General features: G+C 37.6%; 1 protein-coding gene and 1 pseudogene across 2 annotated transcripts; both read left to right on the top strand.

Annotated features, from left to right (window-relative positions):
- Nucleotides 1-26,974: 26,974 nt before the first annotated feature.
- On the top strand, nucleotides 26,975-59,442 carry Sult2a6 (sulfotransferase family 2A, dehydroepiandrosterone (DHEA)-preferring, member 6). Of its 2 annotated transcripts, NM_001081325.2 has the most exons (6): nucleotides 26,975-27,147; nucleotides 28,233-28,441; nucleotides 31,387-31,513; nucleotides 45,148-45,242; nucleotides 55,806-55,983; nucleotides 59,256-59,442. In NM_001081325.2, the coding sequence occupies exons 1-6, from the start codon at nucleotides 27,012-27,014 to the stop codon at nucleotides 59,366-59,368; spliced, it is 858 nt and encodes a 285-aa protein (NP_001074794.1). In that variant the 5' UTR covers nucleotides 26,975-27,011; the 3' UTR covers nucleotides 59,369-59,442. The 2 variants fall into 2 exon arrangements, with proteins under 2 accessions (NP_001074794.1, XP_006540331.1); XM_006540268.1 differs by lacking the exons at nucleotides 45,148-45,242; nucleotides 55,806-55,983 and having other exon boundaries at nucleotides 27,012-27,147; nucleotides 59,256-59,368.
- Rpap3-ps2 (RNA polymerase II associated protein 3, pseudogene 2) lies at nucleotides 53,029-55,365 on the top strand (annotated as a pseudogene).
- Nucleotides 59,443-72,089: the final 12,647 nt, after the last annotated feature.

Below are 72,089 nucleotides of genomic sequence, written 5' to 3'. Positions count from 1 at the left end.
TCAGTAATAGTATCAGGCCTTGGAGCCTCCTCTTGCAATAAATTCCAAGTTGGACCAGTCACTGGACCTCCTTTTCCTCAGTCTCTTCTCCATTTTGGTCTGTGCAGTTCTTTTAGAAAGGGACAATTCTGGGCCTGAGTGCTTGACTATGTAATGGCAAGCCCATGCAAGGTGGACTATACAAATTCTCTCTTCCCAGTGTGGGGCATTTCATCTAAGGTTCCTCCTTTTGAATCCTGAGAATCTACCACCTCACATGTCATAGTTACATTCTACAGGGTTTCTCCCACCTACCACCCCCTAGGCTGCATAATTTTATTCTGTCTGCTGAACCATGGGGCTTCTCTCCTATTACCCCAACAATACCTGATACCCCAATACTTTTCTCCTTTTCCTCTCCCCCTCCCCAATCCCACACAGGTCCCTCCCTTTGTCCCCATGATTGTTTTCTTCTCTTTCCCAAGTGCAATGGAAATATCTTCACTTAGGCCCTTTGGCTTGTTAACCTTCATGAGTTCTATGTATTATATCCTGGATATTCTGCATTTTTTTGCTCATATCCACTTATTAGTGTGCACATACCATGCAAGTAATTTTGTGTCTGAGTCAATTTTCTCAGTATGATATTTGCTGGTTCCATCCATTTGACTGCAATACTCATGATGTCCTCATTCTTAATAGCTGAATAGTATCCCATTATGAAAATGAACCATGATTTCTGTATCATTCTTCTGTTGTAGGACATCTGGGTTGTTTTCAGATTCTTGATGTCACAATACGGCTGCTGTGAACATAATGGAGCACATGCCCCTGTGGCATGGTGCAGCATCTTTTGGGTATACGCCCAAGTGTGGTATAGCTGGGTCTTCAGGGAGATCTATTTCCAATATTCTGAGGAAACTCCAGATTGATTTCCAGATGGTTGTACCATTTCCAATCCATCCAGCAAAGGAGGAGTGTTCCTCTTTCTTCACATCCTTCCCAACATGTGCTGTCAATGAGGTTTTTTTGTTTGTTTGTTTTTTGTTTTTTGTTTTTTGTTTTTTGTTTTATCTTAGTCGTTCTGCTTGGTTCAAGGAGGAATCTCGTAGTTGTTTTGATTTGTATTTCCCTGATCCCTAAGGACTTTGAACATTTCCTAAATGTTTCATGGTCATTTGAGATTCCTCCGTTGTAAATTCTCTGTTTAGATCTATACCCCATTTTTTGATTGGTTTGTTTGGTTTTTTTTGGAGGTTATCTTTTTGAGTTCTTTGTATATTTTGGATATTAGCCCTCTATTGACAGAGGGGTTAGTGAAGATTTTTTTCCCCAATCTATAGTTTCCCTATTTTTTCCTTTTGATTATGTCCTTTGCCTTACAGAAGCATTGGAGTTTCATGAGGTTTCACTTATCAACTTTTGATTTTAGATCCTGAGACATTGGAGATCTGTTTAAGGAATTTCCCTACATCCCAACGAGTTTCATGCTCTTTCCTACTTTATCTTGTATTAGATTCAGTGTATCTGGTTTTAGGTTCAGTTACTTGATACAATTGGATTGGAGCTTTGAGTAAAGTGACAAATATGTGTCTATTTTCACTTTCCTACATACCAACTGCTAGTTAAACCAGCAATATTTATTGGAGATGCTTTCTTTCTCCATTGTATATTTTTGGCTTCTTTGTCAAAGATCAGCTGTCCTTAAGTTTGTGTTTTTATTTCTGGGTGTTCAATTCTATTTCATTGATCAACATGTCTATCTCTGTACTAATATCATGTAGTTTTTATCACAATTGTTGTGTAGTACAGCTTGACATCAGGATGGTGATTCCCCCAAAATTTCTTGAAGTCTTTTCACTATCCTTAATTTTTATTTTTCCATATGAAGTTGAGAATTGCTTTTTCCGTGTCTTTGAAGAATTGTGAAGGGGAATGCATTGAATCTGTGGAGTGCTTTTGGAAGGATGGCCATTTTTATTATGTTAATCCTACCAATCAATGAGCATGGGAGATCACTACATTTTCTGAGATTTTCTTCAATTTCTTTCTTGACGGACTTGAAGTTCTTCTTCTATAGAAGGTTATGGTTTGTATATGCTTGTCCCAGAGAGTGACACTATTAGAAAATGTGGACCTGTTGGAGTAGATGTGGCCTTGATGAAGTGGGTGTGTCATTGTGGGTGTGGGCTTTAACATACTTATCATAGCTGTCTAGAAGCAGTATTCTGCTAGAATCCTTCAGATGAAGATGTAGAACTCTCAGCTCATCCTGTACCATGCCTGCCTGGATGCTGCCATGTTCTTGTTTTGTTAATAATGGACGGAACCTCTGAAGCTGTAAGACAGTCTCAATTAAATGTTGTTTTTATAAGAGTTGCCTTGGAGGATGGACCATGTAGAGACTGCCATATCCAGGGATCCACCCCATAATCAGCATCCAAACGCTGACACCATTGCATACACTAGCAAGATTTTATTGAAAGGACCCAGATGTAGCTGTCTCTTGTGAGACTATGCCGGGGCCTAGCAAACACAGAAGTGGATGCTCACAGTCAGCTAATGGATGGATCACAGGGCTCCCAATGGAGGAGCTAGAGAAAGTAGCCAAGGAGCTAAAGGGATCTGCAACCCTATAGGTGGAACAACATTATGAACTAACCAGTACCCCGGAGCTCTTGACTCTAGCTGCATATGTATCAAAAGATGGCCTAGTCGGCCATCACTGGAAAGAGAGGCCCATTGGACTTGCAAACTTTATATGCCCCAGTACAGGGGAACTCCAGGGCCAAAAAGGGGGAGTGGGTGGGTAGGGGAGTGGGGGTGGGTGGGTATGTGGGACTTTTGGTATAGCATTGGAAATGTAAATGAGCTAAATACCTAATAAAAAATGGAAAAAAAATTAAAAAAAAAGAGTTGCCTTGATTATGGACTGTTCACAGCAGTAAAACCCTAAAGAAGAAACAATCTTTTACTTGTTTTGTTAGAATTACTCCAAAATATTTTGTATTAATTGTGACTATTGTGAAGGTTGTTGTTTTCCTATTTTCTTTCTCAGCCAACTTATCATTTGTATAAATTAAGTCTATTTTGTTTGGATTAATTTTATATCCAGCCACTTTGCTGAAGTTCTTTATCAGGTGGAGAAGTTCTCTGGTAGAATTTTTGGGGTCACTAATGTATACTAATATAAATCCTCTGTAAATAGTGATATCTGGACATGCCCTTTGTCAATTTAATTTCTTTTGTTGTCCTATTGCTCTAGCTAGAATTTTGAGTACTACATTGAACAGATACTTGGAGTCTGGGCAGCTTTTTCTTATCCCTGATTTTAGAGGGATTGCTTCAATTATCTCTCCATTTAATTTGATACTGGCTGTTCGTTTGCACTATATTGCTTTTACAATTTTTAGGTATGTGTTTTGAATACTGAATTTTCCAAGACTTTTAATATGAAGGGTTGTTGTATTTTGCCAAATGCTTTTTTAGCACCTAATGTGATGATTATGTATTATTTTTTCTTTTGAGTTTGTTCATATAGTAGATTGCATTAATAGATTTTCATATATTAAACCAAACATACATCCATGGGATAAAGCCTATTTGATCATGGAGGCTGATGGTTTTGATGTGTTCTTGGATTCAGTTCACTAGAAATATATTGAATATTTTTCTATCAATATTCATAAGTAAAATTAGTCTGAAGGTCTCTTTCTTTCTTTGGTCTTTCTGTGGCTTAGGTACCAGAGTAATTGTGGCTTTAGAGAATTAACTAGGTATTGCTCCTTTTGTTTCAATTATGTGGAATGGTTAGAGAAGTGTTGGTATTAACTCTTCTTGGAAGGTCTGGTAGAATCTAATCTGAAGCCATCTTCCCCTGGGCTTTTTTTTTTTGGTCAGGAGGTTTTTAATGACTTCTTTTATTTCCTTAGGACATATGGGCTTGTTTACATAGGCCCTTGATTTAACTTTGTACATGATCTCTGTCTTGAAAATCACCCATTTAATCCAGATTTTCCAGTTTGGTTGAGTATAGTCTTTTGTAGGTTCTGATGATTTTTTTGAATTTCCTCAATTCCTGTAATTATGTCTCCCTTTCATTTCTGATTTGTAAATTTGGACACTGTCTCTGGGCCCGTTAGTTAGTTAGTCTAGGGGGATATCTATCTTCTTGATTTTCTCAGAGAACCAGCTTTTGGTTTTGTCGATTCTTCATATGATTCATTTTGTTTCTATTTGGTTGATTTCAGCCCTAAGTTTGACTATTTCCTGCTGTTTACTAATCTTAGGTGTTTTTGGTTCATTTTGTTCTAGGAGTTTCTGGTGTGCTATTAAGTTGATTGTATAAGATCTCTCAATTTCTTTACAAGGGCACTTAGTGCTATGAATTATCCTTTTAGCACTGTTTCATTGTGTCTCATAAGTTTGGGTATGTTTTGTCATTATTTTCATTGAATTCCAGAAAGTCTTTATTTTTTTCTTTTTTCCTTCCTTGACCAAGTTAATATTGCATAGATAGTTGTTCATTTTCTATGGGTATATGTGTTTTTGTGTTGTTTTTGTTGTTATTGAAGTCTTGCATTAGTCCATGGTGTTCTGATCAAGTCCATGGGTTTGTTTCAATTTTATTGTATTGTTTCATGCTTGTTTTGTGACTTATTATGGTCAACTTTTGAGAAAGTATCATGAAGTGCTAAGAAGAAGGTATATTCTTTTGTTTTATGGTGAAATGTTCTGTATATATTTATTCAATCCATTTGGTTTTTAAACATCTATTAGTTTCACCGAGTCTCTGTTTAGTTTCTGTTTCAATGCTCTGTCTATTGGTGAGAGTGGGGCATTGAAGTCTCCCACTATTATTGTGTAGGGTTCAATGCATGTTTTGTGTTTTAGTTAAGATTTTTTTATGAATGTGGTTGTCCTTGCATTTGGCATATAGATGTTCAGAATTGAGACTTTATCTTGGTGGGTTTTTCCTTTGATGAATATGAGTGTCCTTCCCCATCTCACTTGATAACTTTTGTTTGAAAGACTATATTATTGGATTTTGGAATGACAACTCCAGCTTGTTTCTTGGGACCATATACTTGGAATACTTTTTCCATCCCTTTACTCTGAGGTAGTCTCTGTCTTTGTCATTGAGGTGTTTCTCCTGGACAGTAAAATTATATGTCCTGCCTGCCTATTCAGGCTGTTAGCTTAATCAAAATCAGTATACAAAAAATAGTAGTATTCCTAAATGTCAACAAAGAACATGTTTAGAAAAATATCCGATTCACAATTCTTTGGAATATACTTTAAATAATACTGAAAAAAAATGAAGTGAAAGATATTTTCAGCAAAGATTTAAGACAGCTTTTTTTATTTGTTCATATTATATCTCAATTCCTGCCCTCCTGACAATCAACCACTTCCACAGTCCTTCCTTCCTCCATTCCACTGCCCGTTCTCCTCTGAGCGGGTGGAAGCCCCGTTTGGTATCCCACCAACCCTGACACAAGTCTCTTCAGGGTTAAACACTTCCTCTCCCCCTAAGGCCCAGGTAAAATAACACATCCCACAGATAGACAACAACTTTTGGTATAGCCCTGGATCTAGTTCTCTGGGACACATATGAATAGCAAGCTGTATATCTGCTACATATATGTGGTAGGGTGGGGTAGAAGCTTGTGTTCTTGATTGATGGTTCAGGCTTTGAGAACCCCAAAGTTTCAGGTTAGTTGACTCTGTACATCTTCTTGCACAGTTCCTATATCATTTTGGATCACTCAATCCTTTCCCCAACTCTTCTACAAGAGCCCCCAGTCTCTATTCTCTGTTTGGCTGTGGTTCTTTGCATCTATCTGAATCAACTGCTAGGTGAAGACTGTCAGAACACAGTCATGCTGGACTCCTGTCTGCAAGCATAGCAGAATATCATTAATAGTATCAGAGATTGGTGCTTGCTCATAGGATGGCTCTCCAGTTGGTCCAGTTTTTTCTTGGATATTCCTTTAGACTCTCCTCTATCCTCCCTGCCTGCATTTCTTGTAGACAGGATAAATTTTTGGGTCAAAAGCTTATTGAGTGAACTGGTATACCTATGCTCCATTGGGGTTCTTACCTGTCTACAAGAGGTGACCACTTCAGTTTTCACATCTCCAATGCTGTGGGTCAAAGTTTGAATGCATCCCCTATCCTAGATCCCTGGCAAGACCTCCAGATGCTCCCCACCTCTGTCACTTGCAGATTTCCACTCATTCTCATAGCCATCTGACCATCTCTCCTGTCCCTCCTCATACCTGATCCTGAAACCCACATTCCCCTCCCCAAGCCCTCTCTACCCAGTTCCTTTCCTCCTTCTGCCTTCATGACTATTTTGTTCCTACTTCTAAGTGAGATTCAAACATCCTCACTTGGGCCTTCCTTTTTGTTTTGCTTCTTTGGAAGACACCATTTTAAAAAGCTACCTAAAAGATAATACAAGATGGAAAGACATCCCTACATAACATTGACAGATTGGCAAAATCAACATTATGAAAATGACTAAAGTACCAAAGGAAATCTACAGATATGTTGCAATTACTATACTAGTTGCATTCCTTAAAATAAAATTCAATTTAAATTTACATTTCCTTTACTTTTATGTGTGTGAGTGTTTGCATAAATGTCTGTGTACCTCATGCATACTTGGTGCATATAGAAGCCAGGATAGATCACTGAATTCTGTGGAACTGCAGTTACTGATAGTGGTAAGTGGCATACAGAAAATGAGAATGGAACCTGGATCCTCTTAAAGAGTAACCGTTGCTTTTAAACACTGAGCTATTTCCTTCCTACACCATTTCAACGTTTGTTTGTAAAACAAACATCTTGTCCAACAAGACTTGCTTATGACATGAATTATGTGAAATACTGGCAGTCAATGATCTAATCTCTTTTTTATTCTCCCATCATAATCAGATCTGGTACCTCAGAAGAGACCAGTTTGTTAGAAAGGAATTCAAAATGATACAGTATTTTCATCTGATTTATTCTGTAGTGTTAATGTGCATTCTTTTCTTTAAAATGACATCTGATGGAATATCAAAATAATGGGCCTGGTAAAATTTTAACCACACACAAATGATAATTTAGATATTCAAGACTGTTGTTCCTAAAATTATTGCCTAAGAGATTTTGAGTAGGCATATGGGTACTTTATACATCAGAAGTTTCCTAAAATAAATAAAAAATACTTAAATGATGTTATTATATATGGGGCAGACAGTGCCTCAACTAGAAATCATACATTACCAAGTAAAATCTACAATAGAATGAATTGGTTACATCTTACGAGTTGTTGGCCAAATATGTCTAATATAACCCCCTAAAAAATGCAGGAAACTTTCAATACTATTTATTGGTTACATTTCATAATATGATGATAAGGCCCTATTTCTGAATACACAAGTTAACTTATACCATTGGACATGGAGAAATTGAGTTGGAGTCCAACCAGATGATTCATCTCTACTGATTGACGTTAATAGTGCTAGATGGGTACACTATAGGGGAAATAAAGAGATTATTAATTTCACATAATGATGAATCCTGTGACCTACAACAGTGACTTACCTTTAAGATATGTGGTGTAATAATGGTGTTGTGGGAATAACCAACAACTATTTGATTGAATTTAAATCCAATGACGTGAGATGGAACCCACACCTGCCACTGGTAATGAGGTCAAGACCCTTATCCTAGATAGATCATGGACCTACAGGAAAGTCTGTTACTATTATTCTGCTAAATCAACATAACAATAAAATGACTAATAATGAGATATCTCTACATCCATAGATCATTGCATTTCTCAACTTTCATCACACAGGTTTTTTTTTTTGCAGTTTATGATAATTAAAACACATACACACACTTTGACAATACACTGACAGTGAAAAATTGGAGCACTCAGTCCTAAACAGGATATCTCTATCAAATCCATACCAAGGCTCAAACATCTATGAAGGAGATAGAAAGATTGTTAAGAGACAGAAGTGTATAGAGACTAGGAAGAGGACATAAAGTCCCACTCTTAACCAAGAAGCTATTTACAATGGATACCTTCTGGGAAAATTAAAGTCAGTTTTTTTTTCCAAAAGAGTGTCACTGGACATATCAACTACATTCCAAGACATTCCTCATACCCAGCTGTCAACACAAAACAAACTTCTTGTTTTTTAAGGGAGGACAAACTTTTATTTCATTTTAGTTTAGTTTGTAGTTTGGGTTTTTTTTTTGTTTGTTTTGTTTTGATTTGTTTTGTTTTTTATTTAAAGGGAGAAGGAGAGAGGGGGAAGAGAGAGAATAAAGTTGCAGGTATAGGAAGTTACAAACAAAACAGAAAATAACTGGCATATAGCCCATGTAAAAACTAGACTGTATTAAAAACTTGCCTTTACCTCTGGCCAGGTTTATGTCTTCACAAGAGATGAAATAAAAATAACTAAGTTATACCTTCTTAATTGGTCAAAACCTTTTAAACTAGTTTAAGATTTAATCTACTCTAGTCAGTAATATTATGACCAACGAAACAACTGACAACACATGCTGATGAGATAAATACTTGCGAAAATATGGGGAAAGGGAGACCCTCACTCACTTAGTTGCATTTCAAACTGATGTAGTCACTTTGAAAATCCATGTAAAAGGCATGTCAGGTGGCACAGATATAATATTCCTTGCCACATTCTGGAAGGACTTGATAACTTACTCCATAAATACTTTCTCAGTCATGTTTATTACTGTTCTAGTCATAATAACTAGAAAATGAAAACAAACGTTTTTCATCTATTAAATGACTAAGGAAAATGTGGTAAACATTTACAATGAAATTGTACTTAGCTGTGAAGATAAATGATTTCATGCAAATTTCAGGCAGTAGTTGTAACTATAAAATATTATACTAAGGGAGGTAACCCAGACCTAGAAAGACAATTGTGAAATGTTCTCTCTTATTTGTGCTTCCTGTCTTTGAATCTGTAGATGTATGTTTATTACCTAGAGTCATATCAATAACTAGGAAACTAAACAGGAGCCATTTGGAAGAGGATCTCTAGACACTGGAATATCACACAGGTGCTACAAAGGGAGAAATAGAAAAAAATGGGATGGAGTGCATTTTGGTTACAAGACACAGATATAAAACACAGTGACAGAAGAGAAGGAAGGATAAATAATACGAAGGTTGTTTCAAATGGCATAGAGAATCATATTGTCCAATATTTATCTAAAATCACATGTAATATACATATATGTGTGAAACATTAATATGTAGTTTAAAAATATTGTGCCCTTTGGAATCATAACGTTCTCCCACAAACTGTGAACCCCCAAACCCCAGTATCATGTATGAGAACATTTCTCTTAAGTAGTTGGTCAGGAGAGTCTACAAGACACCCCCAAATAACATCAGCTATTGTTAGCCTTGTTGCCTCCCAGAACTTAAAGATAAGATTACATTGCTGAAGCCACAATGTACTTCAGATTCAAAATTTGGAGAAATTGAGCTAGAATAGCCTGGAAACCTCTTCCCTGTGAAGTGGTTTTCATAAGGATGTTACTCAAACTTTTGGATGGGGCAGCAACAGGACAAGGTGTAGCTAGTAGCATCTTCCAGATTAGATGGTGAATCCACCAGGATTTGATACTCAAGGATTTAGATTTAAAATGGCTTATAATATTAGATTGGAGCTCTGAGTCAGAGAGTCTCCACAAGATAAGAACAGGCTGGCCAGTCCACCAGGGCAGAGAGTAGTTTGGAAATCGGTGCCTCTTTTTAAATATTACCCACAACAGGTGACAAACAAACATGTTGGGCAAGAATACACTAGAAATTTTAAATTACTAGCCCGAGAGTGAGAGTTTTATTTTTTACATGAGTAGCTGGGTAGAGCTGAGTGAAGTCATGTGGACTCAAGAAGGGGAACCATGAAACTGCAAGCAGGCTCTGAGGTCCCCTGCTGTGGCGATTGCAAGTTGTTCAGAATCAGAGAGCTGTAGAATGTAAGTTCCTAACTTCTTGGAGCAGAGATTCATTGAAATTTACAAAACTGGTATTATTTACTTTTAAGATAGATTTATCTGAATCATGTGGGAATTTTGCCCACTGTTCAGAACTATGATAGGGAAAATTAGTCACTGACTCCAAGTAGAGAGAGCAGTGATAATTACCTGCTATTATCATGTATGAATTAATAATGTCTGTGGCTCCAAGCAGAGAGCCAAACAGATAGATGGTAGGTATAATGAGATGGCTGTTCTAGGCAGAGAGCTTAACAACTAGAAACTATCTGCTTCCTATAGGCAAATATTAGTGAAAATTTGAATTAATTGTTTTTAAGATGGTGTAAAGATATATTGCTCTAATACATCTTACAGGATACTCTGTCTAATGTGGGCTCCATGGAAATTCTGGATTTAAATCCTACTTTGATTAGCTGCCTGCTTATAATAAGCAGGTATATATAAAAGTGTGAATCAATTGTTTTAAGAGGGTATAAAGATGTATTGCTCTACTGTGCCTTATGGGATACTCAAAATCTGTCTAATGAGGGCTCCATGGAAATTTTGGGTTATTATTCTGGATGATAAAATAAAAAAGGCCTAAGATTAGGCACATACAGTATTTTAGTTTGCTTTATTTGTTTTGGATTGTATTAATTATCAAAATGGATGTCATTTTGAGTTTTGTGTTATATTATTCATGTAGGAGAGAGGTCAATATAAAGGTTTTTCTGGCTCTGAATTGGGAGAAAGGTTTTGTCTTTGTGATTTTAGAAAGGGTGACTAGGATCTATATACCTTCCAGAATATTATGGATCAGATTTGACAGAGGGAGCCCCCCAGAGAACTAGATTCCAGAGAATCAAACAGAAAAGTTATCTTGATGATACTAAAATTTTGATTTGAAATTTGTATATTAGAGAACATACAGCCATGGTGAGCCTCATCGTTAGACATGCTGAACTGACCTGCTTGAACTCATGATATCTTGGACTTTCAGCCACATCGAGTCAGGACACAGACATCAGAGACTGTATAATCATTGGTGTGACCTTCTTTTTTTTTAAAATTTTTTTATTAGATATTTTCTTCATTTACATTTCAAATGATATCCCAAAAGTTCCCTATACCCTTTCCCCCACCCTGTTCTCCTACCCACTCACTCCCACTTCTTGACCCTGGCATGCTCCTGCACTGGGACATATAAAGTTTGCTAGAACAAGGGGGCTCTCTTCCCAATGATGAACAAGTAGTCCATCTTCTGCTACATATGAAGGTAGAGACACAAGCTCTGAGGGTACTGATTAGTTCATATTATTGTTCCACCTATAGGGTTGCAGACCCCTTCAGCTTTTGGATACTTTTACTAGCTCCTACACTGGGATCCCAGGGTTCCTTCATATATATGACTGTGAGATCCACTTCTGTATTTGCCAGACACTGGCAAAGCCTCACATGAGACAGCTATATCAAGGTCCTTTCAGCAAAAACTTGCTGGCATATGCAATAGTGTTTGGGTTTGGTGGCTGATTATGAGATGGACCCTCAGATGGCGCAGTTTCTGGATGGTTCATCCTTTTGTCTTAGCTCCAAACTTTGTCTCTGCAACTCCTTCATTGGATATTTTATTCCCTATTCTAGGGAAGAATGAAGTATCCAAGCAGTACAGCTTCAGCACAGTAGCTGTATATAAAATTAACTCAAACACATCAGTGGCCTTTCTCTACACAAAGGATAAACAGGATGAGAAAGAAATTAGGGAAACAACACCCTTCACAATGGTCACAAACAAAATAAAATACCTTGGTGTGACTCTAACTAAGGAAGTGAAAGTTCTCTATGACAAGAACTTCAAGTCTCTGAAGAAGGAAATCGAGGAAGATCTCAGAAGATGGAAAGATCTCCCATGCTCATGGATTGGCAGGATTAATATAGTAAAAATGACTATCGTGCCGAAAGCAATCTACAGATTCAATGCAATCCCCATTACAATTGCAACTCATTTCTTCACTGAGTTAGAAAGGGCAATTTATAAATTCATCTGGAATAACAAAAATCCTAGGATAGCAGAAACTATTCTCAACAATAAAAGAACCTCTTGGGGAATCACCATGCCTGAACTCAAGCTGTACTGCAGAGCAATTGTGATAAAAACTGCATGGTACTGGTACATCGATAGACAGGTAGATCAATGGAATAGAATTGAAGACCCAGAAATGAAACCACACACCTAAGGTCACTTGATCTTTGACAAGGGAGCTAAAACCATCCAGTGGAAAAAAAGACAGCATTTTCAACAAATGGTACTGGCACAACTGGTGGTTATCATGTAGAAGAATGTGAATTGATCTATTCTTATTTCCTGTACAAAGCTCAAATCTAAGAGTATCAAAGAACTTCACATAAAACCAGACATTGAAATTTATAGAGGAGAAAGTGGGGAAAACCCTCGAAGATATGGACACGGGAAAAATTTCTAAACAGAACAGCAATAGCTTGTGCTGTAAGATCAAGAATCAACAAATGGGACCTCATAAAATTGCAACACTCTGTAGGGCAAAAGATAGTCAATAAGACAAAAAGGCCTCCAACAGGTTGGAAAAGAATAATTACTAGTCCTAAATCTGATAGGGGACTAATTTCCAATATTTACAAAGAGCTCAAGAAGCTGAACTTTAGAAATTAAAAACCATTTAAAAATGGAGTACAGAGCTAAACAAAGAATTCTCAATTGAGGAATACAGAAGGGCTGAGAAGCACTTGAAAAAATGTTCAACATCCTTAATCATCAGGGAAATGCAAATCAAAATAACCCTGAGATTCCACCTCATACCAGTCAGAATAGCTAGGATCAAAAATTCAGGTGACAGCAGATGGTGGCAAGGATGTGGAGAAAGAGGATCACTCCTCCATTGCTGGTGGGATTGCAAGCTGGTACAACCATTCTGGAAATCAGTCTGGTGGTTCCTCAGAAAACTGGACATAGTAACACCAGTAGATCCAGCAATACCTGCCCTGGGCATATACCCAGAAGATGTTCCAACTGGTAATAGAGACACATGCTCCATTATGTTCATAGCAGCCTTATTTATAATAGCCAGAGGTTGGTAAGGAATTGGATGTCCCTCAACAGAAATGGATACAGAAAATGTGGTACTTCTAAACAATGGAGTACTACTTAGCTATTAAAAACAATGAATTTATGAAATTCTTGAGCAAATGGATGTATCTAGAGGATATCATCCTGAGTGAGGTAACCCAATCACAAAAGAAGTCACTTGATATGTACTCACTGATAAGTGGATATTTGCCCCAAAACCTAGAATGCCCGAGATACAACTTCCCAAACACAAGAAAACCAAGATGGTGTGACCTTCTTAAGGCCAACTAACTCCCCCATTTTCCCTTCCCTTTCCCACTTCCAAATATCTCAATGCCCATATTCAGTTTGAAGAAGTTATGAAGAGTTGTCATCCCAGTTCACTTGGTTTTGGGACTGGAGGTGATTATTTCAAGGTTGTCTTGCTAGGCAATTTAGAAATGCTCATAATTGGAACAGGGAGGAAATAGCTAGAATTGATTGTATGGTCATAATCTCATTTGGTAGAAATCTTTATAATTATTACTAAGTTGAAGTCATAATTTCTTATTTAGGTACAGAATTATATTTTGACACAAATGAAGGTTTTCATTGGCATTAGTTTATTCAATTGATAGAAAAAAATTAAAAGTACAGAGCTTACACCCAGTTCTTCTATAACTGTTATTATAAACTGATCTGAGATGATTAAGTCTGTGAGTTAAGGAACAAATAATAAATTCATAACTCTGAGTTTATTTTTAGTGTGTTTTCAAGATATTTTATTAAAAAGACTTGAGAGCAGTTAATGGAGAACAGTCCAGATTACTTTACATAGATATTTGTTTTTCAAAAATGTCAGAAATCCACAGAATGTGACATTTAATCTTATTTATTAATTTGTTGTTGATACAAATCTGCTCCAAACAGTTTACTATTTGTGGATTCAAAGAAGCACCTGAAATTGCCTATCTTTCCTGCAGACCTATGCTGTTTTGGAAAGGACACAATTTACTGGTTAGGACTGCTTAGTTCTAAGTTCTGGCAAGACTGAATAGGCTAGTCTTTAATAATTCCTGTTTTTTTTAAGTCTGTCAGATGATCCTGGGCTAAAAGGATGAAGGCTAATGCTCCAACTTCCTAACTTACTGGGGCTGTATAGGTAGGCAGCTGTCTTTACACTTGATCTCATTTCTGGAAGCTATGTTAGACTTTCTATATCTTAAGAATGTTGATAATTCTCAGATTTCTGATAGGGTTGGAAGACAATGTGTAGTCTCATAGATAACCCAGGTTATTTACATTGAGAGAACAGACAGGATAGTTTTCAGAGGGCATATAATATAATAACATAAGTCAGTTATAGAATTGTAAGGCTTTTTTGTTTGTTTGTTTGTTTGTTTGTTTGTTTTAGAGATAAAAAAGGATTCTTTATTCTTTTTTAACTTTAAAAAATTATTACATATATTCTTCATTTACATTTCAAATGCTAATCCCTTTCCTAGTTTCCTCTCCAAAAATCCCCTATACCCTTCCCCTGCCCTGCTTGCTAATATGCCTACTCACACTTCCTGGCCCTGCCATTCCCCTGTACTGGGGCATATAATCTTCGCAAGACCAAGGATCTCTTCACCATTGATGGTCTACTACCCCATCTTCTGCTACATATGAACCTAGAGACACAAGGTCTTGGGGTAATTGGTTAGTTCATATTGTTGTTCCTCCTATAGAGTTGTAGACACCTTAAGATCATTGGGTACTTTCTCTAACTGCTTTAATGGGGGCCCTGTATTCCATTCACTAGGTGACTGTAAACATACACTTCTGTATTTGCAAGGCACTGGCATAGCCTCACAAGAGCTAGCTATATCAGGGTCCTGTCAGGAAAATCTTGCTGGTGTATGCAATAGTGTCTGTGTTTGGTGGCTGATTATGGGATGGATACCCAGCTGAGGCAGTCTTTAGATGGTCCTTCCATCTGTGTAAGCTCTGAAATTTGTCTCTGTAACACCTTCCTTGGGTATTTGGTTGCCCATTCTATGAAGGGACAAACTATCCACACTTTGGTATTCCTTTTTCTTGAGTTTCATATTTTTTACAAATTGTATCTTGGGTATGATAAGTTTCTGGGCTAATATCCATCTTAGTGAGTGTATATCATGTGGGCTCTTTTGTGATTGGGTTACGTCACTCATGATAATATCCTCCAGGTCCATCTATTATTTGACTAAGAATTTCATAAATTCATTGTTTTTAATAGCTAACTAGTACTCCATTGTGTAAATGTAGCACATTTTCTGTATCCATTCCTCTGTTGAGGGACATCTGAGTTCTTTCCAACGTCTGGCTATCATAAATAAGTCTGATATGAACATAGTGGAGCATGTGTCCTTATTACAAGTGGGAACTTCTTCTGGGTAAATGCCCAGGAAATGTATTGCTGGATCTTACTGTAGTACTATATATAATTTTCTGAGTAACTGCCAGACTGATTTACAAAGTGGTTGTACCAGCTTGCAATCCCACCAGCAATGGAGGAGTGTTTCTCTTTCTCCACATCCTCACCACCATCTGTTGTCAACTGAATTTTTGATCTTAGCCATTCTGACTGGTGTGAGGTGGAATCTCAGGGTTGTTTTGATTTGCATTTTCCTGATGATTAAGGATGATGAACATTTTTTCAGGTGCTTCTCAGCCATTGGGTATTCCTCTGTTGAGAATTCTGTTTAGCTCTGTACCCCATTTTTTAATAGGGTTATTTGATTATCTGGAATCCAGCTTCTTGAGTTATTTGTACATATTAGATATTATTCCCCTATCAGATTTAGGATTGGTAAACATCCTTTCTGAATCTCTTGGTGGTCTTTTTGACTTATTGTCAGTGTCTTTTGCCTTACAGAAGCTTTACAATTTTATGAGGTCCCATTTGTGGATACTTGATCTTACAGCACAAGCTATTGCTGTTCTGTTCAGGAATTGTTCTCTTGTGCCCATATCTTTGAAGATTTCCCCACTTTCTCCTCTAAAAGTTTTAGTGTCTCTCCTTTTATGTGGAGTTCCTTGATACACTTATACTTGAACTTAGTACAAGGAGATGAGAATGGATCAATTTGCATCCTTCTATATGATAACCACCAGTTGATTCAGCACCATTTGTTGAAAATGCTGTCTTTTTTCCACTGGGTGGTTTTAGCTCCTTTGTCAAAGATCATGAAACCATAGCTATGTGGGTTTATTTCTGGATCTTCAATTCTATTCCATTGATCTACCTGTCTGTCATTGTACCAGTATCATGCAGTTTTTTTGTTTTTTGCTTTTTGTTTTGTTTTGTTTTGTTTTGTTTTTGACAATTGCTCTGTTGTACATCTTGAGTTCAGGCATGGTCCACCAGAGGTTCTTTTATTGTTGAAAATAGTTTTTGTTATCTAAGGTTTTTTGTTACTCCAGATAAATTTGCAAATTGCTCCTTCTAACTCTGTGAAGAATTGAGTTGGAATTTTGATGGAGTTTGCATTGAATCTGTAGATTGCTTTTGGCAAGATAGCCATTTTTACTATATTGATCCTGCCAATCCATGAGCATGAGAGGTCTTTCCATCTTCTGAGATCTTCATCAGTTTCTTTCATCAGAGACTTGAAGTTCTTATCATACAGATCTTTCACTTCCTTAGTTAGAGTCAGACCAAGGAATTTTATATTATTTGTGACTATTTTGAAGGGTTTTGTTTCCCTAAATTCTTTCTCAGCCTGTTTATCCTTGATGTAGGGAAAAGATACTGATTTGTTTGAGTTAATTTTCTATCATGTTACTGCACTGGAGCTGTTTATCAGGTTTAGAAGTTCCTTGATCTAACTTTTAGGATCACTTATACACACTATCGCATCATCTGCAAATAGTGATATTTTGACATCTTCCTTTCTAATTTGTATTTCTTTGATCTCCTTTTGATGTCTATTTGCTCTGGCTAGGAATTCAAGTAGTGTATTGAATATGTAGAGAGAAAGTCTCTAGTCCCTGATTGTATTGGGATTGCTTCCAGTTTCTCTCGATTTAGTTTGATGTTGGCTACTGGTTTGCTATTTATTGCTTTTATTATGTTTAGAAATGGGCCTTGAATTCCTGATCTTTCCAAAACTTTTATCATGAATAGGTGTTGCAATTTGTCAAATGTTTTCTCTGCATCTAACGAGATGAATATGTGTTTTTTCTTTGAGTTTGTTTATATGGCAGATAATGTTGATGGATTTCTGTATCTTGTAACATCCCTGCACCCATGGAATAAAGTCTACTTGGTCATATTAAACCATTCCTGCATCGTTGGGTTGAAGCCTACTTGATAATGATGGATGATCATTTTGATTTTTTTTTAATTCTGTTTTCGAGAATTTTTTTTCAGTATTTTTGCATCAATATTCATAAAGGAGATTGGTCTGAAGTTCTCTTTCTTAGTAGGGTCTTTATGTTATTTAGGTATCAGAACAATTGTGGCTTCAGAGAATGAATTTGATACAGTACTTTTTGTTTCTATATTTATGGAATAGTTTGAGAAGAATTGGAATTAAGCCTTTTTGAAGGTCTGATAGAACTCTGTACTAAACCCATCTGGTTCTGGCCTTTTTTTGGTTGGGAGACTATTAATGATTGCTTCTCTTTCTTTAGGGGATATGGGACTGGTTAGATTGTTAATCTGATCCTGATTTAACTTTGGTACCTGCTATCTGTCTAGAAAGTTGTCCATTTCATCCAGGTTTTCCAGTTTTTTTTTTTTTTTTTTTTTTTTTGAGTATAGCCTTTTTGTAGTAAGATCTGTTGATGTTTTGTATTTGCTCAGGTTCTGTTGTTATGTCTCCATTTCTCATTTCTGATTTTGTTAATAAGGATTCTGTCCCTGTGCCCTCTAGTTAGTCTGGCTAAGGGTTTATCTATCTTGTTGATTTTCTTAAAGAACCAGCTCCTGGTTTGGTTGATTCCTTGAATAGTTCTTTTTGTTTCCTCTTGGTTGATTTCAGCCCTTAGTTTGGTTTCCTACCTTCTACACCTCTTGGGTAAATTTGCTTCATTTTGTTCTATAGCTTTTAGGTGTGCTGTGAATCTGCTAGTGTACATTCTCTCTAGTTTCTTTTTGGTGGCACTAAGAGATATGAATTTTCTTCTTAGGAATGCTTTCATTGTGTCCCATAAGTTTGGGTATGTTGTGGCTTCATTTTCATTAAACTCTAAAAAGTCTTTAATTTCTTTATTTCTTCTTTGACCAAGTTATCATTGAGTACAGTGTTGTTCAACTTCCACGTGTATGTGGGATTTCTATTATTTATGTTGTTATTGAAGATCAGACTCAGGCCCTGGTGATGTGATAGGATGCATTGGATGATTTCAGTAGTTTTATATCTGTTAAGGCCTGTCTTGTGACAAAAATTATATGGTCAATTTTGGAGAAGGTACCATGAGGAGAAGGTATATCCTTTTGTTTTAGGATAAATTGTTTTGTAGTTATCTGTTAAATCAATTTGTTTCATAACTTCTGTTAGTTTCACTTGTCTCTGTTTAATTTCTGTTTCCAGGGTCTGTCCATTGATGACAATGGGGAGTTGAAGTCTCCCACTATTATTGTGTTAGCTGGAATGTGTGCTTTGAGCTTTACTGTAGTTTCATTAATGAATGTGGATAGCCTTGCATTTGGAGTATAGATATCCAGAACTGATAGTTCATCTCGGAAGATTTTAACTTTGATGAGTATGAAGTGCCCCACCTTGTCTTTTATATATATATATAATTTTAGGGTTGGAAGTCAATTTTATTTGATATTAGGATGGCTAATCCAGCTTGTTTCTTAGGACCATTTGCATAGAAAACTGTTTTCCAGCCTTTTATTCTGAGGTATTGTCTGTCTTTGTCCCTGAGGTGTGTTTCCTTTATGCAGCTACATACTGGGTACTGTTTACATATGTTTAGTCTATGTCTTTTTATTGGGAAATTGAGTCTATTGATATTAAGAGATATTAAGGAAAAGTAATTGTTGCTTCCTGTGATTTTTGTTGTTAAAGTTGGGATTCTGTTCTTGCGGCTATCTTCTTTTAGGTTTCTGGAAGGATTAATTCCTTGTTTTTTCTAGGACATAATTTCTATCCTTGTGTTGTAGTTTTCTCTTTATTATCTTTTGAAGGGCTGGATTCATGGAAAGATATTGTGTGAATTTGGTTTTGTCATGGAATACTTTGGTTTCTCTATCTATGGTAGTGAGAGTTTTGCTGGGCATACTAGCCTGGGCTGGATTTGTGTTCTCTTAGGGTCTGTATAACATCTGGCCATGATATTCTGGATTTCATAGTCTCTGGTAAGAAGTCTGGTGGATATCTAATAGGTTTATCTTTATATGTGACTTGCCCTTTTTTTTTTCTTACTGCTTCTAATATTCTATCTTAATTTAGTGTATTTGTTGTTCTGATTATTATGTGTCAGGAGGAATTTCTTTTCTGGTCCACTCTATTTGGACTTCTGTATACTTCCTGTATGTTTATGGGCATCTCTCTCTTTAGGTCAAGGAAGTTAATTTCTTTTTTTTTAATATTTTTTATTACGTATTTTCCTCAATTACATTTCCAATGCTATCCCAAAAGTCACCCATAACCTACCCCCCCACTTCCCTACCCACCCATTCCCATTTTTTTGGCCCTGGCTAGGGCATATAAAGTTGGTGTGTCCAATGTGCCTCTCTTTCCAGTGATGGCCGACTAGGCCATCTTTTTTTTTTTAATGTTTAATATTTTTTATTACGCATTTTCCTCAATTACATTTCCAATGCTATCCGAAAAGTCGCCCATAACCTCCTCCCCCCACTTCCCTACCCACCTATTCCCATTTTTTTTGGCCCTGGCGATCCCCTGTACTGGGGCATATAAAGTGTGTGTGTCCAATGGGCCTCTCTTTCCAGTGATGGCAGACTAGGCCATCTTTTGACACATATGCAGCTAGAGTCCAGATTCACAATCTTCTACATGATAACAGCCAGTTGTGCCAGCACCATTTGTTGAAAATGCTGTCTTTCTTCCACTGGATGGTTTTAGCTCCCTTGTCGAAGATCAAGTGACCATAGGTGTGTGGGTTCATTTCTGGGTCTTCAATTCTATTCCATTGGTCTACTTGTCTGTTTCTATACCAGTACCATGTAGTTTTTATCACAATTACTCTGTAGTAAAGCTTTAGGTCAGGCATGGTGATTCCACCAGAGGTTCTTTTATCCATGAGAAGAGTTTTTGCTATCCTAGATTTTTTTGTTATTCCAGATGAATTTGCAGATTGCTCTTTCTAATTCGTTGAAGAATTGAGTTGGAATTTTGATGGGGATTGCATTGAATCTGTAGATTGCTTTTGGCAAGACAGCCATTTTTATAATGTTGATCCTGCAAATACATGAGCATGGGAGATCTTTCCATCTTCTGAGATCTTTAATTTCTTTCTTCAGAGACTTGAAGTTTTTATCATACAGATCTTTAACTTCCTTAGTTACAGTCATGCCAAGATATTTTATATTATTTGTGACTATTGAGAAGGGTGTTGTTTCCCTAATTTCTTTCTCAGCCTGTTTATTCTTTGTGTAGAGAAAGGCCATTGACTTGTTTGAGTTAATTTTATATCCAGCTACTTCACCGAAGCTGTTTATTAGGTTTAGGAGTTCTCTGGTGGAATTTTTATTGTCACTTATATATACTATCATATCATCTGCAAAAAGTGATATTTTGACTTCTTCCTTTCCAATTTGTATCCCCTTGATCTCCTTTTGTTGTCAAATTGATCTGGCTAGGACTTCAAGTACTATGTTGAATAGGTAGGGAGAGAGTAGACAGCCTTGTCCAATCCCTGATTTTAGTGGGATTGCTTCCAGCTTCTCTCCATTTACTTTGATGTTGGCTACTGGTTTGCTGTAGATTGCTTTTATCATGTTTAAGTATGGGCCTTGAATTCCTGATCTTTCCAAGACTTTTATCATGAATGGGTTTTGGATCTTGTTGAATGCTTTTTCCGCATCTAACGAGATGATCATGTGGTTTTTGTCTTTGAGTTTGTTTATATAATGGATTACGTTGATGGATTTCCGTATATTAAACCATCCTTGCATCCCTGGAATAAAACCTACTTGGTCAGGATGGATGATTGCTTTAATGTGTTCTTGGATTCGGTTAGCGAGAATTTTATTGAGGATTTTTCCATCTATATTCATAAGGGAAAATTGGTCTGAAGTTTTCTATCTTTGTTGGATCTTTCTGTGGTTTAGGTATCAGAGTAATTGTGGCTTCATAGAATGAGTTGGGTAGAGTTCCCTCTACTTCTATTTTGTGGAATAGTTTGTGCAGAACTGGGATTAGATCTTCTTTGAAGGTCTGGTAGAACTCTGCACTAAACCCAGCTGGTCCTGGGCTGTTTTTGGCTGGGAGACTATTAATGACTGCTTCTATTCCTTTAGGGGATATGGGACTGTTTAGATCGTTAACTTGATCCTGATTTAACTTTGGTAGCTCGAATCTGTCTAGAAATTTGTCCATTTCGTCGAAGTTTTCCAGTTTTGTTGAGGATAGCCTTTTGTAGAAGGATCTGATGGTGTTTTGGATTCCTTCAGGATCTGTTGTTATTTCTCCCTTTTCATTTCTGATTTTGTTAATTAGGATGTTGTCCCTGTGCCCTCTAGTGAGTCTAGCTAAGGGTTTATCTATCTTGATTATCTCAAAGAACCAACTCCTCGTTTGGTTAATTCTTTGAATAGTTCTTCTTGTTTCCATTTGGTTGATTTCACCCCTGAGTTTGATTATTTCCTGCCGCTACTCCTCTTGGGTGAATTTGCTTCCTTTTTTTCTAGAGCTTTTATTTTTGTTTGAGAGAGCTAGTGTGTGCTCTCTCTAGTTTCTTCTTGGAGGCACTCAGAGGTATGAGTTTCCCTCTTAGAAATGTGTCCCATAGGTTTGGGTATGCTGTGGCTTCATTTTCATTAAACTCTAAAAAGTCTTTAATTTCTTTCTTTATTCCTTCCTTGACCAAGGTATCATTGAGAAGAGTGTTGTTCAGTTTTCACATGAATGTTGGCTTTCCATTATTTATGTTGTTATTGAAGATCAGCCTTAGTCCATGGTGGTCTGATAGGATACATGGGACGATTTCAATATTTTTGTATCTGTTGAGGCCTGTTTTGTGACCAATTATATGGTCAGTTTTGGAGAAGGTTCCGTGAGGTGCTGAGAAGAAGGTATATCCTTTTGTTTTAGGATAAAATGTTCTGTAGATATCTGTTAAGTCCATTTGTTTCATAACTTCTGTTAGTTTCACTGTGTCCCTGTTTAGTTTCTGTTTCCACGATCTGTCCATTGATGAAAGTGATGTGTCGGAGTCTCCCACTTTTATTGTGTGAGGTGCAATTTGTGCTTTGAGCTTTACTAAAGTGTCTTTAATAAATGTGGCTACCCTTGCATTTGGAGCATAGATATTCAGAATTGAGAGTTCCTCTTGGAGGATTTTACCTTTGATGAGTATGAAGTGTCCCTCCTTGTCTTTTTTGATAACTTTGGGTTGGAAGTCGATTTTATTCGATATTAGAATGGCTACTCCAGCTTGTTTCTTCAGACCATTTGCTTGGAAAATTGTTTTCCAGCCTTTCACTCTGAGGTAGTGTCTGTCTTTTTCCCTGAGATGGGTTTCCTGTAAGCAGCAGAATGTTGGGTCCTGTTTGTGTAGCCAGTCTGTTAGTCTATATTTTTTTATTGGGGAATTGAGTCCATTGATATTAAGAGATATTAAGGAAAAGTAATTGATGCTTCCTTTTATTTTTGTTGTTAGAGTTGGCATTCTGTTCTTGTGGCTGTCTTCTTTTTGGTTTGTTGAGGGAATACTTTCTTGCTTTTTCTACGGCGTGATTTCCGTCCTTGTATTGTTTTTTTTTCTGTTATTATCCTTTGAAGGGCTGGATTTGTGGAAAGATAATATGTGAATTTGGTTTTGTCATGCAATACTTTGGTTTCTCCATCTATGGTAATTGAGAGTTTGGCCGGGTATAGTAGCCTGGGCTTGCATTTGTGTTCTCTTAGTGTCTGTATAACATCTGTCCAGGCTCTTCTATCTTTCATAGTCTCTGGTGAAAAGTCTGGTGTAATTCTGATAGGCCTGCCTTTATATGTTACTTGACCTTTTCCCCTACTGCTTTTAATATTGTATCTTTATTTAGTGCATTTGTTGTTCTGATTATTATGTGTCGGGAGGAATTTCTTTTCTGGTCCAGTCTATTTGGAGTTCTGTAGGCTTCTTGTATGTTCATGAGCATCTCTTTCTTTAGGTTTGGGAAATTTTCTTCTATAATTTTGCTGAAGATATTTGCTGGCCCTTTAAGTTGAAAATCTTCATTCTCATCTATACCTATTATTCTTAGGTTTGCTCTTTACATTGTGTCCTGGATTTCCTGGATGTTTTGAATTAGGATATTTTTGCATTGTGCATTGTCTTTGAATGTTGTGTCCATGTTTTCTATGGAATCTTCTGCACCTGAGTTTCTGTCTCCTATCTGTTGTATTCTGTTGCTGATGTCACTCACATCTATGGCTCCTGATTTCTTTCCTAGAATTTCTATCTCCACAGTTGTCTCCCTTTGGGTTTTCTTTATTGTTTCTACTTCCACTTTTAGATCCTGGATGGTTTTGTTCAATTCTATCATGTGTTTCATTATGTTTTCCTGAGACTCTTTAAGGGATTTTTGTGTTTCCTCTTTAAGCAATTCTACCTGTTTGTCAGTGTTCTCCTGTTTTTCTTTAAGTGAGTTATTAATGCCCTTCTTAACAACCTCTACTGGCATCGTGATATATGTTTTTATATCTGAATCTTGCTTTTCTGGTGTGTTGGGGTATCCAGGACTCGCTGTGGTGAGAGTACTGGGTTCTGATGATGGGGAGTTATTTTAGTTTCTGTTAGTGAAATTATTATGTTTGCCTTTAGCCATCTGGTAATCTCTGGTGTTATATGTTCTAGTTGTCTCTTCTGGAGCTTATTCCTTCTGTGATTCTGTTAGCCTCTATCAGTACTCCTGGGAGTCCAACTCTCTCTTAAGTCCCAGTAGTCAGAGCAATCTGTGTATGTAAACTCTCCTCTTGCAGGGTAGGTGCACAGAGGTCTAGCACTCAGATCTGCTCTCTGGCTGAAGATGAACTCCCGAAAAGACCTTGTCCAAGAAGCTCTGTTGTTTCTGTGACCGTCACATTATCCTGTGTGGACTATTCCCCGAGAGATCGGGGATACAAGAATGGATTCTTTATTCTTAACAAAGAAACAATAATTTAATGCAAAATGTTTTCATCAAACTCTAAATATGCATGGTTATTTACAAGACTATTCTTTGTATTCTCACCAGCATAAATTGAATTTTCTTTTTCTAGCATCCTGTCATTTGTTTTCTATTATTTACTTGACCTTAGACTTTTTTAATATTTATTTTTATTAGATATTTTCTTCATTTACATTTCAAATGCTATCTCCTTTCCTAGTTTCCTCTCTGAAACTCCCCTATACCCTCCCCCCTCCCCCTGCTCCACAACACATCCACTCCCACTTCCTGGTCCTGGCATTCCCCTATACTGGGGCCTAGAAACTTCACAAGACCAAGGACCTCTCCTCCCACTGATGGCTGACTAAGCCATCCTCTGCTACATATGCAAGTAGGGACACAAGTTCTGGGTGTACTGATTAGTTCATATTTTTGTTTCTTCTATAGGGTATATGCCAACAAGATTTTGCTGACAGGACCCTGATATAGCTGTTTCCTGTGAGGCTATGCCAGTGCCTGGCAAATACAGAAGTGGATGCTCACAGTCATCTTTTGGATGGATCACACGGTCCCCAATGATGGAGCTACAAAAAAATTATGTTTCTTTTAGTTAGAATAAATGACAGTGTACTATCTCATTGATAAAAATGATGGACTGGGTGTTAAGTCTATCTTTACCTTATAAATTACAAAATGGTAATAGTTGTGCTCAATATATATTTGAGAGAAAAGTTTTGATTTTTCTTAGAACAAAAGGAGGGAAGTGTTTTGGATGGCCCTGATGCTGAATGTATTTTGATATTAAATCTGCTTTCCCACAGGGCATGGTGGCACACGCCTTTAATCCCAGCACTCAGGAAGCAGAGGCAGGCAGATTTCTGAGTTCGAGGCCAGCCTGTTCTACAGAGTGAGTTCCAGGACAGCCAGGGCAACACAGAGAAACCCTGTCTCAAAAAACCAAAAAAAAAAAAAAAATCTGCTTTCCCAGAGAGGTTGCCTTGAGCAAGGAATGAGTCACATAGTCAGGTGACTTCTTGTGAACCTTCCTCTGAGTAATATAGCTGTCAATCACTGAGCAATAAAGGGTCCAATAACTGAGCAAGTAGGCAGTACTTTGGGTTGGATGGAGGAAGAGAGTTAGGAAGGAGTAAAGAGTTACAGACTTTTGGATGGTGATAGTGACAGGACAAGATATAGCTACTAGCATCTTCCGGATTAGATGGCAAATCCACCAGGAGTCAGTACTGGAGTATTTAGATTTAATATGGCTTACAAGAGTAGAATTCTAGTTGTTGTGACCAGAGATTGAGTTACCGTTGGTTCTGGAAAAAATAAAGATATTACCCAATCTACCAAGAGAGAGGAACAATCACTCAAACTGTGCAGGCATGAAGCCTGTGAGCCACAAGAATGAACTGACTGGCAAGACATCCACAGGGGCACAATGGCCCCTTTTATCTTGGGAGAATCAAAGACCTACTCAAAATAGGGAAGTCATGCCTGGTATTGTGAACATAGTCAACCACCTGGGGATAGAAAAGGCAAAACCCCATGAGTCTCACTACCAACAGTTCCCTAAACCAGTGTAAATAAATACCTGTTTTTATACCTACAGAAAAAATCAGTTCTTATGCCTTGTCAAAAATACTTCCTTTTTTAAATTTGGGTACTCTGGCAAAGATCCACAATTACCAAAATATAGGTAATAATAAACAGGAAGGTGCCTAACTCCAACTGATACATCTGTAACAAATCCTTTCAACCTAAGACAAAGGGAAATAATCCCAGAAGATGGTACAGAAATCTCCCAGAGGCCCAATATTTCTGTTGATAGAATATGTCTCTATTAAACAAAACTGTGAAAATAGACACATGAACTCTTAATAATATAGTTACCCAAACAAATCAGTATAATGGCACTAGTAGGTATAAGAAAGAGGCCAGGGGAAATTCTATGTGGTTTTACTCTATAAGAAATGCATCATATCAATGACTGCTAAGAGATGGAGAATAAGCTGTGTCTGTAGAGGAAACCCCATATAATTTTCCAATTTCAACTGTCTGTCCCAGGATACAACATATACAAGCCAAAATGAATGGACTCAATAGGTTGAATATAGATGTGTGCATATACAAATAACAACAAATATTAAAGAAGAGACCATAAATACAGGAAAGGAGGGCGGGCTTTGAGGGTAAGAAGAAGGGCAACTAATGTACTATGAAATTCTCATTTTAAAAAATAATTGCCATGGAAAGTTTCTGTATGATATCTCTCATTTTTCTGCACATTTAAAATCATTCTGAAAGCTAAATTGTATTAGAAGACATTTTAAATTATCATGCATTTCTATATCCTTTTACTTCTTACCAAGTTTCTGGTTTGTGGTCATGAACTCGGGCTCACAAATGCTGCAGAATGTTTTTTGTACAACTTTAAATTTTCTCAATACAGTAACCGTTGACTATGGATTATAATATTTACTTATTCCTATCAGTAGCTAGTTTCACAACAAACTAGAGAAAGTTAATGATTTTTTAACTTCACTATAAATATTACCTCTCACAGCATTTGCAATATGCTGAACTGGTGGTCAGGGCTGGAACCCTAACAGCACCTACAAGGAGCTGTTCATGATGTCAGACTATAGTTGGTTTGAAGGAATACCTCTTCCTGATATGTGGGTTCAAAAAGAAATTGTGGAAGATGTCCATAATAAATTTGTGGTGAAAGATGAAGACTTGATCATATTGACTTACCCCAAGTCAGGTAAGGACCATCAGTAAGAAGGGTTACGAATTGTATATGGGAGGATATGGTTTGATCCTTATTAATTTTGGGTGATAAGTAGAGTGTTCTATATATCAATGTGTGAAATAATTTGTGGACATGGAAATTTGTGTTTATTCCACTCAAAGAAAGACCTCTGAACTATGTGGGATAAGGTGATCATCTATGGCACCACAACAATGATAATGGACACTGAGGCAGAATCTGCATGGTTCTCCCTCTAAGGGGATGAGATAGAAAATGGGGGAGTGATAAGAATAAACAGAAGAAATCACATCAAGAGATAACAGTGTGTATGTGAAGGTATGTGCAAGATAGGACAATTCCAGCTAGACTTACCATGGATCTTGTCCAGGATATGGATCCTGAAAACTCAAGAAACCAAAAAAGTGACATCATGGTGGTTTAGGGAAATAATGGTTGCTGTGTTGAAAAAGCACTGACCACTGGTTAAGTACTAGGCTGCTGGCATCAAAAGCAAGATGACACACAAAATCCAAATGCAGTGTGAATACAGGAAGAAAACAAAACAAAACAAAACAAAACACACACCAGAGAATAACTCAGAGAGGGAAGCTAGAGAAACATCCACTGAAAAATGAGCACATAAACACAAATTCGAGTGTGATAAATATGGGCAAAAGAATTTATTCACCTTAAAAAGAAGTTCTCAGTCATACACTGTAGCTTGGGTTCATCTCAATGACTGTGAATTAAATTAAAGGAGGTAGTCTCATAGGGCAGATTAAATTACTGTGAAATATCTGGGATAGTAAAATTCATTCCACCAGAATGGAGAATGATTAGTGGCCCAGGCCTGGAGGAGATGTTTCATTATCAGGTTGGTGTATGCTGAGTATAGGGTCTCACTTTTGCAAAATGAAGGCTTGAGAATATTGTGAGTGAATATACTTTGTACTTACACAACGTGGACATGTGAACACAACAAATCTGTGTGCTTGATAATGGATAATACTGGAAATTGTATGAGCATATATTCTACTTGAGACTTTTTTCATAAGTACTTTTGAAATGAGTGACAGTCACTTTTCCTTTCCATTCAGGAACAAACTGGCTGATTGAGATTGTCTGCTTGATTCAGACCAAGGGAGATCCCAAGTGGATCCAATCTGTGCCTAATTGGGAACGTTCACCCTGGCTAGAGTCTAAAAGTGGATATTCTGTATTAACCAGTAAGGAAGGACCACGACTCATGACCTCCCATCTTCCCATCCATCTTTTCTCCAAGTCTTTCTTCAGTTCCAAAGCTAAGGTCAGTGTCCAGTGGTTAAGATTTTCCTTGACCAAACAAACACTCTTCGAACTTATTTTACCCTGACAGGGCCTGGAGGTCTTGCAGAAATGTGAAGGTGGGATTCTCATACACTAGGTGGTGATGAGTTTTTTCCCACCTCAGACTATATTAAAATACCATGATCTGGACTATCACACAGAAATCCTGGGCAGCTTTAAGAAATAAAGTGAAATATCACACTGGAGCATCCAAAAACTACATATATAGACCAAAGTTCAAAATCTAGTGTACAGTGGATATTACTATATTATAGTCATCAAAGTCAATGATTCAATCTTAATAATAACATATACACCAAGCACTGTGGGTGAATTACCTAAGACACAATTGCTCATAGGGGAAGCAATCTAATCAGCCACCAGTGTTCAAAGGTCAGTTATACACACAGTGTCATCCTGTGCCTAGCTGCCTATGGAGATCAGTAGCCCACAGAGATCTCCCATGGAACTGAAAGAGAATCATGAGAAGGAATCAGAGATATCAAGGTTCTGATCGATCATAGCTCGTAGTTAGTAAGAAAGTATTTTGTAAGGCCTGCCACCATAGAATCTATAAAAAGATTATGCTCAAACTACAAAGACAAACAGAATAATCGTTCTTTAAAATATCACCATGAATTTGTGACCAATTTTATATATGCCCTTTTCTTCTGGATTTGGTAAGCTTTTGGCTAGGGAAAGTGAAGCCTAAAGAGATGAGTTGTAGAATAGTTGGTACAGTGTATAAAGTTCCTTATTAAGGTTATTAAGAATGTTCATTTAATTAGAAGCCAAAAAAGCATTTAACAAATGTCAGCATTCATTCATTTTAAAAGTCTTGGAATGATCAGAAATTCAAGGCACACACCTAAACATAGCAAAAGCAATATATAGCAAACCAGTAGCCAACATCAAACTAATTGGAGAGAAACTTCAAGCAATTCCACTAAAATCAGGCACTAGACAAAGCTGCCCTCTCTCCCCCTGTCTATTCAATATAATACTTGAAGTTCTAGCTAGAGCAATTAGACAACAAAAGGCGGTCAAAGGAAATTGGAGAGGAAAAAATCAAAGTATCACTATTTGCAGATGATATGATTGTATAGTTAAGTGGCCCCAAAACCTCCACGAGTGAACTCCTACAACTGATAAATAACTTTAGCAAAGTGGCCAGATATAAAATTAATTCAAACAAATCAGCGGCCTTCCTGTACTCAAAGAATAAACAAGCTACGAAATAAATTAGGAAAATGATACCCTTCAGAGTAGTCACAAAAAACATAAAGAACCTTGGTGTGATTCTAACCAAACAAGTGAAAGATCTGTATGACAAGAACTTCCAGTCTCTGAAGAAAGAAATTGAAGAAGACCTCAGAACATGGAAAGATATCCTATGCTCATGGATTGGGAGGATTAATATAGTAAAAATGGCCATTTTGACAAAAGCAATCTACAGATTCAATGCAATCTCCATCAAAATTTCAACTCAATTTTTCAGTGTTTGAAAGAGCAATTCTCAAATTTAAATTTGTAATAACAAAAATCTCAGGATAATGAAGTGTAAAAAATTAATTAATTTAATTAAAAAAGTTACTTTTTTTGCCCAGCTGTATATACCCAAAGGATATCCATCCTTCTGTAAGGAAACTTGCTCAACTATATTTATATCTGATTTATTTGTAATAGGTAGAAACTGGAACTCAACCTAATAATGGATTAAAAAAACATGGTTTACATATAATTAATTGAATTTTACATAGCTGTCAAAATAAACAACACTGTTAAATAGGCAGGCAAATGGATGAAACTGGAGCCGGTCAGTCTGAGTTAGATAACACAGAAACATAAAAACACACAAGATGTGTACTCACTTATATGTCAATATTAGCAGTAATATAAAGAACAATCATTCTAGAATGCACAGATCCAGAGAGGATAAATAACAAAGAGGGCTTCATGGGGACATATAAATCTCCCTAGGAAGGGGAAATTGAATCAATAATGCTGGTGTGGATGGGAAGAGAAGGGATCTTGTGGTTCAGAAGATGGAGGGAAAAAGTACAGGGAGAGTCAACTGAAATTTAGAGGCATTTCTAGGGTAAGGTAAAAATGTAGTGCAATGAAAACACCCAAGATTCTACAAAGGTGACCATAATTAATCCTCCTAATAATTGCTGATAAGGAGCCTGAACAAAACATCTCCTTAACCAGACAAGACTTCCAGTGGAGGGATAGGGATAGCCACAAAACCTTTGACCTACAATTTGTCATACCTGCAAAATGTCACTTGAAATTTGACAAAGGAGCTAAAACAAACCAGTGGAAAAAAGAAATCAAAAGAGGCACACTTTTCCATTGCTGGTGGGATTGCAAGCTGGTACAAACACTCTGAAAAACAGTTTGGTGGGTCCTCAGATAATTGAGCATAGTACTACCTGAGGACCCAACTAAACCATTCCTGGGCATATAAGCAGAAGATGCTCCAACATGTAATAAGGACACACACTCTACTATGTTCATAGCAGACATTTTTATAATACATAGAAGCTAGAAGCAACACAGATGTCCCTCAACAGAGGAATGGACACAGAAAATGTGGTACTTTTACACAGTGAGGTACTACTACTCAGCCATTAAAAACAATGACTTCATGAAATTCACAGGCAAATGGATGGAACTTGAGAATATTATTCTGAGTGAGGTGACTCAGTAAACAAAGAACAAACATGATATGTACTCACTGATAAGTGGATATTAGCCAGAAAGTTCAGAATACCCAAGATTCAATTCAAAGACCATATGAAGGCTAAGAAGAAGGAAGACCAAAATGTGGATGCTCCAGTGCTTTTAGATGAGGACTGTGGGGAAGTTCTCTACCAAGTGAGGGATAACTATTGACCTTCATTTACATTTTTTCCATTTAAGGTGATCTATCTCATCAGAAATCCCAGAGATGTTCTAGTGTCTGGTTATTTTTTCTGGGCTAACACAAATCTTGTGAAGAATCTAGAGTCACTAGGAATTTATTTTGAACAATTCCTGAAAGGAAATGGTGAGTAACCTATGAAATATAGGAGATGGGGAAAACTCAGAGACATTTATTTCATTAAATAATTTATTTATTCATGTTATATCCCAATATCCAGCACCTCTGTCCTCTCAATGTCCCCTTCTCACAGCTCCTTTCTCCATTCCCCTCTCCTCTGAGAAGTGGTAGGTGCCCCCAGAGTATCTCCACACCATGACAAATCAATTCTCTTCAGGACTTTGTGCATTCTCTACCAATGAGGAAAGACAAGGCAGCCAAGTAGGGGAATGGGATCCACAGGCAGGAGACAGATTCAGGGATAGCCCCAGTTGAAGTTGTTGGAAGATCTGCTTGAATACCAAGCTGCACATATGCTTCATATGTGCAGGCATCATATGTCTAGCTCATGATAGCTTTTTGGTTGGTGGTTTAGTCTCTGAGAGTGCCCAAAGGTTCAAGTTAGATGACTCTGTTGGTCTTTCTATAGAGTTGTTATCCTCTTTGGGTTCATCAATGCTTTCCTCAACTCTTCCAGAAGACTCCCAGATCTCTATCTAATGTTTGGCTGTGGTATTCTACATCTATTTTAGTTATCTTTTTGGTGGTGCCTCTCAGAGTACAGTTTTTCTAGGCTCTTGTCTGCAAGCATATCAGACTATCAAAAATACTGTCAAGGATTATTTCTTGCCCATGGTGTGTATGTCATTTTTTGGCAGTCATTAATTGTCCATTCTCTCAGTCTCTTCACCATCTTTGTCCATGTACATCTTGTATGTAGGACACTTTTGGGGCCAAAGATTTTGTGGATGGGTTGCTGTCCTCATCCCTCCACTGGGAGTTCTACCTGGGTACAGGACGTGGCACTTCAGGCTCCATATCATCTACTGTTAAGAGTCTCAGATAGAGTGACCACCATAGAGTCTCTGGAGTTTCCCCAGTCCCATGTCTCAGAGACTTATTTTTTATGAGGACAAAGTGAGATATAACTTAGGTTGCCCTTGAACTCTCTATATACTTAGGGATGTACTTGAAGCATTGTTCCTTCTTCTGCTACCTCTTGAGCTCTAAGACTACAAACACCTACTGTGTACTCTACTTATTTGGTGCTGGGGCTCAAACCCACAAGTTCATGTGTGTTACATAAACGGCCCACATCTCTAGCCCTTTAGTATCTTCTGTAGGCTCCATTTTGTGTCTCTACATCCAACCAGTCTGTGGGCCCAAGGCTCATCACTATTTCAAACCTGATTGTGAAGTCTTTCTCTTCTCACACACCACCACAGAACAGGGCACAGCCACAGCTTGCCCCATGACATAGTATTTCACCACCATTAGTACTAACTAGTCTTTCCAGACCTAATGTCAATACTGACATCAATCATAATTTAAATAAGAAATGGTGCACCTAGGCTCCCATTTTTAAACACTTGTTTCCCAGTCAGTGGCACTTTTTCAGAATGTTTATAAGGCACAGCCTGTTTGGAGGATGTATTCCATTCAAGGTGGGCTTTGAGAAATAAAACTCTTAAGCCATTTCCAGCTTACTCCTTCTGTTTCCTGCTTGTAGTTTAGGAAAATGAAATCTGAGCTTTCCATTCCTGTAGTTCTGCCTGACAGAAACAAGCTCTCTTCTCTTTAAATTGCCTTTGTTCATTTTGTCTTATCACAGCAACAGAAAAATAACAAATTCTGTTTTCTTCTTATCATGCTTCTCATTTATGGATTTTCTTAGTCATTTTGTAATGGCTTCTTAAAATCTTATATATTAGCCTGACCATTTTATTCAAGTGCATCATTCTAAATATTGTAAATTCTAATATCTTATTCGTCTCAAAAATATTTTCAGAGATAGACAGGAGGATCCTTTATGCTTTTTATTATTTAAATTTTATGGAAATATATTGATTATATATAATAAAGAGTTTTATTAGTACTACAGGTATTTGATAACAATAATAGCCCACATATCTTTCTTGCCTTTTACCCATTCTTGCTGATACTATTTCTTTTCCCAAATAACTTTCCTTTCTACTTTCATATTCCTTTTCTTCATGTGTGTGTGTTTGATGCAGTGAGTTCCTACTGATTACTGGAGCAAAGACAAGGAGTCATTTGCTGGAACATGGGTACCTTACCAGTAGCCACTCTCCTGGAAAAAAAAATCACCCTCCACCAGCAACCACTAATATCCTCTAGCTGCAGCATGGAGGATACTCTAATGAGCCCTCACCTAGCTACTGTTAACTGCCTATAAATCTTCAAGAAATGAGTAGGGGTTTTAAGCACCTCCTTTCTCTTTGATAGAATATTACACACCCAGATTTCTTTTGAGATATTGAACAGTAATCAAAGCTACTATGAGTTCAAGAGTGCTATGGCCATGCCATTTCTAAGAGACAATATTCCACATCATTCTACCCTATATTTAGGGTCTTACATCATTCTCATACCTTCTTGCTTGATGTTTCCTAAGTCTATACTGCAGGCTATAGATTTCTCATGTATGTTGAGCACTGAAAGGACACTTATTCTCAGCACTTTGGCTAGTTTTGAATCTCTGAAATTACCACTGCCTATTATAAGAAGCATCTATTGATCAAGCTGACAGTAGAGATATATAAGCAAAAAAAAAAAAAAGTCCATGGCTATTTGGAAGACAATTTGATGTTCACATCATGTTTGTTTAGCAGAATAACAATGATGCCTTAAACTCTAGGATCTATTTCCTCCCCAAAATGGGCATTTAACCATAATTACTAGACTATCTGTGAGATCTTCTCAATACCAATCAAAAAAACTCTATTTGCCTCATAACACAATAGCCATTATTGACCAGTAAGCATATCTTGTAAGGCTGACTGAAGTATAGATCACAGTATCCACAGCTGAGTACTTGTTGAATACAATCTCCTAATAACATTGCTGCCTGACACTGTGAGGGCTATCCATCAGGAAGGCAGCTTGCCTTCTTTATGTTCCATGATGGCACATAAGGATGTCTGTAGTGATAGGGTCTTACCAACTACTTTTTCTGGGCAACTGACAACAGTGAAAATTGCCTGTACTATTTGGATCCTCAGGCATTTTCCAGGCAACAACTTCAAGGGAAGTTTCCCAATACTAACAATGAAATTATCTTTGTTTGTTTGTTTGTTTATGTTGTTGTTGTTTTTTGAGACAGGGTTTCTCAGTATAGCCCTGGCTGTCCTGGAACTCACTTTGTAGACCAGGCTGGCTTTGAACTCAGAAATCTGCCTGCCTCTTCCTCCCAAGTGCTGGGATTAAAGGCATGCACCACCACCGCCCAACTTGAAATTTTCATTTAACAACCTATGCCTTCTACAAGCAGTATTTTCTACTTAGGCAATGTGCATTGACTAATACATTAATGAGCTTTCAAACTAATATATTAATGAGTTTCTATAAGGTATTTTCATGTATTCTTGTTTTTATTAATTATATCATTCATCTTACCATGACATCTTTGTATATATCACCTCATTCTCATATTCATCCTCTCCACTTCCACATTATAAGTGTTCCTGAATGTTTCTTTCCTTAAGTTGCCTTTTTCTTGTTCTCCTTGTAATGTCTTCTTTTTAATTTTCTGTCCTTTATATGTACTTCAAATTAAACACAATAAGAATTTCTCTAGGATACTCATATGACAGAGACCAAATACTGTTTGTCTATCTGTGCCTGGGTTACCTTATTGAGTATATTTTCCAGTTCAATCTTTCCTAAGAAGCTCATAATTTTATTTTTATAGCTGAATAAAATTTCATTATGTACACACATCACAACTTCATTATTTGTTTTTCAGTTGATTGGCACACAGGCTGAAACTGTTTCCTAGCTATTCTGAGTAGATTTTAATGAGCACAGATGTTCAACTACCTGTTAGCAGTATATACCTAAGTATGTAGGAATATATACCTAACAACATAGTAGCATATACCTAAGGATGTAGTATTATATATCTAAGTACATAGTAGTGTGCACTTCAGTGTAGTAATATACTTTTAAGTATATAGTAGCAAACATCTAAGTATGTAGTAGTATACACCTAAGTACATAGTAATATACACATAGCTATATAGTAGTATACACCTTAGTAGTTTCAGTATATACTTAATATTGTAGTGCTAAGTCACATGGAAATTTGTTTTCAGATTTTTGAGTAAACTTCACAGTGATTTCAATGTGACTGTGTGAGTGTGCACACCCACTGGTGTTTCTCTTTTCCCACATTTTCTTTTTACATTTTAAAAGAAGTTATTATGAAAATTTAAAAAAAATTAAGTTTATTATAAGGAAACTTCAAATGATTAGATAAAATATAACAAATCTAACAATACTCAAATTCTATACATCTTTTAAAAAATATTTTTATTACATATTTTCCTCAATTATATTTCCAATGCTGTCCCAAAAGTCCCCCATACCCTCCCCCCCACTTCCCTACCCACCCATTCCCATTTTTTTGGTCCTGGCACTTCCCTGTACTGGGGCATATAAAGTGTGTGTGTCCAATGGGCCTCTCTTTCCAGTGATGGCCGACTAGGCCATCTTTTGATACATATGCAGCTAGAGTCCAGAGCTCCGGGGTACTGGTTAGTTCATAATGTTGTTCCACCTAAAGGGTTGCAGGTTCCTTTAGCTCCTTGGATACTTTCTCTAGCTCCTCCATTGGGAGCCCTGTGATCCATCCAATAGCTGACTGTGAGTATCCACTTCTGTGTTTGCTAGGCCCCGGCATAGTCTCCCATGAGACAGCTATACCTGGATCCTTTCAGCAAAATCTTGCTAGTGTATGCAATGGTGTCAGCGTTTGGAAGCTTATTATGGGGTGGATCCCTGGATATGGAATTCTCTGCATCTTAATGAATTTATATATAGTTAGAATTGGTATTCAAAAGAAACTGTGAAGCTTCACATTAAATTTACACTTTCAATATCACCTCAATTCACTCAATTATCCACCACCAAAACCAAAACTCCACGACAGACTTATTTCTCTGATTTTTTTCTCAATTTGTCATTTTTAGATAAAGTCTACTAATGTTTGTATGTTAATTTTATATCTGATCACTGTGATAAAAAATCTTTATCAGATCCAAGTGTTTCCTGATAAAAACTTTCAGAACTCTTATTGGTAGAATTATATCATCTAAAAGTAAAGGTACTTTGACATGCACATATTATATATATAAATTATAACTTTATAATTATATTTATGTTTATATTTATATTACATATCCCTCCCCATCTCTCTGTCTCTTTGTGTGTATTTGTGCATGTGTGTGTTTGTGTGCGTGTGTGTGTTGTGTGTGTGTGTGTGTGTGTGTGTGTGTGCATATGTGTGTAGTGAGGGAGTACATGTGTGACCATGTGGGCAGATGAAGACCAAAGGTTAACTTCCACTGTGTGGATTTAGATCATCAGGTAGCTGAAAAACCATTTCCTCTTGAGCCATTTCACTACTCTTTGAAGGGTTTGACTTGTTTCATGTGTTCCTGAATTTGGATAGAAAGTATTTTATTGAGAAGTTTTGCCTCTATGTTCAATCATGGATTTTGGTCTACACTTTTCTTTTTTGTTGAATATTTGTCTGATTTTATATCAAGGTAATGCCTTAGACAAATACTGTGGTTGTGTGCCTCTTTTTCTTTCTTTTATGGAATAGTTTCACAACCTTGGTGTTCTCTGAATTAATGTCTTGTAAAATTCAGCTGTGTGTTTTATTTAGAAATAATGTTAACTTTTGAAAACTCGTTGCTTATTATAAGTCTATTTTTTAACATTTATTTTGTTTACTTGTGGAAGTGTTTCCTTGCATATATGTGCTTTTTCTATAGGTGTCTGGTTTCTAGGTTTTAATAGGGCATTGTGAACTACCAGGTGTACTGGAAACTGAATCCTTGTCCTATAGAAGAACAGGGAATTTTTTTTTAACTGCTGAACCTTCTCTCCATCTGTACTTGCTTAATTGTTGTAAATGTAATATTAGTTTCATTTTGGTACTTTTATTTTCTTTTTCATTGATTTTATTTTTTTATTTTTTAACATATAGATGAAATAAATGTAATAAATCAAATACATAGACAAAAAATACAAGAATCATATGATCATCACAATTGAAGCAGTTAAAAAAAAAGAAAGAGTTTGATAAGATTCAATATGCATTCTTAATAAAAGCCCTAGAACAAGTAGGACTGTAGGAAACATATTCCAACATAATAAAGTTATGTATGACAAATTTATGGCCAATATCATCCTAAATGAATAAAACCATTAATAAGCCCCATTAAAATCACGAGTGGAAGAGGACTGGCAACTGTCCCTACTGCTCATCCATAATGTGACTGAAGCATTAGCTGGAGAAATAAGGCAAGAGTAGGGATACAAATGGGAAAATATTAAGTCAAATTATTTTCAATAGAAAATAATATTATCTTATAACCAACATTCCCAAAATTTGATTAGAAAATTGTACAAATTATAAATAATTTCAGCACAGTTTTATGATACATAAATGACTTAAAAAACTTACCTGTATTAATACATATGAGTAACAATCAGGCTGAGATAGAGATCATGACAAGCTCCTTTTCCTAGTTTCTCAAATAAAATATTTAGAACATGCATAACAAAAGATGTAAAAAAAATCTACAATGAAAACTTTAAATTAGTAAAGAAAGACATTAAAGAAATAAACTAGAATTTGAAGACCTCCCAAGCATATACCTTAGTAGAATTAATATTGTGAAAAAGACCTTCCTATCAAAAGAATTTACTGATTCAATGAAATCACAATCAACATCCTCACCTCATTCTTCACATAAATAAGAAGAAAATACTCAATTTGATATGGAACAACAAAAGACCCAGAATAGCCAATTAGTCCTAGGTAAGTGATTGGTTCTATGCATTCTGCTCATTTTAAGTGCCAAGTGCATCTGTCTATGACCTGGACTTTAATACATCTGATTCTATTGAGTGGATTTTGTTGGATATTAGAATGGCTACTCCAGTTGCTTCTTGGGACTATTACTTGGAAAATTGTTTTCCAAACTTTTACTCTGAGGTAGTGTCTCTCTATTTCACTGAAGTATGTTTCCTTTATGCAGCAAAATACTGGGTGCTGTTTACATATCCAGTCTGTTAGTCTGTCTTATTATTAGGGAGTTGAGTCCACTGATGTTAAGAGGTATTAAAGAAAATTGATAGTTACTCCCTGTTATATTTGTTGTTAGAGGTAGAATTATGTTTCTGTGGTTATCTTCTTTTGGGTTTGTTAAAAGACTAATTTTTTGCCTTTTCTACAGTGTAGCTTCACTCCTTTTGTTGGTGTTTTCCATGTATTATCCTTTGTAGGGCTGGATTTGTGGAAATATGTTTTGTAAATTTGGTATTGTCATTGAATATCTTGTTTTCTCCATCTATGGTAATTGAGAGTTTTGCTGGGTATAGTAGTCTGGGCTGGCATTTGTCTTCTCTTAGGGTCTGTATGGCATCTGCCCAGCATCTTCTAGTTTTCATATTCTCTGGTGAGAAGTCTGGTGTAATTCTGATAGGTCTGCCTTTTTATGTTACTTGACCTTTTTCCTTTACTGTGTTTAATATTCTTTATTGTTTAATATATTTTGTGTTTTGATTATTATGTGACAGGAGGAATTTCTTTTCTGGTACAGTCGTTTTGGAGTTCTGTAAGCTTCTTGTATGTTTATAGGCATCTCTTTCTTTAGGTTGGGGAAGTTTTCTTCTATAATTTTGTTGAAGATATTCACTGGCCGTATAATTTGGAATTTTTCACTCTCTTCTATACTTATTATCCTTAGGTTTGGTCTTCACATTGTTTCATGGTTTTCCTGGATGTTTTGGATTAGGAGCTTTTTGCCTTTTGGATTTTTTTGACTTTTGTTTCAATGTTTTCTATGGTATCTTATGCACCTGAGATTCTCACTTCTATCTCTTTTATTTTTGTGGTGATGCTTGCATCTATGACTCCTGGTCTCTTTCCTAGGTTTTCTAACTCCAGGGTTGTCCCCCTTTATGATTTCTTTATTGTTTCTAGTTCCATTTTTAGATCTTGGATGGTCAAGTTCATTTCCTTTGCCAGTTTGATTGTGTTTTCTGCTAATTCTTTAAGTGTTTTTTGTGTTTTCTCTTTAAGGGCTTCTAGCTGTTTACCTGTGTTCTCCTGTGTTTCTTTAAGGGATTTATTTATGTCCTTGTTAAAGTCTTCTATCATCAATGTGAGAAGTGATTTTATATCTGAGTCTTGCTTTTCTGGTGTGGTGGTGTATCCAGGACTTGCTATGTTGGGAGAATTGGGTTTTGATGATGCCAAGTAACTTTGATTTCTGTTGCTTATGTTCTTATGCTTGCCTCCCACCATCTGGTTCTTGTCAGTTCTACATGTCCCCTCTAAATCTGAATGGAGCCTGTCCTTTCTGTGATCCTGGTTGTGTCAGAACTCCTCAGAGTCCAGCTCTCTCTGGGATCCTGTGATTCTGGGATCCAGTGATCTTGAGATCCTGGGTGTGTCAGAGCTCCTGGGAGTGAAACTGCTTCTGGGACACTGAGCTGCTGGTGTGACCAAGCCCTGGGATCCTGGGATCCTGGGTGTTTTAGAGAACCTAAGAATGGAGCGTCATCTGGGTGTTGTAGAACTGGCTGCAGAGTTCAGGACAAGGTCTGTTCAGGGCAAAGTCTCAGGTTTTTGCTTCCCTGTATCCTGCTGGTCCCAGGTACTCCCAGTATTGCTGGGACAAATGTGTTCTCCTCACCTGATACTATGATCCTGGGTGTGTTAGAGCACCTGGGAGTGGAGCTTCTTCTGGGTGTTGTGGGACTAGCTGCAGAGTTCGGACCCAAGGTCCGAACAAACTCATTCATATCTTTTAGGTTTTGAGTTTAGTGGCATGTTTTTTTAAAGTAAACTCTAAAAATTTTATATTTCAATTGTGCCTGACATAATGACTCTCCTTTCACGTCTTACTGTATTTGTTTTGACATTTGCTATTTCTTTAGGTAAGTTTAGATAAGATTTGATCATTATAGTTAATAGTTGGAAGGAAATAACTCTGTTTCATCTACTCTATATTGGTTTTCATATTGTGATGATTTTATTTTCCCGAATATCAACAGTGATGTCACGGATCTCTTTCTACCTATTAAGTTTGGTGTTTGCTTTGTTCTTTCCCCAATCTCCAAGGTGAACCATTAACTACTGTATTAGCAATCTCTTTGGTTTCTTAATAGAGGTACTTTGAGCTTAAATATTTCTCTTAGAACTTTTTTCATTTTATTTCACAAGTTAAATGTTTTGTTTTCATCTTCATTTGATTGTAGGAGTCTTTTTGTTTCTTAACTTCTTCAAGGTCTCATGTATCATTTAGTTATGAGGTGTTAAATCTCCATGAGTTTGTTTGTATTCTGGAATTTCTCTTTTCATTTATTTGTAGTCATTTCATTCTTGTAAAGTAGAATATAAGAAATTGTTTTAACTTAGTTAAGACTTTTTTGTGCCCTAATATATATCTACTTAAGTGATAGTTCAACGAGATGCTGAGAACAATGTATATTCTGCAGTGTTTATATTTAGTGTTCCATAGATATCTGTTAGCCTGTTATTTTCTGGGACATCATTTAATTCTGCTTAGTTTTTAGTGAGATCATGTGTCAGCTGTTCAGAGTGACACTACTGTTCATTATTTTATATCTTGTAGCATTTTCTGTGTGCAACTGGGTGGACCTGTGATTAGAATTGCACTGTCCTCTCCATGTTTTATTCTTTTAATCAATACAAAGTGAAGTTTATCATTTCTCACCAGATTTTGGTTCAAGTCTGTTTGGTTAAATTATATCAGCAACATTTGCTTGATTTCTAGTTCCACTTTCTGAAACACTTTGCTTGATCATGTCATTATAAGATCCCATCTATATTTTATGAAGGCGTACAACAAATATATACTTCCCACTTTTTGATACAATGTATTAGCCTGTATCTTTTGATTAAAGTATAGACATTAGGATACAGTTATCATTGAAAGGAATCTACTATTTCTTGTCATTTTGATGATTTTGCCATGGTACACAAGCTGTTCTTTTGTTCTTGTTTAACTAATGGTCTAGTTTGGAATGGTTTCTCTGATAAAATACTCTTACCAGAAGCACCTTAGGAGCAGAAAATGTTTATCTGACTTACACTTTCAGGTGAAAAATCTACTCTACCTACAGGAGAAGTCAGGGCAGTGTCTTAAGATGGAACTGAAGTGAAAACAGTATATAAATCAGCTTACTAATTTACTCAGAGTCATCCTCTGTTAGTTTTCTCATACAGACAAGGTCCACATGTTTAATCTGTGGGCCTTACTACCTCAATATTCAATAAAGAAAATCACTCAAATACATAGTCATAGGCAAATCTGATGGGGGCAATCTCTTAACTGAGACTCTAAGGTGACACTGGGATGTATCAAATTGTCTGCTGAAACTAACTTCTGCTGTTGTGGTTTTACAGATACAATTGTTTTTCTTAAGTCTATTTTGTAGAACAGACATGATGGCCATTAATTAATTTTGCATGCTTTTCAACATACAATTTTTTTCCTTCAGTTATGACATGTAGCACTGCTAGGTATAGTACTCTGACCTGTCAGTGGTTGTCTTTTTAGAACTTGCAATACAGATTTATAGCCTTCCTGCCTTTACAATTCTAGTTGATGAACCTGTTTTTCTGAAAGATCTTCCTTTGTATTTGTCTTAGTGATCCTCTCTTACTGATTTCAATTTACTTTCTTTGTTTACACAGGCATGAGCAGGGAGAGAATAAAAATGTAGGCCTTAGCTTTTTTTCCTTCACCTAGATTTTTCCTCCATTATACTCGTCAGTATCACCCTGAGTAAAAATTGTGCTGCCCACAATGCACATCATCCATCTACATCATCAATTAACAGTCATGAAAATGTTTTAAAGACATATGCACAGGCCAGTGTTACCTACATGATTCCTCATTAAGACTGTCAAACAGGGTATTTATAGATTGTGTCCAGCTGCCTTCTTTTTTTCCTTTAAAGATATATTCTTTATTATTATCTGGGGTTTATATGTGCATAGTGTCTATTTGGATACAAACATGTCACAGAACATCAGTGAGAACCTGAGGGCAAATTTGTGGAGTCAATCATTTCCTTCTGATTTACGCAAGGTATAGAGACATATTTGATCATGGGGCTTATATGATAAGCACTTTTCTACATTGAACCATAAAAAATCCCACCATTCTCTTTTGAAAACCTATTTCATTTACAATTTTGTATTTGTACTAATTTCTAATTTTCATTATTCAATAAAGTTGCGATTATATCTTCCTCATGTACATGATACCATTAGAGGCTGGGGAGATGGATCAATGGTCTATAGCAGTTGCTTTTTTTTTTTTTTTTTTAAGGAGTGTATTCTGTTTCCCAGGTCTCACATCCTAAGTGGGTCATGACTTTCTATAATTCCAGCTTCAGAGCAACGGACACCCTCTTCTTTCCTATGCAGCTGTAGCCACACATACAAGCAATTTCACATAACAACACATAAGCATATCCAAAAACTTAAATTAAATCTTTATAAATGATTTCATTAACGTCATCTTCCTAGGGCTTTCCATATTCTCTGAATTTCCATGTATATAATTGTAAAATGAAGCATTCCTTTCATTGATCTTCCTCCTAACTGTTAAAAGACTAATGTTCTTTGAGTTCTCTTAGCATCTCTTTGATCTATCTTTGTTTGAAATGTTTTTAAATATATCTTCTAACTCTTTGATAATTCCATACATTGTATTATTATCACATTCATTCCCTTCCCTGACTCCTCCCACATACTCCTCTTATTCCATAACCATCCAACTTTGTATACTCATTTTTTAAGGAATTATTTTTATTTTATATCAAGGTGACTGCATATATGTATGTGAACCACAATGCATGTATTACCCACAGTGGCCAGGAATACATCAGATTCTCTGGAAATAAAGTTACAGAAGATAGTGAGTCATCATGTTGGATACACTCCCCACTCCATCTCTCCAGCCCCATCACTGGGTTTTAAAACCACCCATTCCAATTAATGTTGCCTATACATTTTCGGGTGTATGTACTGTGGAGTTAAATAAAGAGTGGTGCTATACCAAAAGTGTGTGGAAGTCTTTTTCATCTGGCAGTCATCAACTGCACATAGATCTTCAATGAGGAGAAGGGACTCAGAATACCCTCTCCCATCCATCCTGGTATATTAACAGACTTTATGTTATGCAGTTATTCTCAAGGCAACCGTTGATGATATAAGCACATTTGCATAATAGTCAATTCATGTTCAGAGTAAAATATTCACAAAAGACAATTTCAAGCACTGTACTCCATTTTCTACCTCTTACTTTCTACTTCCTGTTACATGATATTTCCTGTGCCTTAGGTAGGGAATGATAGAAATCACATCAATGACAGCACTCACATTTGTGCTGAACATTTGTATCACTTATGAGAATCTGCATTAAATAAATCCTACTGGAAAATATAATCTCTAACAAAGGTAAAGAACAGCATAAATCCATCAGTATAAGTACAAATATTTAGACGGTAGTTTGTCAATATGACCATTTAGTAAAATGACATTAAAAACACTAGTTTGAAACTATGACATCATCAGCCATGGATTCATGACCAGGATTATAGTACTAGGCATGAATTTCATCCTGAGGATCAAGACTCAAATCCAATCAGACATCATTTAAGTAACCCCATAACCATTGTGTCATTATTGCACTAATAGACACATCTGGCATGGTACATTGTATTGTACTGTAGCATGTGAGATCAATGCAGAATAAGAACATTATGTGCAAAATCAGGGACTGAAAATTGAAAACTAAGAAATGAAAAGGATATCTCTATAGGGAATTGCAGATCTGCCTCCAATTCATATGCTAAGGAGATTCTAAAACCTCACAAACATTCTCTCTCTCTCTCTCTATCTCTCTCTCTCTCTCTCTCCCTCTCCCTCTCCCTCTCCCTCTCCCTCTCCCTCTCTCTCTCACACACACACACATACACAGAGTGAGAGAGAGAGAAAGAGAGAAATGTTCCATATTCCCCTTACTCACTTTATTGGTGTGATGATTAATGATGTTATAAAGTTTTGATTCATACTACCATTAGTTTTTAGCCAATAGATTGCTGTACTGATGGGAATCTTTCTAGCACTATACAAAATACCATTCTTCCACCTCTGTCATCAAATCTTTCTGTCTTTCTAGTACACCTCACCAGGAGGCATTTATTTACAGAATCCCCTCTGGATTTCTGTATTGGTATATTAGATTTCCCCCAGCACACACCTCTGTCCTTGCACCTTGGCAGTAGGATATCTCCTCATGGCATCAGTGGTAAGTCTCTGAGTTAATGAGTTTGTTAATGAACTTGATTTTATCAACTCTACTTGCGTATTTGCCTCAAATATCATGTTTAATACTATAAACACAGACTAATTAGATTTTTCTCAGTGAAGCTTTCTGCTGCTGCTTTCAGAAAATGGAGAAAGTCAAGCAGACCCTGTGTTACTGCTTTGTAATTGACACTCTACTTCTCCCTGCACACAGTTAGATATGGATCATGGTTTGAACACATCCATGGCTGGCTGTCCATGAGAGAAAGGAACAACTTCTTGGTGCTGTACTATGAAGACATGAAAAAGGTGAGCATTCGTCTCACAGTCACCACTCAGTTAGGAACTAGAGCCTAGTAATGAGGAAGGTTACTGAGAACTATGATTTTTGTTTCTTTGGTTTTTTTTTTTTTTGACTCTTTAAATCTTACCTTCTTTTCATTAATTAAAAGAACTTTTAAATGTGAATGTATTTTGATCATATTAACCCTCTCCTCAAGGTCTTCCAGACCCTCTATGCATCCTTAACCACCCAAATTTAAAAGTTTTCTGCCAAAGAAAATCTAATCCAACAACAAGCCCTCAAATCAAGAAAAGAAAATTGAATGCAATATAAAATAATGTGCTGGATAGTTGTGTGTCAACACGTCACAAGCTACAATCACCTGATAGGAGGGAACTTTAGTTACGAAAATGCCTCTACAAGATCAGGCTGTAGGCCAACCTGAAAGGCACTTTCTTAATCATTAAATAAAGGGGGAGGGCCCAGCCCCTTGTGGGATCTGCCTTCCTTGGGTTCTTTAAGAAAACAGGCTGTATTATTTATAATAGCCAGAAGCTGGAAAGAACCCAGATGCCCCTCAACAGAGGAATGGATACAGAAAATGTGGTACATCTACACAATGGAGTACTACTCAGCTATTAAAAAGAATGAATTTATGAAATTCCTAGCCAAATGGATGGACCTGGAGGGCATCATCCTGAGTGAGGTAACACATTCACAAAGAAACTCACACAATATGTACTCACTGATAAGTGGATATTAGCCCCAAACCTAGGATACCCAAGATATAAGATATAATTTGCTAAACACATGAAACTCAAGAAGAATGAAGACTGAAGTGTGGACACTATGCCCCTCCTTAGATTTGGGAACAAAACACCCATGGAAGGAGTTACAGAGACAAAGTTTGGAGCTGAGATGAAAGGATGGACCATGTAGAGACTGCCATATCCAGGGATCCACCCCATAATCAGCATCCAAACGCTGACACCATTGCATACACTAGCAAGATTTTATTGAAAGGACCCAGATGTAGCTGTCTCTTGTGAGACTATGCCGGGGCCTAGCAAACACAGAAGTGGATGCTCACAGTCAGCTAATGGATGGATCATAGGACTCCCAATGGAGGAGCTAGAGAAAGTAGCCAAGGAGCTAAAGGGATCTGCAACCCTATAGGTGGAACAACATTATGAACTAACCAGTATCCCGGAGCTCTTGACTCTAGCTGCATATATATCAAAAGATGGCCTAGTCGGCCATCACTGGAAAGAGAGGCCCATTGGACTTGCAAACTTTATATGCCCCAGTACAGGGGAACACCAGGGCCAAAAAGGGGGAGTGGGTGGGAAGGGGAGTGGGGGCGGGTGGATATGGGGGACTTTTGGTATAGCATTGGAAATGTAAATGAGCTAAATACCTAATAAAAAATGGAAAAAAAAAGAAAACAGGCTGTATATACCAAGGTAAACCAGCCAACAAGCAGCATGCCTCTATTTCCTCAGCATCAGTACCAACCACCAGCTTCCTGTGCTTTTTAACTTCTTTTCCTGACTTCCTCCAATGATGAACCATGCTGTGTATGTGTAAGTCAAATAATGTGTGGTGATGAAAAAACTATCACATCAATGATAGACAAGTCAAACCAACAAAAGTAAAACAGTCTGATTGAAAGCACTAGGATCAGAAACCCACTCATTCATTCAGGAATCTCAAGAAAACACTAAACTGGAGGCAAAGATATAGACACAGAGTATGTGTGAAAGAACGTCCCTAGCTCTGTTCATGCTGCTTCAGTCGTAGAGGGTTCATATCTTTTGGTGTGTTCCATTTTCTCTTTCTCATCCAGTCTTTCAGCCTCTTCTTCTGCAGGGTTCCCTTAGTCTGGAAAGAGGGATTTGATGGAGACATCCATTTAGGGCATTTTATTCTCTATAATATATGGCAGTAAATTTCTTTTTTTTTAAACTTATTTAATACTAGTGATGCTTTTTTTTTCTTTTTCCAATTTTTATTAGGTATTTTCTTCATTTACATTTCAAATGCTATCCTGACAGTCCCCTATACCCTCCACCCCTCCTGCTCTGCTACTCACCCACTCCCACTTCTTGGCCCTGGTGTTTCCCTATACTGGGGCATATAAAGTTTGCAAGAGCAAGAGGCCTCTCTTCCCAATGATGGCAGACTAGGCCATCTTCTGCTACGTAGACAGCTAGAGACATGAGCTCTGGGGACACTGGTTAGTTCTTTTGTACTTCCACCTATAGGGTTGCAGACCCTTTCAGCTCCTTGGGTACATTCTCTAGCTCCTCCATTGGGTGCCCTGTGTTCCATCCAATACCTGACTGTGAGCATCCACTTCTGTGTTTGCCAGGCACTGGCATAGACACATGAGAGACAGCTATATCACAGTCCTTTCAGCAAAATCTTGCTGGCGTATGCAATAGTGTTTACGTTTGGTGGCTGATTATGGAATGGATCCCCAGGTGGAACAGTCTCTGGATGGTCCATTCTTTCATCTCATGTCCAAACTTTGTCTCTGTAACTCCTTCCATTGGTGTTTTGTTCCAAATTCTAAGAAGGGGAGAAGTATCCACACTTTGGTCTTCGTTATTATTGAGTTTCATGATTTTTGCAAATTGTATCTTGGTTATTCTAAGTTTCTGGGCTAATATCCACTTCTCAGTGAGAGCATATCATGTGAGTTCATTTGGAATTTGGTTACCTCACTCAGGATGATACCCTACAGGTACATCCATTTGTCTAGGAATTTCAAAAATTCATTGTTTTTAATAGATGGTTAGTACTCCATTGTGTAAATGTACCACATTTTCTGTATCCATTCCTCTGTTGAGGGACATCTGGGTTCTTTACAGCTCTGGGCTATTATAAATAAGGCTTCTGTGAACATAGTGGAGCATGTGTCCTTATTACCAGTTGGAACATCTTCTGGTATATGCCCAGGAGTGGTATTGCTGGATCCTCCAGTAGTACTATGTCCAATTTTCTGAGGAACCTCCAGACTGATTTCCAAAGTGGTTGTACAAGCTTGCAATCCCACCAACAGTGGAGGAGTGCTCATCTTTCTCCACATCCTCATCAGCATCAACTGTCACATTAATTTTTGATTTAGCCATTCTGACAGTGTGAGGTGGAATCTCAGGTTTGTTTTGATTTGCATTTCCCTAATTATTAAGGATGTTTAACATTTTTTCATGTGCTTCTCAGCCATCCAATATTCCTCAGTTGAGGATTGTTTGTTTAGCTCCGTGCCCCATTTTAAATGGGGTTATTTGATTTTCTGGAGTCCATCTTCTTGATTTTTTTATATATACTTGATATTAGTTCCCTATCTGATTTAGGATTGGTAAATATCCTTTCCCAATCTGGTGGCAGCTTTTTTTTGTCTTATTGACAGTGTCTTTTGCCTTACAGAAGCTTTGCAATTTTATGAGGTCCCATTTGTCAATTCTTGATCTTACAGAACAAGACCTTGTGGTTCTATTCAGGAATTTTCCCCCTGTGCCCATATCTTAGAGGCTTTTCCACACTTTTGCCTCTGTAAGTTTCAGTGTCTCTAGTTTTAAGTGGAGTTCCTTGATCTACTGACCTAAGTACAAGGAGATAAGAATGGATCAATTAGCATTCTTCTACATGATAACCGCCAGTTAAGTCAGCAACATTTGTGGAAAATGCTGTCTTTTTCCACTGGATGGTTTTAGTTCCCTTGTCAAAAATCAAGTGTGTGGGTTTATTTCTGGGTTTTCGATTCTATTCCATTGGTCTACCTATCTGTTGCTATACCAGTGTCATCCAGTTTTTACCACAATTGCTCTGTAGTACAGCTTTAAGTCAGGCATGGTGATTCCACCAGAGATTCTTTTAACATTGAGAAGAGTTTTTGCTACCCTAGGTTTTTTGTTATTCCAGATGAATTTGCAAATTGCCCTTTTTAATTTGTTGAAGAATTGAGTTGGAATTTTGATGGGGATTGAATTGAATCTGTAGATTGCTTTTGGCAAGATAGCCTTTTTCCTGTATTAATCCTGCCAATCCATGAGCATGGGAGATCTTTCCATCTTTTGAGATCTTCTTTGATTTCTTTCTTCAGAGACTTGAAGTTCTTATCATACAGATCTTTCACTTAATTAGTTAGAGTCACAGCAAGTTATTTTATATCATTTGTGACTATTGTGAAGGGTGTTGTCTCCCTAACTTTTTCTCAGCCTGTTTATCGACTGTAAATTTCTATATTTGTCCACATCTGCTGCAAGAGGAAGGATCTCTGATGATATACAGTCAAGGCACTGTTCTATGGATATAGCCGAATACTATTAGGAACCACTTTATCCCCCTTTTTTTCTTTTTCCTTTTAAAGAGGATTATTTGGTTTTACCGTAGGTCTCTGGGTAATCTAGTCTAAGATCCTTTGTCACCTAAGCAATTTCATATATGGATTCCATCTCATGCAATGGGACTTAAGTCAAATCAGTTATTGCTTATTCCCAAAAGACTTTAATCATGACTGACCTTACATATCTCATGCAGTACTGCACTATAGATAGAAAGATTTGTATGTAGCATGGTGTTAATAATTCTCTTTGTGGAGCATGAAGAGTGCCTTATTGTACTAAAGTAACTAGAATGTAAGAGTGGTGGTTCTTTGTAGGGATCAGATTGACATCTTTACATTCAGTAATTTGTATAGGTGTTATCTTTAGCAATGGGAGCTTGCTGTCTGTTTGTAGAGAGTAACTTTTACTCTTAGCTTAGTCTGGGGTTTTTGGGAGGGATTCTCATGTGGACTACTCAATTAAATGTAAACCAATCCTAGTACTAGACTTTTCTATTCTTTCTTCCTTTGTGACAGAAGATTGCCATTATTTGGGAGTTGCACTTTGATCACCTTGATATATGCATAGATTTTAGGAAGTTTACACTGTACTAGGTTTCAATACTACGTTTCACATACTTCTTATTTTTACCTGTCTTTCCCTGTACTCCCTTCCACAACCTTGTCTTCCTTTGCTTGTCCCACTTGAACCCCCCCCCCCCCCATCCTAGCCATTGCACATCCTTTCATATTTTGCGCTGTACATGTAATGTTTTGATTATTATGTGCTCAGGGGACTTTCTTTTCTGGTCCAATCTACTTGGTGTTCTGCATGATTCATGAACTTCGATAGCCATCTCATTCTTCAGGTTAGTAGTTTTTCTGTTATTTTCTTGAAAATATTTTCTATGCCTTTGATATGGTTTTCCTTTCCTTCTTCTATTCCTATTATTCGTAGATCTGGACTTTTCATTGTAGTAAACCATATTTTCTGGATATTATGTGCCAGAAATTTTTATATTTAATAATTTCTTTAATGTATTTATTTCTTCTATCATGTCTTCAATAACTAAAGGTCTCTATTCTACCTATTGTACTTGTTTGTGAAGCTTGACTGTGAGATACCTGTTTGAGTTCCTAAAATTTTGGTTTTAAGATTTCTTTCAATTTGAATTTTCTGAATTGTTTCTATTTCTACTCTGGTGTAAAACAGTTTAATTCATTTCTTTCCACTTTTTGTTTGTGGTTTCATAGATTGCTTTAAGGGATATATTCATTTCCTTTGAAAAGACTGCTATCATATTCATACAAGCTGTTTTAAGTATTTTTCCTTGTGCCTCAGCTATGGTGAAATATTCAGGACTTGACATGTCATGATTGCTGGACTCTTATGGAGATGTATTGTCTTGGTTGTTATCAATTGAGTTCTTACATTGGCATTTAGGCATCTTAGATTAGGAAGACAATAATTCTAGGTGCTGATATCTGGTCTTGTGTTTATTGGATGGGAGCTTTGTTCTCTCACTTCTGGTTAGTAGGGGAATGAAGTGGCTCTATATTGTCTGTAGGAATTACATTGGGGTGCCAGATAAGGTGTGTTTATGGTTTGAAGGATCTGAGATTTAGGAGTGGAGATGGGCTGGACACAACAGAAGGACTTCACAAGAGGAAGCAAAGCAGGGTGTTCACCAGGACCTGCTTAGTCAATCTGCAGGGAATGGGGCCAGATAGTGAGAAGAGGCCACAGCAGAAGGATGGATAAAGAGGTGGGGATGAGACTCAGGGATTGGATTTGAAGAATGGAGGGAGAGTTGAAGATCTGAAGGTGTAACCTAATTGTTTTATCTGTCATAATGTTCTGCAGCTTCCTTGGGAGTGCATTCTGGAGTTGGGTCTTGGGGCAAAGCAATTCACCCCCCCCCCCAAAGTTTGGTGTTCTGCTTCAGAGATAAGTATGAGACTGGGTGATTGGACTTTTAGACACGTGGGTAAAAGTGAAGATCTATCTGCTAATAGTCTACCAGGTTCCCAACCAGAGTAGTATTTGAGTTACCAGGAAGTGTTGAATTTGGGGACTGGGTAAAGCAATGAGTGGAGAGATCAACCTAAGGAGGGCATGATCTTTGTCCCCACTAGAGAAGGGAAGTGCTGGCACAGGTTTTCTGCTGGAGAGTGAAAAATGAGACTTGGGCATGGAATGTAGAAAAGCAGAGGGAAAGGGGAAGTACTCCTGTCATCCTACCTGCTTCTTCCATCCTGAAGGGATGGAGAAAAATAATTATTAATAAAATATTAAAGTACAACCAAACAAAAAATGAAGATGAAATTATTCAAAAATAATTTGACCTCAATGTTAACTCTCAGGAAGCATAAAGTTTAAATGTTAGAAAACAAAACTTTCATTGCTCTATTTTTCTCAAATACAGAATCTAGCACTTAATCATCATGAAATTCAGTTTTCACTAGAAAGGATCCCTAACTAGCTGTGTAATGCACACAGTGCACATTCCCATAAGTCTCCTTTCTGACTATTCAGCACATTCTTTTCAGTTATTGTCATGATGGTTTACATTCATAAGGAATACTAAGTGGGAATGTGATAAATATTAAAAGAAAGTTTTAAATCAAAAAAAGCTCATGGGCACAAGTTGAGGCCTAGTATTCAGTGCCCAATGTTTGGTGTTCTAAGATTTTGCCTTGTAATGGCTGTCTCCTAGGATTAAACTATTTGTGTTAGTATACAGATATCATTGCAACAGTTAGAGAACTGAGACAGAAAAATTTTGAATGCGATGCCCACCTGAAATGCTTACTCAAAACAAAATCTTTCAGAAATACTCTCAAGTAATAAATATTGAGAACATTTCTATGAAACTGTTGTAAAATCTATATTGCTCTCAGTTAGCCTAAGCAAACAGTATTATCTGGCACAAACATTAATCTCTGCTTAGGACTTTGTGAAAGTGTCTTCATTTGCCCTGATCATTGTCTAGCAGCATTTCTATAAGTTTCTTTAAATGTCCCAGTCCAGGTTAGGTATGGTTGTACATACTTTCAATGCCAGCACTTGGAAGGAAAAAGCCAGATAGATGGATTTCAGGTCTCTGTGAGCTTGAGGTACAGTGGTCTCCATAACACCTTCTATTGCACAAGACAAAAACTCAATATTGAGGCCCTATTTTAAGAAAAAAAAAATCTCTGCCAGGCAGTGGTGGCATATGTCTTTAATCCCTGAACTTGGGAGGTAGAGGAAGGCAGATCTCTGAGTTTGAAGTCAGTGTGGTCTACAAAATGAGTTCCAGGACAGCCAAGACTGCAGAGATAAACCTTGTCCATAAAAAAATCAATCAATCAACCAACCAAACAAACAAACAAACAAAAACAAGAAGAAAAAAAACTCGGCAGACCTCCGGCCATGGTGTAGGCTGATATGTGTCTCCCTTGAGCTGACTCTGCAGGGCATGATGACTTTGACAAGTAAGGCAGTTGAATTGCAGCTCCAGGTGAAGCACAGTGCAGAGGAGCAGCAAGAGTTCATGAGGGACTTATGGCACTGGGAGGAGGACATGAAGCAGAAGGAGCTGGAGCTGAGAAGACAAGGTGGCATTCCTGAGAATCTACCTCCTATTGGAAATGGGAATTTTAGAAAAAAGAAGAAAAGTAAAGCTAAAGATTCTTTAAAAACAAACAAACAAAAAAAAAAACAACAAAAAACAGAGAACAAAATACAGACACACACATGCACACATACATGCACACACACACACACACACAAAGAATAAAATCCTTCGATTATGATGCCTGGGCAAAACTTGATATGGATTTTTGATGAGCTTAACAAAGAAGATAGCACCACACCATTCCATGTATCTGTGTCCTAGGAGTCAGAATCAGAAGAAGACAGCATTTGTGTGGATTCCCGAAGCTCTTGCTCTAAAAGAAAAAGATAATAGGTACTTCAAGCAAGGAAAATACTACGAAGCCATTGAATGCTCCACGAAAGGCGTGGATATCTATCCCTATAATCCCATGTTGACAACAAACAGGGCATCCACTTACTTAAGACTGAAAAAATTTGCTATTGCTGAGTCTGACTGTAATTTGGCCATTGCATTAAACAGGAGTCACACCAAGGCTTACAGCAGACAAAGTGCTGCTCGGTTTTGCTCAGCAAAAATTGGAAGATACCAGAAAAGATTATGAGAAAGTGTTAGAACTGGAACCAGACAACTTTGGAGCAACAAATGAACTTAGGAAAACTGACCAGGTTTTAACATCCAAAGAGAACTCATGTCCCAAAGAAGCTGCTGCCATGATTAAGCCAGGTGCAGCCGAGGAAAACCCACTGAAGATCAACGGGGCAGGCAGAAGGCCATTGCAGACAAAGACCTGGGCAATGGATTTTTCAAACAGAGGAAATATGAGCAAGCAACTGAACTCTACAACCCGAGGGATAGCAGCAGACAGCACCAACACCCTATTTCCATCTAACAGAGTGATGGCCATCTCAAGATTCAGAAATATGAATCTGAAAGAGACTGCACACAAGCTATCTTACTATATGGTTCACATTCAAAAGTGTTTGCCAGAAGTGGAACCGCAAGGACATTTTTGGTAAAGATGAATGTGGCCAAGCAAGATTTTGAAACTGTTTTACTTTAGAACCAGGAAATTAACAAGCAGTGACTGAGCTTTCCAGAAGTTAAAAGGAATTAATTGAGAAAGGACATTGGAGTGATGTCTTTCTTGGCTACACACTGAGACACAGTGTGGTGAAACCTGTAGATAATCCTCATTTTAGGTTACCTAAAGCACTCAAGAAGGTTTTTATTGAAGAAACTGGCAATTTGAAAGACACTGTTAGTCCAGCATGGTGGCGCACGCCTTTAATCCCAGCACTCGGGAGGCAGAGGCAGGCAGATTTCTGAGTTCGAGGCCAGCCTGGTCTACAAAGTGAGTTTCAGGATAGCCCTGGCTATACAGAGAAACCCTGTCTCGAAGGTGGACCTGAAGCAAGGTGTGTGTCAGACTGTGAATGAGAAGTCCTCTTTGAGGCTAGAGCAGCTGACAGGTCAGTTGTCCAATGCAGTTCTGCCTCCAGTTTCTGCAAACTACTTCCAGCTCGAGTTTGATTTCAGACAGTTGAGAAGTTCCCAAGAGATGTTGTATCAGTATTTAAAGAAAATTGAACCATCTTTTTATCCCAAGTTGCTTCAGAAAAAACAAGAAGCTGGGCAGTGGTGGTGTATGCCTTTTATCCCAGCACTTGGGAGGTAGAGGCAGGCAGATTTCTGTGTTCGAGGCCAGCCTGGTCTACAGAGTAAGTTCCAGGACAGCCAGGGCTATACAGAGAAACCCTGTCTCGACACCCCCCCCCCCCAAAAAGCAGAAAAAACTAAAACCAGTGTATTCAATCAAATCATTACAATTTTACATGACTTTACACTAAGAGGGAAAAGCCAACTCTCATCTTTGAAGTCCAAGAAAGATTTTCTCAACTGAAAAGGTTTGATATGGTGGTGATGTTTATGTCAGGACCTGAGAGAAAGCTCACAAATGTATTATTCAATCACTTAGAAAAATCAGAACTGAAGGAAGATTCTGTTGAAGAACTCAAGAAAAGATACAGCAGCTGACCATGATTGGATGTTGCTGCTTCTGTGTACATTTCTTTCCTTACTGAAATCAAGTATTTGGCTTTTTATGAAAGTGAAACTTACTGGAGAGGAGTTTCCTCTTTTTGGATGGCAACTGATTTACTCTAAGTGCTCTGTGGCCTAACTAGTGAGAAATGCTTCAAATAAACTAAGTTTTTATGAAATAAAAAAAAAAAAGAAAAAGAAAAAAATCTCAGTACACTTAGTGAGTGTGTTGGCTCACACCTGTGCCCTCAGCCCTATGGACGGGGAGACAGGAGGGTTTGAAATTCAAGGTCATTATCCTCTGCAAAGCAAAGTTTAACCTTGGTTCTATGAGACCCTGTCTCTAATATTTTCTCTTCCCTAAAATGATACCCCAGTCTCTGTCTTTTAGAGACCAGAGGTCAGACACATTGTAATCCCATTCAATATATAAATGTTGAGTGTGAGTCCTTCCTCCCGCTGTTCCATTGCCTTTTCTTGCCTAAACCTAATTCATGCTCTCTCATTTGCTGATGTCCTTTCTTCACATCTCTCTTCTCATCCTCATCCATAGATCCCTTTGCATTAGTTCTCTCAGAGCTCTCTGTTTTCGCCTTCATTTCTTTTTCTTCTTTTAGGATGCAAAGGGAACCATAAAGAAGATCTGTGACTTCCTAGGGAAAAATTTAGGGCCAGATGAGCTGGATCTCGTCCTCAAGTACAGCTCCTTCCAAGCCATGAAAGAAAACAACATGTCCAATTATAGTCTCATTAAGGAAGATCAGATTACTAATGGCTTGAAGCTCATGAGAAAAGGTAAGAGATCATCTAGCTTCAGAATATGTCAGAACATGTGAAGGGCTCGTTATGCCAATGAATCTCTAAGTCGTTGTTGGAAATATACTGAGAGTCACTGCTCATCAGTGATAGCTTCTCAAAGACTTTACAGGGAAATATTTTTATGCAGAAGATGTAGGTTTCAAACACTGAAAAGTTGATTTATTCTGGGAGACGAACTTGGGATTGGAGATAGTCATGTCCAATAAATTCAATGAAAAACTGGGAAAGTAGTCATGTTTCTATGAGGCATTGTAAAGTTCCCTGTATGCTAAAGCCCAAGGCCTCTGACTATTGCCAGAAGCCCTCAGACTCCTGAACTTCAGACTCTGTGGAGACATATTTATTTCTCTGCACTAGAACTGAACATCTCACCTAAGAGAAGTGGTCTGCTCTTAGATTTCCTTTAATGAGTCAAAATTTGGGAAATGTAAAGCAGTATATGAACATAAAAATCTGTTATTAAATACCTAAAGGAATGAAGACGCTCTGTTAATTTGTCATGTAGAATAGATGATAGGAAGGAAACATGCTTACAAACATGCATGCATACATACATATATACAGTAATTATAATATAATTCTATCAAAATACTTGATCAGTCTTCATTAGTCCTTTGTAATTTAATTTTCCTAGTGATTCTATGTACCATATGTTTTTTTTTTTACATTTGATAACAACTTTTATTTTGGGGATTATTTTTCTTATTCTAGTGTGACACATAGCTAGTAAGCCATATACCTCTGGAAACCAGGTCACTGATGCAGGACACCAATTTCATTACCCACTTGCTTCACTACTTCATTATAGAGGATGATGAAATGGATATGTCTGGAAATAATTTTGAAAGATAAAATATATAAAGATAATATTTGTCTTCTCAATTCCTCTATTAGATTAGTGCCATTTTTTTTTATTCTCAATCATTCAAGTTGGTGAGATGAATCTGGTTTTAACCTCCAAGCAATAGTTTTCCACAAGCAATGGTAGTCATTCTAATTCCCTATTTACCACTGCAGGAAATGCAGACGAGAGAAATGTTTATGGTCATTCACCCACTGTTTGGTTGACAAGAATTTTGTAAAGGCAATGCTGCAATCAAGACATATGTAGGAAATATCTTCTGGAAAACTTCAAAATTCCCAGCCCTCATTACTTCACAGTGTATGTTTACTGGTCTCGGTACTTGAGCCATTAATCATTTTCACTGGTATCAAAGACACAAAAGGAAGGTGACATAAGGACAGAGGAAGAAGCCTGCCATCTGCAGGCCAAAAAAAAAACAAACAAAACAAAAAACCCACAAATGTCTGGACAATGCCCTGAGACCTCCAGCATCCAAAACTGTGAGGAATTTCCTTTTCTTTCTTTTAAAAAATTCATCCTATTTTATTGGATATTTTCTTTATTTATATTTCAAATGATATCCCCTTTCTAGGTCTCCCCTCCAGAAATCCCCATCACATCCCCCTTACCCTGCCTCTTTGAGGGTTCTCCCCTACCCACCTATTCCTGCCTCCTCGACCTGGCATTCCTCTACACTGAGCATCGACGCCACCTATTAGGGTTATCCTGACATCTGACACACAAGAGTTTGGAGAGATTTTTGGAAAGAAGCAATGAAAATACATGTACATCTATAAGGTGCATAGGATTTGCATCTAGCTGGATTAGAACACCATGTGTGTACCTCCAAAGATGTGGTTTTTCCAAATAGACTAATTTATTCCATTGGGAAGCTGTATTGAATTTGTTGAGATTCTTGAAGTTCAACATCTATCTGGTTTGGCTTATCAGGATCAACATATGTGTGGAAAATAATAAGAAACCATGTTCTAATAATAAAGAAAAAAGGAACTTGAGAGTAGAAATGGATACTGATAGGTATCCATCTTATAAGATGACACTTTTATATTCATATCAATTAATGGTATATAATATTTGAATGTGCTCTATCAGTGGTTTATATTTTTATGAATCCTTTATATTTTCTTTAATACAGCCCTCTGGGGAATTAAAATTAATTTATGTGATGATACAGAAAGAAAGTAAAGTGATAAAGAAGATCATGATTTTTATTGTAAATCTTTTTGGTTTAAAATACATAACCATCACTTTCACACTGGGTGACATCTCATAAAATAAGTTTCCCTCAGCAAAATAGGATCACTTCCTATACCTTTCTCATCTCCTCAGACATTAAGTAAAAGAAAATCCCACACTGAGTATGTCCTATATATCTGGCACTTTTTGCAAAATGAACCATTTAGTAATTTCAGAAACATGTTCTTTTTAATTATATTAGATGCATAGTCTGAGTGTATACTCAAAGCAGAAATGCATGGTAAACATCACAATGCCACACTTTGGAAATAAAGCAAGGATGGGGTCTGCTGGGTTGTAAATGGAGGAAAGATGGAGAGAGAAGGTTACAGTGTCATTGATCAGGAGACAAAGAGCAAGATGTAATTATATGACAGGTAGTAGACCTCTGAGATAAAAGAAGATACAACACAGCATGAGCAGTTGGACAATCTCTAAGGATCAAACTAAAGATCTTCTGGAATGGAGTGGTGAAAACCAGTGTGTGATCAGAGAAGACAGAGCTACAAAGGACAGGGGCTGAAATTATACAGAACTTTATTCATTACAGTACACCATGGCTGAGTGAAACAGAAGTCCTGTAATGTCCTCAGCTGGGAGGAGCTTGGTCTCCTGTATCTAGGGGGAAAATCAAGACAGATGAAATGCTGCTCATAATTGTGTGTATACGCAGCACTCATGAGAACCTACACAAACATGAGTATAAACTATTTTAAGATACTCTTTAAAAGTTGCTTGCACGCTGTGAAGAACTTCTATAAGTAAATACTAAAATGTAGACATAACAATTGAAGTCTGTTTTGGATCATTGAGATAGTAAACGCTGTTGAGTTGCATATAGTGATGGGAACAGGTTTGATGGGAAGCAAGAATAATCTGGATATATAAAAAGGTCAATCCAGTGTTGTTTTAGTTAGATTGTCTGCCATATAGGGTGGGAGAGGAAAAGGTGGGACATAATTTTCACAGAGGGAGAAGTCTGTATATATGATTTCAGGACTTAAGAATGTTTCTACAGAAAATGGTAGTTTGATTTATTAACTGTGTGATCATTATCAAACAAATGGTAAGAGCATATGATGGGAGGAGCCAAAGCAGTGTTATGACCATTATTAATCCACCTATGCATCTTCTTCACATTTTACAGGCACAACTGGGGACTGGAAAAATCACTTTACAGTAGCCCAAACTGAAGCCTTCGATAAAGTGTTCCAGGACAAAATGGTTGGTTTTCCACCAGGCATGTTCCCATGGGAATAAGTTATCAAAACTTTTGAATATTATAAGAACACTGATGTTTATGTTCCTATTGTGCTATATCTTGAATGCGGTCATAGAATAAATCCTGTTGTGGAATTGTGAGGGTGATTTTTTTTATTTATTACGTATTTTCCTCCATTACATTTCCAATGCTATCCCAAAAGTCCCCCATACCCTCCCGCCCACTTCCCCACCCACCCATTCCCATTTTTTTGGCCCTGGTGTTGCCCTGTACAGGGGCATATAAAATTTCTGTGTCCAATGAGCCTCTCTTTCCAGTGATGGCCGACTAGGCCATCTTTTGATACATATGCAGCTAGAGTCAAGAGCTCCAGGATACTGGTTAGTTCATACTGTTGTTCCACCTATAGGGTTGCAGATCCCTTTAGCTCCTTGAGTACTTTCTCTAGCTCCTCCATTGGGGGCCTTGTGATCCATCCAATAGTTTGCTGTGAGCATCACTTCTGTGTTTGCTAGGCCCCGGCATAATCTCACATGAGACAGCTATATCTGGGTCCTTTCAGCAAAATCTTGCTAGTGTACGCAATGGTGTCAGCGTTTGGAAGCTGATTATGGGGTGGATCTCTGGATATGGCAGTCTCTAGATGGTCCATCCTTTTGACGCAGCTCCAAACTTTGTCTCTGTAACTCCTTCCATGGGTGTTTTGTTTCCAATTCTAAGAAGGGGCACAGTGTCCACACTTTGGTCTTTATTCTTCTAGAGTTTCATGTGTTTAGCAAATTGTATCTTATATCTTGGGTATCCTAAGTTTCTGGGCTAATATCCACTTATCAGTGAGTACATATTGTGTGAGTTCCTTTGTGATTGGGTTACCTCACTCAGGATGATGCCCTCCAGGTCCATCCATTTGCCTAGGAATTTCATAAATTCATTCTTTTTAATAGCTGAGTAGTACTCCATTGTGTAATTGTACCACATTTTCTGTATCCATTCCTCTGTTGAGGGGCATCTGGGTTCTTTCCAGCTTCTGGCTATTATAAATAAGGCTGCAATGAACATAGTGGAGCATGTGTCCTTCTTACCGGTTGGGACATCTGGATATATGCCCAGGAGAGGTATTGCAGGATCCTGCAGTAGTACTATGTCCAATTTTCTGAGGAACCACCAGACTGATTTCTAGAGTGGTTGTACAAGCTTGCAATCCCACCAACAATGGAGGAGTCTTCCTCTTTCTCCATATCCTTGCCAGCATCTGCTGTCACCTGAATTTTTGATCTTAGCCATTCTGACTGATGTGAGATGGAATCTCAGGGTTGTTTTGATTTGCATTTCTCTGATGATTAAGGATGCTGAGCATTTTTTCAGGTGCTTCTCAGCCATTAGGTATTCCTCAGGTGAGAATTCTTTGTTTAGCTCTGAGCCCCATTTTTTAATGGAGTTATTTGATTTTCTGATATAGCTGTCTCTTGTGAGACTAGGCTGGGGCCTAGCAAACACATAAGTAGATGCTCACAGTCACCTATTGGATGGAGCACAGCTCCCCCCTCCCCCAATGGAGGAGCTAGAGAAAGTATCCAAGGAGCTAAAGAGATCTGCAATTCTGTAGGTGCAACAACATTATGAACTAACCAGTACCCGGGAGCTCTTGACTCTAGCTGCATATGTATCAAAATGTAGGGAACCGCCCTCACATTCACCGTTGCAAGATGGCGCTGACATCCTGTGTTCTAAGTGGTAAACAAATAATCTGCGCATGTGCCAAGGGTAGTTCTCCACCCCATGTGCTCTGCCTTCCCCGTGACCACAACTCGGCCGATGGGCTGCAGCCAATCAGCGAGTGACACGTCCTAGGCGGAGGATAATTCTCCTTAAAAGGGACGGGGTTTCGCCATTCTCTCTCTTGCTCTTGTGCTCTGGCTCCTAAAGATGTAAGCAATAGAGCTCTTGCTCTCTTGCGCTCTGGCTCCTAAAGATGTAAGCAATAAAGCGCTTGCACTCTTGCACTCTTGCTCTCTTGCGCTCTGGCTCCTAAAGATGTAAGCAATAGAGCTCTTGCTCTCTTGCTTTCTGGCTCCTGAAGATGTAAGCAATAAAGCTTTGCCGCAGAAGATTCCGGTTTGTTGCGTTCTTCCTGGCTGGTCGCGAGAACGCGTGTAAGATCAAAAGATGGCCTAGTTGGCCATCACTGGAAAGAGAGGCCCATTGGACAGGCAAACTTTACATGCCCCAGTACAGCGGAATGCCAGGGCCAAAAATGGGAATGGGTGGGTATGGAAGTTGGGGGGGAGGGTATGGGGGACTTTTGGGATAGCATTCTAAATGTAATTGAGGAAAATACGTAATAATAAAAAATATTTTAAAAAAAAGAGTAGATAAATTAAAAAAAAAAAAGAATTGAAGACCCAGAAATGAACCCACACACCTATGCTCACTTGATTTTGACAAGGCAGCAAAACCATCCAGTGGAAAAAAGACAGCATTTTCAACAAATGGTCCTGGCACAACTGTTGGTTATCTAGTAGAAGAATGGGAATTGATCCATTCCTATCTCCTTGTATTAAGGTCAAATCTAAGTGGATTAAGGACCTGCACATAAAACCAGAGACAATGAAACTTTAGAGGAGAAAGTAGGGAAAAGCCTCGAAGATATGGGTACAGGGGAAAAATTCCTGAATAGAACAGCAATGGCATGTGCTGTAAGATCAAGAATCTACAAATGGGACCTCATAAAATTGCAAAGCTTCTGCAAGGCAAAAGACACCGTTAGTAAGACGAAAAGGCCACCGACAGATTGGGAAAGGATCTTTACCTATCCTAAATCAGATAGGGGTCTAATATCCAATACATATAAAGTACTCAAGAAGGTGGACTCCAGAAAATCACATAACCCTATTAAAAATGGGGCTCTGAGCTAAGCAAAGAATTCTCAACTGAGGAATACCAAATGGCTGAGAAGCACCTAAAAAAATTTTCAACATCCTTAATCATCAGGGAAATGCAAATCAAAACAACCCTGAGATTCCACCTCACACCAGTCAGAATGGCTAAGATCAAAAATTCAGGTGACAGCAGATGCTGGCGAGGATGTGGAGGAAGAAGAACACTCCTCCATTGCTGGTGGGATTGCAAGCTTGTGCAACCACTCTGGAAATCAGTCTGGTGGTTCTTCAGAAAATTGGACATAGTACTACTGGAGGATCCTGCAATTCCTCTCCTGGGCATATATCCAGAAGAAGTTCCAACTGGTAAGAAGGACACATGCTCCTCTATGCTCATAGCAGCCTTATTTTAATAGCCAGAAGCTGGAAAGAACACAGATGCCTCTCAACAGAGAAATGGATACAAAAAATGAGGTACATTTACACAATGGAGTACTATTCAGCTATTAAAAAGGATGAATTTATGAAATTCCTAGGCAAATGGATGGACCTGGAGGACATCATCCTGAGTAAGGTAACCTAATCACAAAAGAACTCATACAGTATGTACCCCCTGGTAAGTGGATATTAGCCCAAAACTTAGGATACCCAAGATATAAGATACAATTTGCTAAACACATAAAATTCAAGAAGAATGAAGACCAAAGTATGGACACTGTGCCCCTTTTTAGAATTGGGAACAAAACACCCATGGAAGGAGTTACAGAGACAAAGTTTGGAGCTGAGACAAAAGGATGGACCATCTAGAGACTGCCATATCCGGGGATCCATCCCATAATCAGCTTCCAAATGCTGACACCATTGCATACACTAGTAAGATTTTGCTGAAAGGACCCAGATATAGTTGTCTCTTGTGAGACTATGCCGGGGCCTAGCAAACATAGAAGTGGATTCTCACAGTCAGCTATTGGATGGATCACAGGGCCCCCAATGGAGGAGCTAGAGAAAGTACCCAAGGAGCTAAAGGGGTCTGCAACCCTATACGTGGAACAACAATATGAACTAACCAGTACCCCCCGGAGCTTTTGTCTCTAGCTGCAAATGAATCAGAAGATGGCCTACTCGGCCATCAGTGGAAAGAGAGGCCCATTGGTCATGCAAACTTTATATGCCTCAGTACAGGGGAATGCCAGAGCCAAGAAATGGGAGTGGGTGGGGGAACGTGAGGGAGACTTTTGGGATAGCATTGGAAATGTAAATGAAATAAATATCTAATAAAAAAAGGAAAAAATAAACAGAATGCTCTCTTTATTGTTTATTTGTTTGCTGGGATCAAAGGCATCTGGACCATTTCCAAGTGATTCCCTTCTTGTAAAATGGAATAAAGTTAGTTTGAACTTTGATCTTATCTAGTGCTATCTGGGTCAGTTTTGTGGGAGCTAAAAATTCAGAACAAACTTTTTTCAGTGGCTATGTGGTGAGCATGTTTATGTAGATTCCTTTCTACAATGTGGGCTACAGTGTGTCTCACAGGGTAAATGCGAACCTGCCCCTCACTATTGGCACAGGCAGCATCACTAAGCTGGTAAAGATGATTTTGGCCAATCATGTGTATCTGAGTTAGATTCTCTAGACCTGCATGAAAGGAAAGTACTCATCCTGCAAGTTTATTTCTGACGTCTATTCATGCATGGTAGAATGCACCAACCCATTCACACATAGACATATGAAAAAGTAATTAATAAAAATTTAAAAATCTGAGGGACCCTTTTATTTTCATTGAATCAGAGATCACTTTTAAAATTACTTTTAGAAAACATTTATTTCTACATGTATATACACATACACACACGTGCACATGCACACATACCCAACAAGGGCTCTAGGAACCAAACTTAGGTCCTCTATAAGAGCAGTACCTCTGCTTAGACACCAAGTGATAACTGCAGCTCCTTTTACAAAATGGCTTAACCGATTTGGGTTAATTTTTAATATATCCTGTTTTTTTAAAAAGGCATTCTGAAGCAGATTCCATAGTTATAATATATCATTTCCTCCTAGGGTGGTTAGTATCAATCTAAGATATATCATTTTAAAAGTTTTTATTTATTCTCTCATATATTTCATCCCAACCTTAGTTTTTCCTCCTTTCTTCCCCTGCAAATCACCAACTCCAATCTACTTCTCCTTTGTTTCCCTTCAGAAAAGGGCAAGCCTAGTAGGGATAACATTCAAACATGGAATATTAAGCTGCAATGAAACCGGACATTTCTCCTTATATTAATACTGGATAAGGCAACTTAGTAGGAGGAGACAGCTCCCAAAAGCACGCAAAAGCATTAGAGAGACCATACTCTCACTGTAAGGAGTCCTACAAGATTACCAAGATACACAACCATAACATATATGCAGAGGGCCGACAGCAGACCCATGAGGGCTTCCTGATAGTAGGTTCAGTCTCTGTAACAACAATGAATACAGGTTCATTGATTCTGTGGGTTTTCTTGTGGTGATCTTGACACATCTGATTCCTGCAACCCTTCCTCTCCTTCTTCTGTGTAGGATTCAACAAGCTTTTCCATGATAATTCCCTGTAGATATTTTTCGATCTATTTCTCCATCAGTTGCTGGTTGGAACTTCTCTGATAGTAATCATGCTCCTGTCTACAAGCACAGCAGAATATCTGGGGTGGTAGGGCTGCCATGTTTGGTTCTACCCTAGGTCACTGGGCCATCTAGCATCTAGTTTTGACACTCCATGCAGTGTCAGAGGTGGGTTGCCTCTCATGGCCTAGGTCTCAAGTTGGTGTCATCATTGATTATCTGCTCTCAGTGTGGCCACTTTCACTCTGTGCTACCTTTACCCCAGCATGTCTTGCAGGCAGGACTAATTTTAATCCACTTTTTTGTGGTTGGGGTGGTGTCCCAATTCCTCAAATTGGAGACTTGTCTGGTTACAAGAGATGGCTGGTTTAGGTTCCATATACCACATTACTACGTGTCTTAGGTAGGGTCACCTTAATAGATTTCTGAGAGTTTTCATTGATCTAAGTTTCTGACTTGACCCCAAAGTGCACTAAAATTTCAGTTTTCTCCCCAGTACTCTTGCTATATCTGCCTTTCTTTCTCCATAGTCCCACTGATCCACACAAGCCACCAGTGCACCAAGCCTATCTGTTCTATTTCCCCTTCCTGATAAGATTCACATATCTCTGCCTCAAGCACTCCTTATTAGCCTCACTGAGTCTGGATTTCCCATGATAATATTGTACTTTATGGATAAAATATACTTATTGCTGAGTACATATTATGTTTGTCTTTCTGGGACTATGTTACTTCATTCAGGATGAGTTTCCTAGCTCCATCTTTTTGTCTGATATTTTCGTATTATTTTTTAACAGCTGAATAATACTCTATTGTGTAAATGTACCATATATTCTCTATCCATTCTTCTGATGAAGGACATTCAAGTTGTTTCCAGTTTCTGGTGAACATGAATAAAGATGCTATGAATATAGATGAGCAAGTGTCCTTGTGGTATGGTAGAGAATCTTTGTAGTAGGATGGAGAATCCTTTAAGTATAGTCCCAAGAGTGGTATAGTTAGATCTAAAAGTAGGTCAATTCTCAATTTTCTGAGAAAATTAGCCATTTTGATTCTCAAGGTGACTACACAAGTTTGTGCTCCCAAACATCAGCAATGGAGGAGTTTGCCTTGATCTACAACCTTGCCAGCATGAGCTGTCATTGGTATTTTGATCTTAGCCATACTAAAACGTATAAAATAAAAATTCAGAGTCATATTTTCCAAGGACCATGTGAGTCAGGTATGGGGTGAAGGTCCTGGAATGAAGGTCCTTAAAGCTAGGTGGGTAAGGTTCATCAGTGACAAATAGAAACAAACACAGAGGCAGTTTGAATCTGAGTGTATTTTGCAGCTCTCAAGCATAGTTTTTTATACATTAAATGAACAAATATTACAACTCTTAGAAGATATGTTCAATGAAATGATCACAAATACCATCATTATTATTTGGCACAGTAAAGCATAAAAATCAAGCAAACATTACAGCTCTCAAAAGATGTACACAGTGAATCACAAACAGAACAGGTAACATCATGATTAATAGAAAGCATCCTAGTAAAACAACTCTGAAAGTGTTTCTTCAGTGAGGCAGTAATCCAAGGCTAGTGGCATATTTCCAAGAGCAGGTTAATATATCTCTATGGACAAATATTGTTTAATACCTGATCTGTTTAATGTCTGATTGTTTATAAATATTCAGTGCATAAGTTTAAACTATTTTAATCTTTATATTTAAGACTTTCTTTACCATATACCAAAGCCCACCTGAGATAACACAAGTGTAGCCATATGAAATTTTATTGTTGGGAAAGTTTGTATCTGTCATAATACTATTATATAATTTTGTAAATGATTTGCAAAGTAAAGCATTGGTTTCCTCAGAGGTAAGGTCATGTTAGTGAACCCCATTTCAAGGGGTGAGTTCTTACCCATTATTCTCGCTTAAGAACTTGGCATAGGCTACCAGGAACATGTAAATAAGAAAAGAAATAAAAGAAAACAAAGCAGATAAATTGCCATGAAAACTATGGCTCAATATATTGCTCTGGCCAAGATTTCCACAACCAGTACCAGGAGACCACCTTCTTTTGAAGTCTCCTCAGTTTGTGGAACTTGTCTCACGGATTCTACTGAAGTTGGTGCAGCACATATTTATATGCATTTCCCTGATGGCTAAGGATGTTGAGAATTTCTTCAAGTGTTTCTCATCTATTTCATTATCCACAGTTGAGAATTCTCTGTTTAGATGTGAAACCCATTGTTAAATTAGATTGTTTGGCTTGTTGATGTCTGGTTTCTTGCATTCTTTATATAGTTTGAAAATCACCCCTCTGTCACATATGGGCTGCCATTTTGTCCTTTGGTGGTATCCTTTGCCTTATAGAGCTTTTCACTTTCATGATGTACTGTTTATTGATCCTTGATGTAAGTGGCTGAGTTGTTGGTGTTCTGTCCAGGATGCTGTCTCCTGTGCCAATATATTCAAAGCTATTTCCTACTTTCTATTCTATCAGTCTTAGTATGTCTGGTTTTATGTTGTAGTCTTTGATCTATGTGCACTTGAGTTTGTGAAGGGTACAAAGTTTCCACTATCCCTGATTTCAAGTGGTACTATAGAGGTATAGGAATAAAAACTGCATGATATTGACATAAAAACAGGGAGGTCGATCAATGGAATCGAATAGAAGACCTAGATGGAAAATTATAACCTATGAACATATGATTTTAATAAAGAAACCAATATTATGCAATGGAAACAAGAAAGCATCTTCAACAAATGATGCTGGTCTAACTGGATGCCATCATATAAAACTCTTAAAATGAATCAGTGTCTATCACCTCATAGTTCCTTCACAGAATTCTTCTTCATCCCCTAGCCCCTTTGCATCTTAAAGGATGCTCCCTAGGAATCCCCCTCTGTGGGGCATCAAGTATCTTCAGGATTCAGCACATCTACTCTCACTGAGACCAAACAAGGCAGTCCGCTGCCCCATATGTGCTGGGGGCCTCATACCATCCCTTGTATGATCTTGGTTGTTACCTTAGTCTCTGGGATCTCCCAGGTATCCAGGTTAGTTGTCCTTGTTTGTATTCTATAGAGTTGCAATCCCCTTCAGTTCCTTTAATCCTTTCCCTAACTCTTCCATAGGAGTTCCTGACTTCATTCAAATGTTACAGTTGATTTGTTTGTTTTTTATACATGTTTTTCATTTGCTTGATTAAATGTACCCCAAGATAAGTTGAGGCAATTGTGAAAGGTATTGAGTCCCCAATTCTTTCTTAATCCATTTGTATATAGAAAGTCTATTGTATTTTTGTGTTCTGTTTGGACCACACTACTTCACCGTAAGGGTTTATCAGATATAGACGTTTCCTTGAGAGTATTTTAAGGGTTTTGTGTATATATAAAGTCATAATGTGTGAACATAAAGAGACTTCTTTCTCTCCTATTTATATCCCCTTGTTCTCTATCAGTTATCATATTGCTCTAGCTAAAAATTCAAGTATTAAAAATAGTAGGTATATAGAGAGACATCCTTGCTTTGATCCTAATTTTGGTGGAAATGCTTTGAGATTCTATCACCTACCAGGTTATAGTTACATTTTAGATGGTCTCCCCCAGGTCCCACCCACAATGTTGCATAGTTCCATTCTGTCTGCTGGCCTTCAGGGCTTCTCTCCTATTCCCCCTCCTTGATATCTTATTGTGTTCCCCTTTTCCCCTTCCCCTTCCCTCTACCATGCAGGTCCCTTCCTCTGCTCCCATAATTGTTTTCTTCTCCTTCCCAAGTACAATTAAAGAATCATCACTTAGGCCCTTTGGCTTGTTAACCTTCATAAGTTCTATGTATTATATCCTGGATATTCTGTACTTTTGGCTAATATTCACATATTAGTGAGCACATACTATGCATGTACTTTTGTGTCTGAGTTATTTCCCTCAGATATTATTTTCTAGTTCCATCCATTTTCCTGCAATACTCATGATGTCCTCATTCTTAATAGCTGCATTGTGAAAGTGAACCACAATTTCTATATCATTCTTCTGTTGTGCAACATCTGGATTGTTTTCTGCTTCTTGCTGTTACAATAAGGTAGCTGTGAACATAGTGGAGCACATGCCCCTATGGCATGGTGCTGCATCTTTCGGGTATATGCTCAAGTGTGGTATGGCTGGGTCTTCAGCTAGATCTATTTCTAATTATTCTGAGGAAACTCCAGATAATTTCCAGATGGTTGTATCATTTTCCAATCCCTCCAGCAATGGAGGAGTGTTCCTCTTTCTCCACATCCTTCTCAACATGTGCTGTCATCTGAGTTTTTGATCTTAGCCATTCTGATTGGTCTAAGGAGGAAACTCGGGGTTATTTTGATTTGTGTTTCCCTGATCACTAACAACTTTGAACATTTCCTTAAGTGTTTCATGGCCATTTGAGATTCTTCTGGTTTAAATTCTCTGATTAGCTCTACACCCCATTTTTTAATTGGGTTGTTTGGTTTGGGGGAGGTTATTTTCTTGGGGTTGTTTTTTTTTTTTGTTGTTGTTGTTGTTGTTTTTGTTTTTGTTTTTATAAATTTTGGATATTAGCCCTCTATTGGCAGTGGGGTTAGTGAAGAATTTTTTTCCAATCTGCAGTTTGCAAGTTTATCCTATTGATTATGTCCTTTGGATTACAGAAGCTTTTTAGTTTCATGAGGTTTAATTTATCAATTTTTGATTTTAGATATTGAGACGATGGAGTTCTGTTTAAGAGATTTCCCTAACATATCAATGAGTTTGACTCTCTTTCCTACTTTTTCTTGTATTAAATTCAATGTAACTGGTTTTATGTTCAGTTAGGTGATACAATCGGATTTGAGCTATGTGCAAGGTGACAATATGGATCTATTTCATTTTTCTGCATAGCAACTGCCAGTTAGACCAGCAATATTTATTGAAGATGCTTTCTCCATTGAATATTTTTTGGCTTCTTTGACAAAGATGACGTGTCCATATGTTTGTGTTTTTATTTCTGGGGGTCTTCAATCCTATTCCATTAATCAAGGTGCCTGTCTCTGTGCTAATACCATGTAGTTTTTGATACAATTGCTATGTAGTACCCTTTGAGGTTAGGGCTGGGGATTCCCTCAGAAGTTCTTATATTGTTAATAATTGTTTTCACAATCCTGAATTTTTGTTTTTCCATATGAAATTGAGAATTGCTTTTTCTGTATCTTTTGAAGAATGTGAAGGGGATTTCACTGAATCTGTAGATTGCTTTTGGTAGGATGACCATATTTATTATGTTAATCCTACCAATCCATGAACATGGGATATCTCTCCATTTTCTGATATTTTTCTTCAATTCCTTTTTTGAGAAAATTGAAGTTCTTGTCATATAGACTGTAATGGTTTGTATATGCTTGGCCCAGAGAGTGACACTATTAGAAAGTGTGGCCCTGTTGGAGTGGGTGTCATTGTGGGTGTGGGCTTTAGGATCCTCATCCTAGATGCCTGGAAGCAGTGTTTTGCTGGTATTCTTCAGATGAAGAGGTAGAACACTCAGCTCCTCCTGGACCATGAATGCCTGGATGCTACCATGTTCTTTTCTTGATGATAATGAACTAAAACCCTGAAACGGTAAACCAGTACCAATCAAATTTTGTTTTCATAAGAGTTGAATTGATTATGGTTTGTTCACAGGAGTAAAACCCTAAAGAAAAACAATCTTTCACTTGTTTTGTTAGAATTACCCCAAGATATTTTATATTATTTGTGACTACTGTGAAGGCTGTTGTCCTATTGCTTTTTCAGTCCATTTATCATTTGTATAAATGAAGGCTGCTGATTTGTTTGAGTTAATTTTATATCCAGCCACTTTGCTGAAGTTGTTTATCAGGTGTAGAAGTTCTCTGGTAGAATTTTTGTGACCACTTATATATACTATCATATCATAGGCAAATAGTATTTCTTGACTTCTTATTTATCAATTTCATCTCCTTTTGTTGTCCTATTGCTCTAGCTAGAACTTTGAGTACTATATTAAACAGATACTTGAAGAGGGGGAAGCCTTGTCATATCCCTGATTTTAGTGGGATTGCTTCAATTATCATTCCATTTAATTTGATATTGTCTATTGGTTTGTTCTATATTGCTTTTACTATGTTTAGGTAGATGACTTGAATCCTGATCTTTCCAAGACTTTTAACATGAATGGTTGATGTATTCTTCCAAATGCTTTTTCAGCATCTCCGGTGACAATCATGTGATTTTTTTCCTTTTAGTTTGTTCATATACTGGATTACATTAATGGATTTTCATATGTTAAACCAAACATGGGATGAAGTCTACTTGATCATGGTGACTGATGGTTTTGATGTGTTCTTGGATTCAGTTCACTAGAATTTTATTTAATATTTTCATATCAATATTCATAAGCAAAATTGGTCTGAACCTTTCTTTCTTTGTTGGGTATTTCTGTGGTTTAGGTATCAGAGAAATTGAGGCTTCAGAGAATGAATTAGTTATTTGCCTATGCCATGGCCTTGTGGATATTTTCTAGCTTACATAAACAATCCTGAGAGAACATTCGTGGTCATAACAATAGGAATGTTTGTGGGGAAAGAGGACACTGTGACCATTGGTTCCAGGAGCTGAAGATTGCCACCTGAACTTCAGAGAGCCCCTGGGCTCTTTCCCCCTCCCTTGGAGCCTCATCTTGCTTATGCCTATATTGCCACTCTTGAATAAAGTTTTTAGAGCTTAATCAGTATGATTGACTTACTCCCATTCTTCCTGTCCCTTTCCCTACCACTCTCTCACTCCCTTGCCCTGGGTCCCCGCTGATTATCTCTGTAGGTCGGGGCAAACTGACGCCCAGTGTGTGGCTCTGGATTTGGGGTCTGAGAGAGACCACTCTTCGCACTGAGTGCCACTTCACCAAGAAGTGAGTGAAGGCTCGCGTTGGACTTCTGCCTCATCGGGAGGTGAGTGAAGGTTCGCACAGAGATTACTGCAGTGTCACCTGCACTGTGAGACTGATCTGTGAAAGGTAGGAAGAGTGACTAGACTATGGGACAAGCATGACGTAAACCTGAATTGTTTTTAAAGGGATCTCAAGGAATCCCTCAAGACATGAGGAATGTGGGTTAGAAAATTTGTTCACAGCCAAGAGCTGCTCCAGGTGGGAGGAATAGGGTTTAAAATAAAATAAATAAAAAGAGTAAAAAACAAAACTACAAAACCAAAAACAAACTAACAAATGTTAGAAAAAATTCTTAGCTCAAGCACATTTATGTTGTTCTTAATTCACAG

Source organism: Mus musculus, chromosome 7, assembly GCF_000001635.26.
Source record: "Mus musculus strain C57BL/6J chromosome 7, GRCm38.p6 C57BL/6J".
In the NCBI taxonomy this organism is placed as follows: domain Eukaryota; kingdom Metazoa; phylum Chordata; class Mammalia; order Rodentia; family Muridae; genus Mus; species Mus musculus.
The sequence above is the reverse complement of the archived record's forward strand: the minus strand, read 5'-3'. Positions and strand labels throughout refer to the sequence as shown.

Bases quoted from the DNA above. Each gene is read 5' to 3' on its own strand.
- Sult2a6 (NM_001081325.2), top strand. From the start codon at position 27,012: ATGATGTCAGACTATAGTTGGTTTGAAGGAATACCTCTTCCTGATATG. The intron at 28,442-31,386 runs GTCAGTGTCCAG...TTTCCATTTAAG, and splicing joins TCTTCAGTTCCAAAGCTAAG to GTGATCTATCTCATCAGAAA. The intron at 55,984-59,255 runs GTAAGAGATCAT...CACATTTTACAG, and splicing joins CTTGAAGCTCATGAGAAAAG to GCACAACTGGGGACTGGAAA.